Source organism: Cephus cinctus, unplaced genomic scaffold (genome assembly GCF_000341935.2).
Source record: "Cephus cinctus unplaced genomic scaffold, Ccin1 Ccin1_scaffold0143, whole genome shotgun sequence".
Classification (NCBI taxonomy): Eukaryota; Metazoa; Arthropoda; class Insecta; order Hymenoptera; family Cephidae; genus Cephus; species Cephus cinctus.
In genome coordinates, this window is record NW_014332873.1 from 171,138 (window position 1) to 239,784 (window position 68,647).

At 40.1% G+C, this 68,647-nt stretch overlaps 9 protein-coding genes across 22 annotated transcripts in view; 4 read left to right on the forward strand and 5 right to left on the reverse strand.

Annotated features, from left to right (window-relative positions):
• The window catches only part of LOC107263257 (rho guanine nucleotide exchange factor 17), a 32,044-nt gene extending 13,368 nt beyond the window's left edge, over positions 1-18,676 (reverse strand). For 2 of the 8 annotated variants that reach the window (XM_025080616.1, XM_025080615.1), the window contains exons 1-8: positions 17,467-18,676; positions 12,523-12,709; positions 11,342-11,881; positions 10,146-10,382; positions 9,529-10,063; positions 8,549-8,956; positions 7,851-8,151; positions 7,455-7,752 (exon numbers count right to left, since the gene is read on the reverse strand). In XM_025080616.1, coding sequence (XP_024936384.1) covers positions 7,455-7,752; positions 7,851-8,151; positions 8,549-8,956; positions 9,529-10,063; positions 10,146-10,382; positions 11,342-11,881; positions 12,523-12,690 — 2,487 coding nt within the window. In that variant the 5' untranslated portion in view covers positions 12,691-12,709; positions 17,467-18,676. Of the gene's footprint in view, positions 1-7,454; positions 7,753-7,850; positions 8,152-8,548; positions 8,957-9,528; positions 10,064-10,145; positions 10,383-11,341; positions 11,882-12,522; positions 12,710-13,394; positions 13,415-15,949; positions 16,358-17,466 lie in introns of those variants that run through there. The other 6 variants (XM_025080617.1, XM_015730248.2, XM_015730251.2 and 3 more) reach the window with 4 other exon arrangements.
• A 3,902-nt stretch (positions 18,677-22,578) lies between these two features.
• Positions 22,579-25,076, forward strand: LOC107263266. The gene is made up of 6 exons (XM_015730273.2): positions 22,579-23,034; positions 23,227-23,320; positions 23,420-23,519; positions 23,611-23,798; positions 23,887-23,937; positions 24,025-25,076. Exons 2-6 carry the CDS (start codon positions 23,234-23,236, stop codon positions 24,106-24,108), a joined length of 510 nt encoding a protein of 169 aa, XP_015585759.1. The 5' UTR covers positions 22,579-23,034; positions 23,227-23,233; the 3' UTR covers positions 24,109-25,076.
• Positions 23,713-42,885, forward strand: LOC107263264 (tol-Pal system protein TolA). Of its 2 annotated transcripts, XM_025080620.1 has the most exons (5): positions 23,713-23,798; positions 23,887-23,937; positions 26,604-26,732; positions 40,172-40,389; positions 41,799-42,885. In XM_025080620.1, exon 5 carries the CDS (start codon positions 41,815-41,817, stop codon positions 42,664-42,666), a length of 852 nt encoding a protein of 283 aa, XP_024936388.1. In that variant the 5' UTR covers positions 23,713-23,798; positions 23,887-23,937; positions 26,604-26,732; positions 40,172-40,389; positions 41,799-41,814; the 3' UTR covers positions 42,667-42,885. The 2 variants fall into 2 exon arrangements, with proteins under 2 accessions (XP_024936388.1, XP_015585756.1); XM_015730270.2 differs by lacking the exons at positions 23,713-23,798; positions 23,887-23,937 and adding an exon at positions 25,454-25,529.
• LOC107263263 lies at positions 25,487-33,664 on the reverse strand. 2 transcript variants are annotated; one of them, XM_015730267.2, is made up of 6 exons: positions 30,833-33,664; positions 27,804-27,965; positions 27,529-27,726; positions 27,035-27,424; positions 26,264-26,548; positions 25,487-25,633 (listed from the first exon to the last, which is right to left on the reverse strand). In XM_015730267.2, exons 2-6 carry the CDS (start codon positions 27,879-27,881, stop codon positions 25,517-25,519), a joined length of 1,068 nt encoding a protein of 355 aa, XP_015585753.1. In that variant the 5' UTR covers positions 27,882-27,965; positions 30,833-33,664; the 3' UTR covers positions 25,487-25,516. The 2 variants fall into 2 exon arrangements, with proteins under 2 accessions (XP_015585753.1, XP_015585754.1); XM_015730268.2 differs by having other exon boundaries at positions 30,815-33,664.
• On the forward strand, positions 33,773-35,057 carry LOC107263265 (farnesol dehydrogenase). Its single transcript, XM_015730272.2, has 5 exons — positions 33,773-33,990; positions 34,071-34,239; positions 34,345-34,471; positions 34,548-34,677; positions 34,840-35,057. Exons 1-5 carry the CDS (start codon positions 33,859-33,861, stop codon positions 35,008-35,010), a joined length of 729 nt encoding a protein of 242 aa, XP_015585758.1. The 5' UTR covers positions 33,773-33,858; the 3' UTR covers positions 35,011-35,057.
• On the reverse strand, positions 35,061-39,821 carry LOC107263206 (dynactin subunit 1). The gene is made up of 9 exons (XM_025080628.1): positions 37,820-39,821; positions 37,598-37,753; positions 37,301-37,504; positions 36,916-37,215; positions 36,496-36,586; positions 36,342-36,388; positions 36,140-36,268; positions 35,875-36,078; positions 35,061-35,811 (listed from the first exon to the last, which is right to left on the reverse strand). The coding sequence occupies exons 1-9, from the start codon at positions 37,928-37,930 to the stop codon at positions 35,539-35,541; spliced, it is 1,515 nt and encodes a 504-aa protein (XP_024936396.1). The 5' UTR covers positions 37,931-39,821; the 3' UTR covers positions 35,061-35,538.
• A 154-nt stretch (positions 42,886-43,039) lies between the features above and the next one.
• Positions 43,040-52,844, reverse strand: LOC107263273 (mediator of RNA polymerase II transcription subunit 15). 2 transcript variants are annotated; one of them, XM_015730287.2, is made up of 8 exons: positions 51,983-52,844; positions 48,963-49,097; positions 46,941-47,059; positions 45,230-45,610; positions 44,661-44,933; positions 44,252-44,577; positions 43,990-44,173; positions 43,040-43,900 (listed from the first exon to the last, which is right to left on the reverse strand). In XM_015730287.2, the coding sequence occupies exons 1-8, from the start codon at positions 52,020-52,022 to the stop codon at positions 43,643-43,645; spliced, it is 1,716 nt and encodes a 571-aa protein (XP_015585773.1). In that variant the 5' UTR covers positions 52,023-52,844; the 3' UTR covers positions 43,040-43,642. The 2 variants fall into 2 exon arrangements, with proteins under 2 accessions (XP_015585773.1, XP_015585774.1); XM_015730288.2 differs by lacking the exon at positions 48,963-49,097 and having other exon boundaries at positions 51,983-52,830.
• Positions 52,845-53,417: 573 nt separating this feature from the next.
• Positions 53,418-56,854, reverse strand: LOC107263270 (beta-taxilin). Of its 3 annotated transcripts, none has more exons than XM_015730283.2 (6): positions 56,707-56,854; positions 56,108-56,184; positions 55,166-55,828; positions 54,929-55,087; positions 54,206-54,863; positions 53,418-54,072 (listed from the first exon to the last, which is right to left on the reverse strand). In XM_015730283.2, the coding sequence occupies exons 2-5, from the start codon at positions 56,171-56,173 to the stop codon at positions 54,237-54,239; spliced, it is 1,515 nt and encodes a 504-aa protein (XP_015585769.1). In that variant the 5' UTR covers positions 56,174-56,184; positions 56,707-56,854; the 3' UTR covers positions 53,418-54,072; positions 54,206-54,236. The 3 variants fall into 3 exon arrangements, with proteins under 3 accessions (XP_015585769.1, XP_024936386.1, XP_024936387.1); XM_025080618.1 differs by having other exon boundaries at positions 56,108-56,414; positions 56,707-56,851; XM_025080619.1 differs by having other exon boundaries at positions 56,108-56,322; positions 56,707-56,807.
• Positions 56,855-59,506: 2,652 nt separating this feature from the next.
• LOC107263269 (prostaglandin E2 receptor EP3 subtype) overlaps positions 59,507-68,647 on the forward strand; it is a 16,275-nt gene continuing 7,134 nt past the window's right edge. Inside the window, exons 1-2 of one of the 2 annotated variants that reach the window (XM_015730282.2) lie at positions 59,507-60,670; positions 61,823-62,062. In XM_015730282.2, the coding sequence (XP_015585768.1) occupies positions 60,461-60,670; positions 61,823-62,062 (450 nt within the window). In that variant the 5' untranslated portion in view covers positions 59,507-60,460. The remainder of the gene's footprint in view (positions 60,671-61,822; positions 62,063-68,647) is intronic. The other variant, XM_015730281.2, reaches the window with a different exon arrangement.

The following is a 68,647-nucleotide window of genomic DNA, read 5'->3' on the forward strand; positions in this document are numbered from 1 at the left end:
TTTTTTTTCTTCCCCCCCCCCCCCCCCCCCACTCACTTTTCTCCCATGGAGATCCGAAAGATCTCGAAATCCCGAACGATCGTATTCTCTCGATCGTTACTGCTAAATCACTTTAACGAATTTCCAAGCGTCACGACGACCCGGTGCCTGGGATGTTTGCACGCTTGTCAGCGAGCACTTAGCGGATCGAGCTTTCAGCCTGAACAGCTTCGATGAAACATCTTAAGCCAGAAAAGCTTCGGCGCTTCGATCAGTCGGCATTCGAAGTTTCCTCGCCGCTCGAAGATTGATATGTTCTGACGTTCCCTCCTAATGCCTAACCGAACCTTCCACGTCTCATTTTTGGCCTTCTCCTCTACAGCGCCTTCAATGTTTCCTAGGCCACTGGCAGCCCGAACGCTCCTGTAACGTTATTTTCGGATGGCTGACTAAGAACACGGCGCAACCTGTGCTTGCAAGCCCTCACGGAGCTTTTCCTCATTCCTTAGAAATTCTCCTATGTGTACTCCGTACCTATAATACGACTACCCTACTGCCTTGCGGCTTTATCGATATTCGGGCCAAGGCGTCCTTTCCTCTGGAATTCTCAAAACAAATTTTTTATACGCCATCCCGGCTCGCACGCGGGAATTGTTGGAACGAGAAGCACCATCTTGAAGACAGCTTTCACCGTACGTTTTCATGCAAATATTTACAATAGTGTCTTTTACAGTCGATTATGGATCCCTCCTTGAGAGATTTTGTATTATTTTTCTCTCTTATTATACCTACGGTTATGTTCGTTTTCGTTAGTCCCTTCGAATTCACTTTTAATTCCCGACGGTCACTGCTGACCTGATTGGTCTTATCAGTTAATCGCATGGTACAGGTATATAGGATTTAATATGTAATTATTTCCCTGTTATGAGATTCTTATGACATAATTAATTCTCAACGGAAAAAAAATATATAATATCTACTCGCCCGTTAGACTATTCCTTGAAACGTGTAATATATTATTTTATATATGAAAAAATTTTATTAATTTTTTTTATCTATTCTTAAATACTTTTTGGGTAACTCCTTCAGTACTTTCAGACTTTGTGCACGCGTGTACACTTTCCTCGGTGTCGCGTCACTCTCCACTGTCAAGTGAATTTTCGCACTCGTTATTAAATTTGCAAAAATGAATTTTATCACAATTATTTTCCAATTTCGAAAAGGCCTCGTTCGTTCCGTATATGCATTGGCTTACCGAGAACGCTTAAATATATGTAAAATGAAGTTGGAATGAATTTCAAAAATATTTTTAACAAGCACGAGCACCAATTTGGCGACGTGAGTGAAGGCAGGATGGATTAGCGGGTGGAAGGGCGTGAATAAAAATGGCTAAAACATTGAAAATCACTATAACCAAGTCCGCGAGAGTTAAGGGCTGGTTGGTTTCGGAAGCAGCGGGCGTAGCAGCTGAACTAGCGTCCTGACGCACAAACCCGCCAAGGGTGATCGATGCTCAAGAGCAAGGGAGACGCGAGAGGCAGCGTCGGGACGCCGGCGCGCAGTTTAATACTATGATTACACACGGGGATGGCGAAATCCAAAATCTCGTCTAAGCGCGGCCGCTGCCGGCGATAAACTACAATCAAGGTGATAGGAGACACCATAATTCCAGGGAATTCATGGCTGAGTGCGTTGCTGCACAAGCTTGCGCATTTGCCGGCTGATTCTTATGGCCTAAGGGAAACGTATAGGCGATCAGAGAGGAAGACTGAAAATGGCGGGTGGGGGCTCGAGACTATTCGGATACATTTCATGGCCAAACTGTAGATTCAGAATTTTTTTTTTTTTCGTTGTGATAAAAATTGCAAAAAGTTAGGGAAAAAAATTAGGAAAAAAAATCCAGACTTTTTATAATGATTTTGCGGTTCGGTACATCATGCAGGTCCTAGAGACTCTACAGGGTGAGCACGAGGCAGAAGGGTCGCTCGACTCCACTCTCGTCGTCTGCTGGCTACAAATCGATACGGGGCTCGCTCGAGAGGGGCTGCTCCTTGCCAATTTTAGGGCCAGATCAGGGCAAATTCTTCCTTCGAGAAGTTCCCACGACGAATTCCATAGCTGGCCGGAGCAGCCTGTTCGTATTTGTCTGAGCTAGGAAAATTATGAAAACTAAAAAATATTCCTCGAATATCATCGAGATCGTGCTTGCCTTCAGATTTCCTCGAAACGAGCCAAGAAATTTGGTTAAAACAACTGATTATTAAATGAGAGTTCGATTCATTGAAATCGGACGGAAAGTAATTTTCGGAAATTCAGACACGGAGAGGATACGATTGTATAGTACATCGCCTGGTGACTGAGTAGAGGTTAAGATCCTTGAAGATTCGCCAATGGCAATTTACGCGTGGGAAGCGTGACACATCGCACCCAGAAAAGTGCTGTTTCCGACTGATGGACGTGATTGATGAATCCTAGAATAATTTCAAGTGTAACACCGATACGTTTTCGAAATAAGGATTCGCCAAAGTGATTCACCGTCATTTGCGAATTCCGTCTGGGAGTCTCTTTTTTTCCCAGACTGTTCTGGTTTTTTATTTCAGGATACGTTTCTAGACTGATTTAAATCCTGAAAATAGTTCAAAAAATACCGAAGACCAGGTAGATCGAGAAAACTGGTCATGGCGAGATTCTCTTTGTATTTCCAAATAATCATGGAATCCGTCTACACCCATGCACCAGAAACGCTCCCTCCGAATTCTTTGGAATATCCCAACGGGTCCAGGTCGTCCTAGAGCACCTCATGGTAGTAACTCGTAACTAGCTTCTATTTTTGTATATGATAAACACTAAGCGAACTTCTGAATGGAGCTGGCCCGTGACTAATCGAATAACATTTCTGCGAAGCAGCTACTCGCGCTTTCGGATTTAACGAGGAAATCGAAAAATTAGAAAATCATCGATTTTCGAATAAGACACAGGAACGCTGACACCGACGACGTCTTCGACGATTACGGCGACGCGACGGCTGTGACGTCGCACGACGAACCGGGACGAACGACGTAGAATTTAATTTATTAAAGTGGACTCCGGCCCTGTTTTTTCCTATTTGTCGCCACATTCACCGACAGGAGCTTTGACGTCATCCGCAGGAAGATTCACTGTTTGTCAACGAGCCATGATTTTTTTCTGCACTTTTATTACGTAAAATACAGACGGCGTCTATGACACCTTAGGATATTTTTGCCAAGTGCCAGCTGTCCCTTCTTTGCGCTTTGTCTTCTCGATATCAGCTGAGACCCCTTTGAAGATGCTCGAGAAGTAAATGAAAAACATTATACCAAAGAATGGAGATGCTTTCGTTGTAAATTCGAAATCCATGGGTATTGCATATAACGGCGTGAACGAGTGCCCCGGACATTGTTCGGTTCAGCTAATAATTCATCCTTATCGACGAAACCACGATCCACCCAACTTTACCATCTATTCGATAAGCAAACATTGGAGGTGTCTAATGAGCTCTTGATAAAAATATACCAGCCCTTAAAGTCGGACGAGAGAAAAAAATTTTATAAATTTTTTGCACGCAAAAATAACTTTTTACCGAACAAACATTTAATTCATTCCGATCACTACGGCACTAACATTTCTATGAAGTTGATCGGTACAATTAATTACTCTTGTACCAGTACTAGCATACAGGCAGAACAGCGTGTAGAGTGAAGTTATTTTTTCTCCCCTCGCGAGATCTCTATACAAAAGCCTGATTATTTCCTAGATACCATATATCAAGGAATCCACTTAAATCCAGTTGACCATCATTGATCGGCATTTTGCCACGATACGATAAGCCACGCTGGACGGAGAGCTCCATTATGAATTATGATACACGCTAAAGACATACAGCTATCAGTGCGATACACGCCACGATATTAAATTGATCGTCGACGTTACAGACTGTTTCCCGATTTCCCGGAGAAACGACTTGACGCCGGGACGAAGGAAGCTTAACGTATATCAAGTAACGTGAGAGGTTAAGCTAGATCGGAGAGTTCTCCGAAAAAAAGTCTTTTTCTGTTTATCCCAACTTCCGCAGCTCATGGATCAACCTATCTGCGTGTATAATCGAAGTGGTGCATATCCCATTAAACACTGTGGAATTTAATAAATAAGATACCGAATGCCAGCGCCAATAAGTCTTGGTGTCGACCTGTAGTCAATAGTCGGAAAAAGAAATCAAGATCAAAGATCCACGCGTCGTCTTTCAAAGTTAACAAAATAATTGAAGTTCCGACGAACGCGCATATCCCTTCGGGAGGAGCCATTTCTTTGATCGATCTCGCAAGAGACTTTAGTCTTCATAGAAATCGAAGGAACGTCTCTGTTCGCGATTAAGAGAATATACAAAAATCTTTGACGTCTACGAAGATCGCTGTTGCCCGTGAACGCGTGACTCTCGGCCATAATCCATTAGTAGTCCTGTGCTGCTTCACGATGCGAAATTCACTCGAAGACAGGTCCATGCATTTTAACAATGGACAATGACAGTTCGCAGGGTACAATCCGAAAGTTCATTCATCGAATGTATTTCCTCCCAGCAGCTCGAAGAAGCAGAATGCGCGTACGTGTAGCGGCTGATCTAAATTTAAGAAAAGTTGTGTAGGAGGAGGTCGTGACGTGGCCACCTGGTGGGCGACGCCGGAAGCTCACACCTGCGTCAATCTGGACTACGCGTGCTTGGTCCATTTCTGGACGGCTGATCGGCGATGAGTAGCGTTTCGTCAGTTTGTTGTCTTCCGAGAGATATGCCGAAGACAGACATACGAGAGTCGATTAACGAGTTTAGCAAAAATCGACCGGCCGACAAAAGGCATTCGCGATATCGTGTCGGGAGAAGTATTTACAAATCGGTATAATAAATTAAATCGGCCAACCAGAGTGTCCGGCTCCCGTGCAATAATACGCCAGGGAGAATCAAGCATAAACAGCTGAAAACATTCTTCGTTACGAATCCAGCCGTGTCTCGAATATGCCAAAACAACTTCGACCGGCGCTTAGCGTCCAGACGCCGAGCAATGCAGATGGCGGGTATAGGGCGTCGCACTGTTTCTTTTCGTACGCGTGGCACGCGTTCGGGGTCCTCCGCAACGTGTCCCGAACACCTCCTGCTAACGGAGACACACAGCCTCTCTGCTGTCTTTCCATCTTGAATTATTCTATGGAAACATATCTTGGCGATTCTGATATACCATTTATTTGAACACCCCTGAGAAACACCCGTATAGTCTGAGAAAACATTCGATCGGTTTACAATGTTAATATTATCCGATACTTGTATAGGTATTAGGTATACATATACCGTTCGGTTACCTTTTAAAGCAATTATATTCGTATTTCAATCGCTTGACTTTATTGTATCCACGAGCCCCTATGTTAAAAGGTACCTCCGATTTGGTAGTTTAAAAAATACTCAAGGCTGGGTATCCTTCTGTTTGGCAACTGTCAACTGTCTAAATGTAGGCCGAAAGCTGCAACGCGTTTAATTCACGATACCTCGCCACATGGCAGGACCCGTTTTCAAGTCGGCGATATACGCGCCGTTTGTTATTGTTCGCAAGTGGCGGTCGCCGACAGCTTTTACACGTTGCAATGAATTAATTCGAAAGAATATTACTGCAGCTACCTAGCACCAGGGCTTTCTGCCGCAGACAACGATCCTCTCGGGATGAGGTTCACCTCGATGGTTGAAGTGCACCCTCGGTGCTAGGCCACGATGCGCCGGATAATCTATGAATAACCCAAGTGCAGTAGCAGCAATAGCGGCGACGCCGGCAGAAGAACCGATGCAGCAGCGACCCAGTGTGCTCTACCGAGAGATATTTAAATATTTAATTTACCGGACGTATACAGTACTTGGGGCCGCCAATGCCGAAGGTAATGGAAAAAAATTTCGCAAGCGCCAAGGAATGCCCGCGAAATTGCAATCTCGGAAACGACAGCGCATGCGGGACTCTCGAAATACACGAGGATCGCCGTGTGTTTTCGTCCCGTGACTTTTTGGTAAATTCGTAAATCGGTAAAATACGTAAATTCAACGCGGTCGCATCCGGAAGTCGTAAAGTCGGCCAAGAGTCGTTCCAGTCGCGGCGCGAAATTCGCCGATGAAAATTCGCCTGCTTACGCCCGACTCCGAATGAAATTAATGTTCTCGGATATCCAAGCGTAGTATGAATGTATGTTTAGAATCGACGTCACGGGTGAACGAAAGACGACGACGAGAACGTATACGTAAAGCGTAGAACGCAGACGCGTTCATTCAGTGAACTTGATGGGCGAAACCAGGAAACCATCCAACGAGATGGGGCATCGTACGAAAATTCAAAAACGTATTTATACTCTGATTCAACTCGATGATAAATCTGCTCCGAGTTAACGAGAACGAAAATATATTAAAGCTTGAAAATTCAATTCTGCCGAAGACGTCCAGCTGAGAAAAATCGGGTCAACGAGGGACGTATCCCTTCGTGGAAAATTCAGACTTTCTCAATTAGGCGAATGATCGATAAGCGTTTCTACGGGACGCGAAATGTCCGATCGCACGTAAATCAATGAAAGATCAACTCGTTGGATCGATAGCAACAGGTTGCGCGTTTCATTGTAGTAAAACGATCGTGTTTGTTGTTCGTCGGGTAAGCGTGGCGTTTGCTGGTGGCGGAGCAGGGATAAGAGTTGGATATTACGCAAGATCGCAAAGTTGCGTCAAAAGAGCAAGGAGTGCTCCGGGTGTCTGTGTCGGAGGCTAGACCCCACGCTCCCAGGTACACCTAAGGCCAGGAATATCCACTTGGTCGCCCCCGCTTATCTTAGAACCAAGGGACACTGCCTACTAACCCCGGCACACTAGCCAAGCTTCGGAGTCATCTGAGAAATATGGCCGAATATTATTAGATTATCTTTGGACGGTCTCGTGCGCAGAATTACGCGCGAATCTTTAACGTACCGAATGATTTTATTGTCCAATCGAACTCTAAGGAATGTTCTGCCAGTCCGATGACGGAAATAAAGATTCAGGTCGCGCGCATCATTCGTACTCGTTGCAAGTATGTCAGGGTCAAGTTGGGGTTAATCCTTCAGGATTATAAATTTTATAATTCTATAATAGGATGCGAAATACGGTACGAGGATAAAAATGTGAACCGGACGTCGAGCATTGTCCCAGTAATCTCCAGGCAAGATCCTACGATGCGTCCGATCGTTTCGTGCAAATTTCTCAGCACCCGATATTCTTACGCGTGGACGTTTAATATTTACGTAATGCAAGGAAGACAGAGTGCCTCGTGAACTCTGTTCAGAGTGCTTTCAAGAGATTTCCTAGACTTTGCCAAAATACCTGCGTTGACTTTGAATGATAATTCCCCAGCCCCTCCATTCAAGGGAAGTATAAAAATTAAATGAAAAATTTTTTGAAATTGGCTCACATTTCGATGCGCAGGTGCCCGAGCTACGCGCTCGGAAGATCCTCTGAGAAGTTCAGCCAAAAGCTCTGGACTAGGTCCCAGTAATCCTTCCAACTTGCTGGGGCTCGAGGTCGTTCTGTGATGACAAGGCGTCGGAGGTTCCGAACTACTGTTCGTCCCAGCACTGTACGACAGGTTGGCAGAGACTTTCCGACGTGGGCGCAAACCTTCCTCGAGAGCAATATCGGCGGTGCGCGGTTTCGCCATTTCTGCTTCCAACATTTGTCCATAGGGACCTCGAAGTGGCCTCTTGCTGTACCTACGGATGATCGAAGGGAAATTCGAATGGAGATTAGACAACTCTTTCGGAACTTATTATCTTCCCCCGCGTCGATTCCAACTGAAGAAGATACGTGCCTCCTCGGCGTGTGTCCTTCGCAGTCCGACAAGTCGCTTGGTGTGGCTGGTGGGTCGTCTCTTTCCTCGCTGCTTTGAGCGGCCAGTCTGTTTCTGTCGCCGTCTGACGGTTCCGGCCACTGAGTGATGTAGACGCCTTTTCTCCTTTTGCTCGTGTCGCCACGATACCTTCGTGTTTTCCCTGGCGACGAGGCCTCCGAAGGTGTTTCACTAGGAGCCTCGCTGCCTTCGCTCGCTTGACTCAATCTCGGCTCTTCCGGTGGCGGCGTGATGATCACCTCGTGCGGTTCTATTCTACATTCTGAAATACAGAAATCGAAATTTCGTCTTAGCCAAGGAATAAACGGACGTTCCTTAGGATTGTCTTATTTTTTTAAGGGTCATACACACAAACTTCAACCCGGGATATATTATCGGGAACGCGTCTGATTCAACTGGATAAAGTCAATACCGTGATGTCATCAATGAAGATGGTTATGGCTCGATGACGCGATTGGACGCTCAAATCCTACTTTTAACCCCGACACCCACAGCGCCAAAAATAGTACCGCACGAAATAACTTACAACTTCATATACCTTTATACCCATCCCTTGTCGATGCACCGAAAATAGTCCTCCTCGTAGGTATGCACGCAGAGACGCACAATGGCGCACGCATTTCGAGAATCTCAGACCTCTCTAGGGAGCATGAACTCACCCCTTTGAACCGTTTCCTCGACCGCGGGTTCCGGTACATCTCCAGCATCCGGAAGTCTCTCCGAAATGGGTATGTCTGGTTGGGCCAGGTCTCTTGGCTCATGGCTCTCCGGTACCGGTGGTTCAGGACTGGTTAGGGCGCTTGAGGTCGCCAGGCTGTCGGAACCATCGCTTCTCGGACGCACTTCCTCGGGTCCCGTTTGCGGAAGAGCACCTAGACCTTCGGCAGAGCCTACGGCACTGTCTATACTGGGAGTGGAGGCTCTTGGACTCTGTCGATTTGGACTGTTATGCGGCGTCGAGACGCCTGGACTGACGTCGCCACGACGTCGCGGCAAGGTACTCGCACGAACATCCTTAGACTCGGTACGATTCGAGTTCGCATTCGGTTGGATCTTCTGCCTGTTACCTGAACGAGAAAACGTTAGCATGATACGAACAGGTATTATTCTTGGATTGACATAATGCTCTGTGATTGTCTCATTGTAAATAGCAGCGAGCGAAAGACGTAACTCTTTTTAATAATAACCCGGGGACATTTTTTTTCTTGGCCGCGGCTAGAAACGTCAGAGGAAGTCCTAATTACCTCGAGCGCCGAACGCAAGTTTGGCAGCGTTTTCGAGATCAGGACGTAGACTCGTCGGACCATTCCAATAATAACAAACAAACAGCGCCAGTCGAATACATTTTCTTGGCTGCAGAAACGTGACGATATGTGAAAAGGGCCGATGCCCGAATCTATCTCGAAACCTATAAATCCAAAATGTTGAGCACCACTCAGCGCTTTCGAGGAAAAAAAAAAAAGCTATCGAAACATCCCGATGAGAGCTTACTAGAAAAAATTAAATCAAGCCCATTCCCATTGCAGCTGCAGTTTGTTTGCACTGGCAACCTATAAAGTAGCACGTGCAAGCAAACAGTAGCACGTATCTCAGGGACTCCGGTCCAGAGTATTACGAGAAGAGCGAGACGGTCTCTCACCTTGATGAAAATCAACCTGGCTGAAGGAGGCGCTTCTAAAGGGAGCGCCGCTTCTGTGAAACGACAGAAGAGGTCCTCGAGGCTCTAATCTCGTGATTGCATCCCTTGCTTCGGCGTCGGTGCCGCCAGGTGAGCCGCGGGTCCCGAGACCGACAATATTCTCGGCGGGTTCGCATAAATCGTCGAGACTCTTGGCACTGTCCACCACCGAATCACTGTATTGTCTCAAGTGCTTAGCTTCACTGTTCGACTCACTGAGACTCTTGATGTCACTGATGTCACCACTGTTTCTCTCATTGGCCTTGGCCAGCTTCGCACTCTTCCTCGACGTAGAGTTCAAGCTACCGATTTTACTCTCGTTTTCGACTGTCGGCTCATTCAGACACTCTTCACTGACACTATCACTTCTGAAAAACGTCTTCGACTGGCATCCTGGAGTACTGTTACTGACACTCCCATCACTGTAGGTGTTGCTGCGGTAGGACGGTCGACCATCGCAGCGGCCGCAGCCTTGCACCGGGCCGGTCTGTGGTGTCTGAAAGAGAAACACGAGGGTGTTAATAATTTTTTTTATTATTCTTTTTTTTCTAATTCAGAAAAGAGAACATTTGACTGACCTGAGGATGATTGGCTGGTGCCGTCTGATGTGAACCCGGGGGTGGCGAAGACGCATGGATTCGGGATGGTCTTCTCGGGGGCGGAACTGGAGCCGGTCCTTTGAGCTTTTCCGTGAGTTCGCGCAGGCGCTCTGCCTTGTCACTCCGGGGGCCGGAAGAGGACTTTTTACCGCTTCCTCCTCCGCCCCCGCTCCAGCGAAACCTGTGCAATCGGTCCACTGCTGTCACTGCTGGTTCCTGTTCGTGTGGATGATTTGCATTTAGTGAATTTTTTATTGACAGAAGTACCAACGTAATCGGAATATCAAAAGTCAAAAATTTCGGATTCCTTAAAAAAATCGAGATATCATAGAATTACGTCAAAAGTAAACTTCTGAGATACGTGCATAAACATCTTGGATGGACGTGCGATAAATTCTCAGAGTTATCCCCAGCCCAGTAGATTAAACGAAAATCCGAGCAAAAACGTGCGTGACGTAGTTAAGAAAGCGGAACTGAGAAAGTCTCTGACGTGATCAAAGTTTGAATGCCTCCCCAGGTAAGTCTTAGGGAAAATGGTGTTTCATTAGAGTGTAAGTATCCGAGCACTGGGGTGTGCCAATCTTAACGCGAGGACACACCTGACGTGCCAGATCTTACGTCTAGTGCATTTCCTTTTTCTCATGCAATTAAAATCATCGCTATCCGAACCACCTGACATCAGAAATAGGAGTCTCCCGTGAGTCCATCGGTATAAAAATAATTAATCCTCCGTCTCAAGTCTCAAAGTATAAATCGGCCAGGCAAAAAAAAAAGTCTTCAGCCAATTCACGGGTAGTCCACACTGCGACGATACGTTAGAGATAATTGTACATATTACTTAAGAATCCCAACATAATTCCTAATCACAGTCACAGCACAATCAGCACGTTGACACGGGCACGCAAGACGACCGAACAATAAAGTTTCTTAAGATTCCATGGAGAGAATTTTGGTGCAGCCACAAGGTACAGACTCAAGAATCGAATAAGTCTGAGAAACGAATGCAAAAGGTCATGCGAGTCATAATGACGTTGCATCTACATCTGAAAAGAGTCTCCGGTAGGAGTAATGGTCTGCGGTAAGAAGAAAAGGTAAGAAGTAATAGGCAGTAAGTAGCAGAGGAGAAAACTGTCCGAGCGAGGATGAAGAAAATGTGACGAAACGAAGGTATGTACCTGAAGCTTAAGGGTCTGGTGTTTGGTCCACTGGGCGAGCTGTCGCGGCACGGAGACTGAGTGGGCCACTGAGGCCGACGATGATGCTGTAGATGATTGTGGCTGCGAGCCGTAGCTCCCCATTTGCAGCCCCCCACGGTTATTATTAGCGTTTGAGTTTGGCGGCAGTTGCGTTGGCTCCACGGCAGCCCTGCTGCTGCTGCTGCTGCTGTTGCCGGCGCCACTGCTGCTGTTGACGGTGGCACTAGCAGCGACGACGGGTGCGGAGGCATATACAGGAACAGGAGCAGGACCAGGAACGTGACCAGGCGGTAACGGAGGCTGTCCTCCGGTTCCACTAGACGACAGCGAAACTCGTGGCAGAGGAAGCCGCGACCTGGGACCGATGCAGCAACAATCGGCCACGCTCGCCGTCAGATCGATCGACGTCTTCTCCGCCGGTTTCTCCGTCAGGCGTTCCCGGGAGTCGCCCTCTCTCGAGTTCCTCTTCTTCTTCCTCTCCTGGGACTCCTCGCGCGAACTGGCTGGTGGCAAGTTCTCCTGTGGGATAATCGTTCATGTCGTACTCCTTCTTCACTGGCTGAGCTTGCTCGTGTATATTTTTTCTCTCTCTCTATTACATATGTAAACAATATAAGGGGAATCGGGTGGGTAGTCGAATACGACGAAGCGGACTCCTTCCCAGGAACTTCTTACAGATAAACTACCCTGAAATAGATCCTCCCGTAACACGTTACGTGTAGGTGCGATTCCAAGCACATGTCTATACGGCTACTGCGCACGTGTGGTACACGAACTCCACGCTCCTCGAGTGGCTTCCTCGTGGAAGCTGATTGCAGGGGTCCTACCGGATGAGTTCGGAGGACTCGAAGAGATAACGTCCTCCTGGAGTCGTTCGACCGAGTGGCGTCGCTACTGGAAATACGTGTCTCGTGACACGATAACTCGACTCTGACCGTATATCTTGATCTGTCTCTTAGTTACTTCGTGTCTCTGGGCGAAGACACGCTCCGGAGATCTTCCAGGAGCCTAGCGGTCGGAACGGTCCAAGGTGCATCCATTTTTCTTTTTTTTGAAAATCTTAAACTAGACTATCCATGTTTCTCAAGAAACTAACTGTGAATCAATTTCTTGATGTTAACAGATATATCGATAATTTAAAAAAACAAATGCTTAGTCACCTGAGATAGACGTAATCTGTATCTGGTTCCTCCTAGGACGACGTAGCCAGCAGCTCCTACGCCTGTCATGGCTCTCGCAGCGCCCCCAAGCCATCCTCCGAATCCTCCGGGTCCGCTTGTCTTCTCGTTGCCTCCCGCACCGCCCCCTTCCCCGGCGACGCGGGGCATTCTTCATCCTTCCCTCACCCTGGAACACGATTCCATACCCGTTTACGATAAATCGTCCCTTTTGGTCGCAGATTTTTATTCGACTGTATTTTATGGTTTTACCGAGAAGCTCGTCTCTGTTCTGCGAAATATATCAAGAGTCATAATGAAACAGGATTTTCCGCTTTGTAAAAAAAAAAAATTAATATGGAGGAACTGCTTCAAAATTGATTTTTGCGAATATGGAAATACTTGAACCGTTCATTTTCGAGAAGACCCAATAATTTCCTATCGGTGAGATTCTGGCTCCCGATTGATCGCAATCGATTCGCACGAAGATTTCATGAGAAGTACATTCATCCCTCTCTGCGAAACTTGTAAATAAATAAATAATCTGACAGTTATTAGGTATGCGCCTACGTCCGCAAGAGTTCGCGAGTCGCGCTTGACCTTGTTTAAGACACCGTGAAAATTTATTGTCATCGTAAACTCCCGGAATGCTTTGAGAGCGGCATTCCTTTATTCATCTGGATTTAACCATCTAACCGGAAATCACGTCTCATCGACGTTCAACTAGCTGCGACGCACGATAATTCTGCACGTTTGGAAGACGTACCGGGCCAAGTGTGACTTTTGCTATAAAAATTCTTTGTTCCAGACAATTCGGACTGGCGCGACTTCCGGTTGGATGCCAAGTCAAAGTAGTTAAAGTACTGACAACTTACCGGAAGTCCCTGTCAAGGTTACGATTGTTCACTGCAACTTGCAACATCCGGATTAACTGTTTCTCTCGGATTGCCATCGCTTCCGGCAAGCGCGCGAGCACTTTGATATTTTAATGTTTCACAACCATTTTATGCGAACGATAATTCAATTTTTATTATTTAACATCAGACCATAAAATCTTCTTACTACCGCGATGAGTAAGACATGCAAATTAATATTGATCGTCGAGAGGATCTTTTAGGAATGACTCTGACGTACCGTTACGCGTTACAATTGAAATGACAGACGATCGTATATCTAATTCCAGTATCGTAGTCGCACGTCACTCCCTAGTAGCGACAGCTATCGAAGGCGGACTCACAATCGGCGACACAACGTGCTCACACGCGGTTCACCTAGATGCCAGTTAAGTAGCCGCACTCTCTAATGCACCCAGTCACGAATGCATCTGAGGATCTGCATTACAATCACGTGACTACACTCTCCACTCTTATATACAATTACGCACGCACACGAATATCCCACGCGATATCTAATGGCCGACTGGACCTATGTGAACGCACCTCACCTTACCGATTAATTGATGAACGTCATTTATAATATTTTTTATGTGTCCAAATAAGTAAAAATGTAGAAAAAATTTTTGATTATTTTTGTTTATGAAAGTATCGCTATACCGTAGATCGAGAGTGAAGAACTCGATCGACTCTCCATGTCCTCATAAAGCAACGTCGACACTTCGCCTGCGTCATTAGAGATTTTTCGGAGAAAATTAAAAAAATCTCTTTGTTTCTCTCACTCGAATCTCTAGAATCGTTAAAAGGCACAAGCTGTTTGGAACCATTAAGATACGTCGTTCAGCGTAAATTGTCTAAAAATTTCGAAAAAAGTTCCGAGTCTGTTAAATTAAAATTTGTGATATCTTTATCTGTCTGTCTGTTTATCCAGAGACGTTTTTTTTAGCAGTACCATAAAAATGCAACTGTGCGCTCGTCGGGTCGTACGTGCGCATGCGCGGTCGAAGATGAATGGAAAATGCAAATTTTGTCGAAACCCACCGTCGGTTTGGTTCGCTATAAATAAAATCTTTCGTCTTGTGTAGCGTCGATGCGATTGGGCCAAGGCAGAGGCATTTCGTCCGAGTCGAAGTACCATTGGCCGACAGCACCGAGTACCCTGAACCCGTGCCAGGTTCGAGCGTTACTCAGTCGTGAACTATTTGCACGCTACACGCGAGAAGCATCTTTGCGATTTCGAATTCTCCAAGCTTAGTCGGCTTTCTGAGAAGCATTTTTTTCTCGCGAGAAAATGCACTTTGCCGTTAAATGAATTATGGTCGGAAGATCAGCGCGCGAGGACCACGTTACAGTTTTTTTTTACTTAACTTAATTATTACTCTCGATTATCTATTTTCCTCAATTGGTCCATTAATCGTACGATAAATTCCTCCGTGCTTTTCTCTGGCTAGCAGCTAGATCGCCTTGAATTCCTCACAATTGCCGGTACCGTCGGATGATTCAAATTGCTAAATATTTAGACAATCGATACGCAACGCGCTGTCTGTTTTCGCGGCGATACGGCACACGCTAGACACTCTGGTTAGGCGGCTAAGCCAGCTGTTTACCAGGAAAGTCAATCTTAAACTTGGCAGTTTTGTACTTTTGCCTATTTATTGGCAAGGTTGGTAGTAATGGCAGTGGCAGTGGCAGTGACAACGGGAAGACTCGTGCTTGCTAGCCTCTTGCCTTATGTCATCGCAAAAGGCCGCACTCGTAAATTGCGACAGCGATTTCAGACGATAAAGGAGCCCAACATTCCTTTCTGCCGTGTTATTTATCCGCCGAGTAAAATGGCTTTTGCGAATATTTTATAAATATTTGGTTTCTTTGTCACCGTCGACGATGGAATGCTGCGGGTTTATTTAAAAAGTGATAATGGGGCACGCTTACACACTCCTTTATGAAGTTCTGTTATTCGTTTCTCTCATTACGTAGAGATGTACCTCAAGGCGGAGGTCAAGACGATGCCAAAATCCTTAACGAATATATTGATATTCCTTTAACGCCAATATAAGTATTCAAAATTTTCAATAGATGCTTCTCACGAAAATTCACCCATCTTTCTCTGGCTACGTCGTAGATTCCTCAGAGTACCCATCGCAAACTTCAAGACAATCCTTCGTGCCGTACATTCGCACCAATCATTTTTAATAGCCAAAGACATGTGCAGTTGCGATACTAGATTAAACCAGACACGACGTTCGTAAACAAATTATGTCGTCAAGCGAGTCCCGGGCTGCATAGAACAGCGTGCGCGATTTAGATTTTAGATGGAAAACTTTCCAGACGTGCCCCGAGGTCGCCGCTGAATTCTACAAGAACTTTCAAAGACGCCGATCGATCCCACGTCGATCGGACTGAACGATCCTCGTAGCAGACAGTCAAGTGAGAACAGAAGGCAGTTGGTTAATTCGAATATGTCCAAGAATATAACGAAAAGCGGAAAGATTGCCAAATTTTGAAAATAGTTATAAAAAGTTCTATTATAAATTTACCTCCGTGTCGCGTAGTACACATAGTAAACCGAAGTTACTTTAATGTCCCTCGTGATCCAGAATGGCGGCTCGGACGAACCCGCACAATAAATCCAGGATAAATATCAAAAGCACAAGTATCACCCGAGTACACAACGGCGGAGGATTTTTAGCGCAGACGACGCGTTATCGCGGTCCGACTAAGCGAGAGCGGGAGATCGAGGGGAATCAGGAGAAAAAGAAAAGCATGGAGAAAGGGAATTGAGAAAATGGACGAGAAGGCAAATAAAAATGGAGAAAGAAGTAAAAATGAAATCGAGTACACGACTCGTTGACTGTGGATGAAGGAGGAGCACGGCGAAGTAGGGCCCGGCCGGCCACCTTGGTGAAAGCCAAGAAGAAGCTCCCTTGCCACGAAGAGCCTCCCGCTAAGCGAAAGATTTTCTAAATAGCGCAGACTCGGGGCCACACAGTTACGGGAGCCAAGGGAAGACGCCGAGCCTCGTGTTGGTGCACGCCGATGGAGAGGATGGCTCACATGATATTTATACGTCGACGTTCGGAAGCCAGTTGCCGTGCAGTCCGAAAGGCCAACATAGAGAACGACGCCGACGCCGACGCCGAGGCTTTGCTCACGGATCAAACGAAACTTCATCTTGAAAACGCGGGACGCCATTGTCCAGCTGTCAAAATTAGAGTTTCTTTAAGATCTCTAAGTGGAGTTTGGTATCGGGATCCAATTTTGTTCTGGGTCATCAGCTTCCGGTGCTCTGCTCGTTCCCGGACTTTTCTATGCGTATTAGAATAAACTTACGTGATGTTTGAGAGCATTTTTCGAAAGTGCGGACAACGTGAAGTGATTAGCGTGGGATATTTTTGAAGATAAGGTGACTGAACTTGGCACGTGCCAGGTCACGCTTCTCTTCGAAAGAGAAGAGCAACGATTTTGAATTTAACATGACTGTTCTCTCTATCGTAATATCGATTATGCGATTATCGCGTTAACCTTGTAGTCAATAAATATTTTCATTGCCAAAGATAAAACGAGTAAGCTCACACGCTCCGCGCGTGCTCTTGCTCTTACACTTATCAATTTCTCAACGTCCGATTTTCGATACGTGGCTACAGCGTTGGGATCTGCTTCCGGTTTCGTTCTAGATTTGACGATTCGCGAGTGTGTCGCTGATGGAAAAAATAGCGGTTCGTTCCGGTTCGCCGTTTCTGTTCGGTTCAACGCCCTACTTAAGGGGGGGCTCTTAATACACATGTACCGTACGATACTAATTTCTTCCTGACAGGAGTTACTATGGGTATAGGTGGCTCTTGAGATTAGATGAATTTCGACTTTCACCAGCATGAAACAAACGCTGCGAAAATTTGCTCTATATCCCGTGTTATTGCGTCCTTAACGTTAACACGCAGACGCCGGACCAAACAATTGCGTTACTCTACATTGAGCGATACGTGAAACGGTAATTGGTTCGGTTCGCGTGGTACCAATCGTGATACGTTTTAATCACAACGACCGCGATACTTACATCCAACATTGATCGATAAACCCATGAGCATCGTTATCCCCTTTTTCGAGGAATCAGGACATTAGAAACGAATCCAGCAGTACTTTCCAATGGCCTGCGGAGTATCTCTATTTTCAAAGATCCTCCAAGAATGAAACCTAGTAAAGATCACTGGCACACAGTCGAGGTGAACGTCGTTGAGCTTCCTCTGAACGGTAACACTAGACGCACTATCGCATTTTATTTTAACCACCCACGCACTTTCGTGTACACGAGCCTCTTCGAAATTCGAAACACTAGCCGATCAAACACCGGCTGATCCAGAGCACCGACTGACATACGGCACGGCAGACACTTCGGCGTCGAATCCAAATACATAACCCTCAAAAACACTCAAACTAACATTGCAGTCTGCCATTAATAAAAAATACCAATAAAAATATACGAATTCTCATTTGCAGATACGAAGGTAAATTCTCACGTAACATTCAGATTCAGATAGGCCAACCTCTAGTAAACAGTTTCACCGGTGGATGCGCCAATGTCAATTTTCCTTCTGGACTGTTCACAGAGCAATTCCGAAAACTCCGTGAGACAGTGACACTTCGTTAAGCACTGGGGTCTAACCCAAAAGTTATTCCACTGACAACATACACTGCACTGGAATGAAATCGCGACGAACATACAAGAGAGTCTCTCGAGAGTAGCACAAAGAGGTTAATAATTCGATGCGTCGGGCGCACACACGAGCAAGCCTGCCCGTCGGCGTTGTTGTCTCTTCGCCGGCGTCGTCGTCGTCAACTTAAGGCTGTCTACGGCCAACTGTTTTAACTGACATATAGCGTGGTGTAATCGACGCGATATGCTCGCAGTTTCGGGGGAAGGGGTTCCTGGAGGAGCTGGAGAAGGAGAAGCAGAAGGAGAATCAAGCTGAAAGGGAGGAACGCGTGTAGCGGGAGTGTAAGAGGGAGATAGAGCGAGTAAGAGCCAACGATATAGAAAGAGTAAGAGTGACTACCCGACGCACACTGCTTGCAGCCGAGGAACGAATGACACGATTAGTTGAAATGACAGTTTTCCTCGTAGAGCAGTGATGGCAGTGGAGGAGTGACTGTGTGAGCGCGCGAGTGAACTTGTGTTAAGAACGTTTTGAGAGAAACGTTTAAATGGAGAGTTTAACGACGCGATGGTCAAACGATGCCCGTGACGTAGCGAAGTGAAGCGGTTAACGTGGTAAAGACGGTGCGAGACGTTATAAGTCCGTAAGGCAGCCCGAGGCCTCGACAACTCGAACCTCGAACCGGCGCGAAGGTACCTCGATGCGAGTGTACGAGACGAGGGGCCCAATCTGACCCACCGGAGGGGTCCTCTAAGGTGCCTTCTAGCTAACACGCCTCCTTCTTCGTCTACCCCCTACCTCCTCTCCTTTCCACTCTCTTTCTTCTCCGACTCTTGTCTCTGCCTATCTCTTCTACCTATACCTACGCGTATACCTGTACCTGTGCCTGTTTCTATATGCACCTACGTATACATTCCCACATATGCTCGTGCGTCTCGAAGTAACACATGTGCGGGGCTTCTCGCCATACTGGGAATAAGAGGAATCCTTCCTTTGACTCTAGGAGAATCACTCCTGTGCTCCTTTTCCTGCTTTGCCAATCCAATCGATATTTATCGGAACGTCACGTACTATTCGTATGATAGATTTTTATCACCGAGTCATCAGCTGATACAATTGGCTGATTTATTTTTTTAACGATACTCGATTAGTCGATACAAGTTTATTTAAGATAATCGCGTATTTACACACATCGAATCGAGATTCACGCATTATCAGCTTATCATACGTAATAGTATGATTCTCTCGATTGGCTACGTAGTCAAGTCGAGATACGACACGCGTTAGGTCATTGATTGTGTACTGGTCGAGGAACTTCGAGTTACACGTTGACGAATGCTATCGGAAAGGATCGGCACGACTCCGGCTGCCAGCAGCTACGACGAAGAGAGTATAGACTGTTCCCCGCGCTCTGCCGTCCCGGCAAATAGTCTATAGTTGAGTTCGGGCAGCAGTATTCTACAGTATCCCAGACTCCAATGTCGCCGGCAGACGATCGACACTGACAGATCCTCGATTAACAATGGCTGACGCACTGGCTGCGTCTCGTGCCAGAAGCAAGAAAAACAGAAGCGACAAAAGGGAAATTCTTAAAATTCACGTGAATCCATTATCACCGTGAGACACTTAAGGTATTGTTAGCTCGGTTTGAAGTTATCGTAAAAGTTAAACCGCGGCAACGTTGCATCGAGCCGACCTCCTAAATTGAGAGGCAACCTACGGTTGCCCCCATGCTAACAATCAACCGAAACGAATATGGTGGAAGACAATCTTAGAAAATAGCAGCCATCCAAGTGGACTCGTATATTTATAGCTTGCCGACTTAGCCAACACGAGACTAAGAAAGGTCTCTTACGCTCTCTGTGATCTTATTCCAATCTTGTATGGTCCACGTTGTTATCTGAACTCACCAGGTCCCAGCATCCTCACCGTCATTTTCCTTGGTCCAAAAATTTTGTCCTCCACAGGTCACATCGCTCAGAATTTCATCACGCGAACTAATCCCCATATCAATTTAGCATCAGTTTCCCAATGCCTAATTTCGAATTTTATTATTACCGGAAATGCACTATCGAGTGCTAATGGATTATCGACTTTTTATTGGAGCAAAAAAAACTATTACCGAGCGTCAAACACGAAAGAGTTGATGACCCAGGGTGAATGAAGTCCACGTGCGGACTATAGTAGGTATAGCTCAATACGTACAAATACTCTACGATAAGGTCTTTTCCTTTCACTCCCTCTTGAAAGGACTTGAAGGAAGGAGTAAGTAAGAGATAGCGATATGTATATGTATACAGGACTATGCAGTTAAAACGCACCAGTCAAAATTCACTGCTGTCACAAGGTGTCTGGGGTTCACCATTTATCATCGCGGGCGACAACCAGCAGTTGAGAGCAAGCGAAATCTTTTGGTATCCATTGACAAATTTTTACCAATGCACAAGAGCACGCGGACTTTTATGAATAGCTCGTAAATAATGTTAATTGTACAATCTTGTCAAATAGTGCTCACTCAAAGGAATCATCCTATGACTGCTGTCAAATCTTACTGTTACGTTTCGACTGGATGGCCCTGTATACTATACGCTCGTAGATGCACAGTATAGAAATAGGGATAGGCACCGAGTCCTTCCAAAGGGGAGAACAGGAATTCTCAAAGAGCGACACAGGTGCCACGAGAGCACAATCATTTCCAAGTGAAAATCCAGTCTGCTTGTTCTATTCTATCATACCGATCAGATTAACCTTACCCGGCGGTATGCAGTGCAGCGCGAATTTGCAAATGCTACTGGGATGCAGGTGTGATCCATTGGTGCACTTGGAAAATAATATAAAATAAAGAGAGTGGCTGGCAATTGTCGTCGACGTACGTTTAGAAGCGTCATCAATCGTAGCTCCATGGTCACGTGTGCCTTGACGTGCGTGTATCTCTTTGTTTTTCACAACTCGATGTCTTGACGTGCATTATCAGTGGTCGAACTTATCTGGTTTCCAAAGATTTATTTTCTATCTGCGGTACCAAAATGGCCGTCCGCTACGGAAACCGCAATCGGGAAAGACGAAACCATTGAACTACATTTTCCAAGGGTTAATCACCGGCGCGAACCACCAACCACGGGCTAATATATTATCCGGAGATTATTATTGCAATATAATAAAGGGTCTAGATAACCGCAGGTGATAGGTTTATAGCAAGTTTATCTCGCGGTATATCAAGCTATGCGCGATTCTCAAAAATGTCCCAGGTTTTCATGCGATATTGACTTGCCTGACGAGAATGAAGCGTGAACATGGCCGATGTTCGAACCTCGCGAGACTTACGACTTTATAATTTAACTTAATCAGATAAGAGTGTACCGCATATTATACGACAATAAAATACTTAAAAATAAATTTTTCGTCGACACTTTTACGATATCTTTTATTATTAGATTTTGGCAAAAACAACGTTTCCCTTACCTCCTCCCCTGTTGTGTCAGCAGCAATAAACGATTACGACATATTGAAGCTGCGCGCTCTCTTTGCGCCACAAATTTCATATTTAGATGCTTTGTTACTGTTTTGAATCCACCTAGGATCAGTGAGACTGCTTTATTTCTCTTGATGGCAAAAGTTATCTTTTGGCTCCCTTCTTTCTCATTTCTCTTACGAATTTATTGCTGAACATCACAACGCAATTTCCTCGCTTTCATTATGCAGTTGAAATTATTGAGACTACCAGCAAGAGTCACGTAATCCTCGCAAAGTATATTATTGGAATCGGTTGAAGACACGTATGCAATCGTTTCTATTTACGTCCAATAAACCAGGTTGACCTTGCTCGCAGATTATTAATAGTCACCATTGGCATATATTGTTCGCTAATATGGTATAGTTATATGAAACAAGTATCATACCCGTAATTTTCAAAAGGCTTACTCGGCCAAGTAGAAATTTACGAGTTTTCTTAGTGCTTTATTACTTAGTATTAAAATTGCGTAATAAATTTTCTGTCGTACAATCACATTTACATACCATTGGTTTCATATTTTGTTCTCTCTGCTTCAAATAACCATTTTTTCCCTGTGCAATCGTTTTTCGAAAAACATTGATTTTCACTGTTCAACTCTGAAGTCGTTTCGATGCATCAGATACAATCTGTATGTAATTTAACTATAAATTTCGACGCCTATGGCAAACTAGTAACTTTTTAAGAGTCAGACACCACGTTGGCTAACCTGTAATCTGGCGCGTTACTTAAGGATTCCTCGCGCGATACTTACGCACTGCTCCTTGGTATGTAAAGAAACGACCAACAAATTTATTACAACCACTTAACCTCTCTAAAGATTACGGCTATCCCAATCCATTTACTAAATTATACCAAGTGCAATATTGAAAAATTCATAAAGGAGAATATCTACTCGTTTGTGATATTATCCTTACATTACGAAGCCTAACTACTGTATGTTTTATAGATTTAAGCACCGTGTCTGATTAACTTACGCAAAGACGGTAATAAGAAACTTTATCTCTCATTAAAATAATCGTACTCAAATACAGATGCAATCCTTAAAGGCATTGCTATGCGGCTGCAATTCCAATTAAAGGGAAATCACATTATCGTCTGTAGCTCTCGATGTGTTATTAGGAGCATTTTGAATAGAGACTAACAGTAACAGTAGTGAGTGGAAGTGAGTATATTGGAGTAGACAGTAGTAAAGATACGTCACAAGTAACTATTCCGAATGAAAGGACGTGTAGCGTGATAGTCAGTAGTATTGTACATACATACAGCAATACATATGGTGTCCAATGGCGACTTAGAGTAGTCGATGGTGGGGTAGATGGGCGCGTACACTCCAGTGACGTGAACTTGTGGCCCTAAATTAACTGTAATTTCACGCTGGTTGTATATTTGAGTGAAGCTGCGAAGAAAAATAGGGCGTGACCAGTAGGTGCTTCACTTGGAAGTTTCGTGAAAATAGGTAAGAATGATTTTCGGTATGTTTGGCGTTCCCGTGTGCAGCAGTGGTTTGTGCATGCTTAAATCGTGTCGTCTTGACGCCAGTCGACGCCCAGTGCTCATAACAATTGCTAGTTGTGAGGTTATTGTGACCTAGTGTTTTATTGATTCATTTGATTAAACAAAATTATCATCGTTTTTCAATATCTCACAGCACGAAGATGACCGTACTGCAATCCTGCTGGTCGCCATGTATTTGGACAAACAGTGTGAAAACAGGATGCAAGGCTATCGCTTTTTATACCACGGTGAGACACTGTTTTGTGTTATGACGTTATTGGGACTACTATTTTGATTATAATTTGGATACGATATTAATTTTATCGGATCTTGTTTTATTGTTTCAGGCGATGTGCATTGTGCTAATTACACTGATATCGTATCAACTTAATGGTGGAGATTCTACGCAACTATACAATCCTCTATTTGAGACAGATGTCAGAGGATGTAAGAATTCTTTAACTATTATATATTGAGAATTTTGTTTCATACACATTTTATACAGGTGATAACGTTACTGATTTTTCATTATTTTCAGCTATGCAAGTAGTTGGTGGTTTCTTTATTTTTTACTTTTTGCTACTTATTTATGCCTCTGTATTGATGATGATTGGCCTTCATCGAGGTGTACGAGGCTGGTTGTTGCCTTGGCTAATAGGATGGTTCATTGTATGCTTGTTCCAATTAGTTTTTGGGCTATGGCTGTTGGGAGGTTATTATATATATGTGAGTATTTATTTGATAATTGAATAATAGCATCATGTATGTATTTTTTACTTGGATAAATTTAACAACTTTAAACAATTTTTTCTAGCTTCAATCTGTGTTTGCAACACTATGTAACTGGCTCTGGATGTCTTATAACGTAAGTACAATGTATTATTTATGTAATTACAGAAAAAGATACTTTGGTTACTTTTTATAGTACATATTTTATTTCACCTACATTCAGATATACTGCTGGTTGTGCGTCTATTCGATGTACAAAATACTTGAAACTCTGCAGTCACCGAATATCGAACTATTATGGCCTTAAATTGTTATGTCTGTTCGCACACTGCATTTGATGATATAACTAATGTTTTTAAGCTATACAATTAAGTTATACGTTATATTCATTGGCACCAAAGTAAGGGAGGACATTTTAATAAGCAATATTCTGTTTTACTGACTTGTACAAAGTGGTCATTACTAAGTAGAAATGAGATTCATATTTAACGCACAAATCAATAGAGATGACTCTTTAACTTTAAGTAAACTGTCTTACTTGCGTGTCATTCCATTAATCGTGGAAAAAAGATTAATATTTTAGATTTTACAGAATGACCGAAGACTGAAATTAGTCCGAGAATAGACTTCCGTCCAAATTCGGTTCATGAACTTAGAATTTATAGGTAATTTAACATTCGTCGCATATAATGCTATAAAATATATTCCAACGATACATTTATTCCATAATTCAATTCATGCAGTAATTCTTAAATATAGAATGTTACTCTCATTCATCACTGCATAATTTAGATAAATTTGGTTCTTTTCGTTCTTGAGAATTACTAATATGTAATTAATACCTTCATTATTTGATCTTAATATATTTTAATAGAGATATATAAAGAGTATATTTTTATTGTACTTTACCGTCCGGAGTTCATTATTTTGAAACAACTGTTAAACTTAGGAACAGTAATAAAATATGAAATAGGTAGATCACGCAAATATTTGATATAGCGATATTGATCGCGAAATAGAAAATTCGTAATACACAGGAAAATGTTCATTACTGTAAGACATAATAGAACTTACAATTAGAATTTATTTGTAAGCCTTAAATTCAGTGTGTAACACAGTAAAGTGCCTCAGTATTTCGGAAGTCTTGTATTAAATTAAAAATATCCTTATTTTTATCAATTTATAGATCGTATTTCAGGTTTTACCTGAAATAAACTACTTAGTAATTGACATGAAATAGTTGTCAAACACAATTAAATCGATGTGTCACGTTAATTTTGAAAAACTCATGAGTTGTACGTGAACACCGTAATAATAAGTGAAAGATTCGACTTTTTTCATGTACCTTTATACTTTAGGTAATATACATACATTTTATAAAGCTTTTTTCAATAAAACAATTTGATATATGAATTATTCTACAAGCAAATGTTTTTTATCTGGATTCGAAAGAAACCTTCGCTGTCATTCATTAGTATTTTATTACAAAAGATAACGTGTACAAAAAGTATTTACTACTATCGAATATCATAATGAACGGTATATGGCTGCATGTAACGTATAAAAATTCTATATTATACTTTCAACAAGCTAATAGAAAATTAATTAGGTGGATGACTGGAGTAATTTTTTTTTTCCTTTTTCATTTGCAGACGTATCTCACGTATATCGTATTAATCGTCCTCTATTTATTGAACCGTTGACTCTCCATTTTTTCACAGTTGGCAGGTAACATTGTTCCACCATTCGCAACGTTTTTTACTTTCGCTATAAGCTGTTCCTACGGGACACAGGGATGAACTTTTCGAAAATCCAGTACACTCATGAAATACCTATAAAAATTATGCAAATATATTTTCTGTAGATACACCGATAAATGTCAGAGCACACAAAATAAAACGTGTACCGGAATAACATGAACTTGCAATGGTGACCTTTATGCACTCACACGTTAAGCGAATTACGTAAGACAGCCGTTCAGAGATAGTTCGATTTTCTCTAAACAACATACTACTATATATGTAACATCTGTATACGTCTTTTAATAATGGTCTAGCGAATAGCTGTCATGTTCGTATTATGAGATGAATCTACTGGACATAAAAATCGTCGAAAAGCAGTTTGTGTAATTTTTGTGCACATTGCTTATAGTGTCGGTATTCGGATACTCTACTGTACCGACTGCCGTGGATATTTAACGGACTTCCGTAGAATGCAGTATACTTTCCATTAAGCATGATAATCCAATTTTTTGGGATCATGCGATCACAAGTAATATTTACTGCTATGAAAATTTATCGAAAAGAAAGTAAAAGCTATAAAGAATGATTTAAGTGTCATATATTTCAATCCTTTAGTTCCGACGGAACAATGAATTTCTGATGGTTCATCAATGACTCACGTATGCAAAAATAAGAGAGAATGTGAATTCCGGGATTTACAATTAGTAAAAAAATACTTACTTGACATTTAGTTTGAACATCAGCAAACGTCCCCGTTCTTCCGCGACAGACGAAACTGGTTTCTGGTATTTTCGTCAAATCTGTATAACCAGACACTTTTGACACATTTTTCGACCGAAAATTTTTCGACAAAATTGGAGGCTCCAACGTAGTTACTGGTGGCTTGACATTGACCTCAAGATTATTAGTCGATGGGTGTGAACTCTTATCATCATGTTCCGTTCTAATGTGTCTCAATTGACGTGCGTGAAATTGATTAAAAAATTCGTCATAATCTGTAATTATCTAAAATATTTAAAAAAAATCAAAATTAATACTGACAATAATCTACATTTCATAGCGGAGAAGCAGAGAAGCGTGAAGCTGGGAAACTCGATGAGTACACTTTCATCTGCATTCGAACGTTCTGCCTGAACGTAACAGCTATTCTCGACGTAAGAACACAAGATCAGTTCCTGGTAGCAAAATAGTAAGTGCACTTATATACGTAATGAAAGTGCGCGAGATCCCAGGTACCTTATACTCATAAGTATAATTGATTGTTCCAAGAGATTATATCACGTGCTAAAAATTATCACGCAATCTCGACATATTTTTTTCTCGTAACAAATATTCTGACGTGTCCAACGACTAGTACCAATTGTTTGTATTGTTGAACACTAATAATAATTATAATACGATCCGGAACAGGCAAAGGCAAGGCTCTTATACCTCTCAGACATTAGAACCCATTAGAAACTAAATTTAACCTCCTGCACCAGTAATACTCACTTGGTGGGAATTGAATAGAGCAAGATTGTTAATAAAAAATTCATCGAACGAGTCGTATACAGCATCGTTCCAGCCGAAATCTGTATTCCAGATTGGATAAAATGGCTGAACCAATAATTCTCGGGTCGGAATGATAAACGGGGCGATTATTGGCTTATAAATTCCTGGCTTCCGCAGAGCTGATGATCCCGGATATTGCTGCTGTCTCGTGTAAGAGTAAGACTTGCTGAAACCACGTGGCTTATAGCTGCTCTGATCATTCCCTGATTTATGACTCCCTCCACGACCAATTGGGCTTCGGATAACGTAGGTCGTATCTACGGCTTTGGGATGGCTGTAATGGTACCGACCCTCTGGCGGGACGTATCGACCATCCGGAGTCAGATAAACCTTTATTAAAAAATCTCCATTTATCAAGCCTTTAATACTCTACGGATTATCACTAAATTTATTATCAATGTAAATTTGATTATTTGAATTTTCAATAAAAATACCTTCAACAATTCAGGCATTGATCTTTCCTTTTGGGGATGTTTTTGCACTTCTCGCCCGATCAAGACGACTCCATCGGGAGTCGTGATACCTTCTTTGTTCAATCGATTAAGAGCCAATCGATCTGACCTGAAGGCTTCGTCAGGAATTTTCCCACCGAGTGCAGGTAACACTTGCTCCCTGTAAATTTGTCTCTTTTGCTGTCAACATCAAGTAAGATATAATTCTCAATGAACGAAGTCAATTTTTTTAAATATCAATTTTCAGCTATTTTAACCTTTTGAGCATCGATCTCTACCAGGACTAGAATCAGCAGCACCAGCGACAACCAATCCCTCCTTCCAATCCTCTTCATTCTCGTTATCGCGCAAGACCACCCCCTAGTCTAGGCCGACATATCCGAAAGAATCGTCCGTCCCGGAGTTCGCCAAGCTTTTTCCTGTGATTTTACGAAAAATAATATTATAATAAAAAAGACACTTTCTCTGTGTAAAATGGACCGAGCACAGCATCCAATTCAGTCCAGTGTTATAGAATCAATTTATTTATGAGGACCATTCTCAACTCTCACATCCAAACCCAGTCGCCACGTGCGACGCTGATTGACTTGTCGCACTCATAGAAACCCCAGACATATTTCATCACGGTTCCACCATCATCGGCAGTTTCTTTCATGCCAGTTAATATTAGTACAACAGACTTTCTGCCACTTTTCATTAACCACGAGCAATTACATCAACCCAGGTAGCAGTAGGCCCGTCGAATGCTTTCCTTTTATTTTGCACTTGTCCCAAAGATAAATAAAAAGTCCGTAAGTGCTTTCAAAAAGCGGAATATTCGAGTGGTCTTTTTCGAATAGATCTGTTTGTATAAGAAGTATGCCCATTAATTTGACCTACATCAGCACCAACCGTAACCGTATTACGCAACCATCTCTACACGTATTCATATGATCGCATTAAACATGTGCGAATACGAAAAAGCGAGAGTCGCGGAAGAGCCTTGCCTAACGTACATCTTTCAACGTCATCTCTCATGACGTCCGTCCCTTCGCCCACTTCACTTGCCTATTTAACTGGAACCTATACCAATGTCCCATCTACTTCCACGACGAAGATCGGCGCGCCTACGATTTATCTCCGATCCACGATTTCACTGTCCATATAAATCCGTTCCTTTTTTCGATCCTTTTAATCGTGAAAGAAATCATCTTGCTTATATAAATGATTTTTTAATACGCGGATCGTCATCGTAGCCTAGGTGGCTTTTTAACCGTATCAATAGCAAGATCCTGCCAGGTGGAAGACCTCGTTCTAATTCGTTTCTAATATTGCGCAAAAATTAAATAATAATAATAACACTCATTTTGACTTAGGGCATCGCCGCTACCATTCGGTCGGGAATGACAATTCCCAAAGTTTCTTTCTCAACGGCGAATAAGCAGATCACGCAAATGTCATCTTCTCCCCTGAGCTAAATATTACACAGTCGAATGGCCGCGGAACGTTAATCCGGATCAGTGAAAAGACTCAGCCTTGACTTTAGTCTCGTTGCCAAATTCGATCTGTCTTCTTTTGGTGGAACTTTCAATGAACCGTGGGCTGCATTCTTCGAGTCATCAAGAGATTCTATAAGCCATTCAGACTGCTTTGTATTCAGGTTACCTATATGTATAGAGCCTCGTGACAATCGTTACGGAATCGTTGAGATTCACAGATATAGTTCACCGAGGGAGTCACGTTATACATAGTTAGAGCGATAGCAACGGGTAAAACGTACTCGGGTTTCATCCTGAAAGTTTCACACGCTTAGATATTACGTCTGCATATCGTAATCACATAATAATCATGCCAATGGAACAATTCTGCGTCAGTAAAGATAATCGCTTTCTTGGGCCTCCCGGTACTTCAATTATTTTACTAGCGTGCAGTATGGAAAGATCAATTATTTAGAATATATTTTATATATAAATTTTTCTTAAATATTTATCGTCAAAGACAACCGTCATATTTTAAGTGGTCAAGATAGGCGAGACACCCTGTATATTATTTATGTACATATTCACGGATTAGTCACCTACTATCACCTTTCATTTTTATTACAGGCAATAAATAAATAGCTGGCTATCAGCCTATTCAGGCAGATGGCTATTACTGTGTTCACTTTGGCAAAATTATTTAACTGATGAAATTAAAGATGCTTTGTTCGGATTTGAAAAATCAGATGACCTGTAATAACACGATACAGCTAATTGATATTAGTAAAACTTTTATGTGATTTCTTGATATCGAGAAGAGTGAAGGATTTTTTTTTGTAAGCATTTCAGCGTTACTGGTATCCTATGATCGATATTGTATATTGTTGTTATTTAATCTGATTCTAACGTGTTTCGTATCTGGTTGCTTTTACCAGGAAGACAATGTTTTACGATCGGCCATTGGATGCTTTCACGAATGAAAATACTGTTCGTCGACTGAATTGGTACTTCCCGGATCTCTGTGGCCGAATAATACAAATATATATACAGCTTATAGTTAGGTATATACTTTTGTGTGTTTTCATTGTCTTTTTTTTTTGTAGTTACTGCTACCGTAATGGGTAATAAATTATACGGTCATTTTTATTTGGAGAAAGATGCTGGATGGAATTTCAATGAGTTCGCCCGAGGGGAATGCTCCGTGGATCTTGGTAGGGTCAAATTCGCGAATTACTGATTTATTCGCCGTCCCCGTAACTTTATCACTGGATCGTGTTAACGAAATAACGATTGCCAATCTACAGAGGTAGATACAAGATCATTCAACAGATTCAGTTGAATTCGAGTAAGCGAATTTTTATGAGGGAAACATCGAAGCTAATGGCATTTTGGTAATTTGCATGGTTAAGCACTGGAACGTTGTGCGAATTTCTTATACGCGGAACTAAAGCAATTTTTCAGTCATTACGTATTTTACAGCTACGCGCACTTGAGCTCTGTACATAAAAAAAAATTGCATTTCTTTCGTTAATTTTTCTAAAATTCTTTAACGAATTTGTTTTACGGGGTATCCCTAATTGCGTGAAAGGAAGGATTCTCATTGTTTCACCAATTTCAAACTTTCCCCAACTGGTCGAGACTTAGTAATTGCAAGTCCCTACTCTAGGGTATACTCGCTCTGACCCGGAACGAAACCAGGGTATTATTTTCATTTTTAACGGAGAAAGCAGCACAGGTGTCGCCGATCCAAAACCATTATTTATTAATTTTCCGTAAATTTTGAAATCCCACTCAGTAAATGTATTCCTTACCGCCAAAGTTGTACTCACTATTTTTCAACTATTTTTTTGACAATTCAAACGTCTTGGCACAATTTCCATGGGACGCTAATATTCGTCCAACGACCCAGGTACAAGTTCACTGGTCACAGTGCGCGGGTTCAGAGTTCACACGTGACGGTCGTGAGGGTCAACAAGAAGAATAATCCGAGTGGCGGAAGGTGAAGGAAAAGGTGAAGAATTCCAAAGGATGGTTAAGATGATACTAAGCGTGGCGACTACAGTTCCTCTCGAGATATACTCGGGAAGGTTGAAGCACGTGAGTCGACCCGGGGCACTTTCACTATAGACGACGAAAGGCAACGTACCTCTTCAGAAAATACCTCCTAAGATTAGGAACGAGAATGGGAATCGGAACCTCCTCTGCAAAACCATAGTACATGGAGTGGTGCTAGGAACTGTTCCATAGGAACGTATAGAAATATGATACATGTAAACATATTTTTTACGAACGATGGGAACTATACTGTAATCTGCAGATTCATTCTCATGGACCATCTGCGAGATTTATTACTATCCTATAGTTTTACTTTTCAAAATTTAAGCCAGTACCTTGCAAATTATTTTTCTTGACTCTGCAATATTTTTTTGCAATTCATAACTATGACGATGATGAGTAATTTTTTTATCTTAGACAATCATTAATTATTATCAGATACGTGTGTGGTAAAAATTAGACCTACCGATGAATTTAGAGTGGATCTCTTTGTTTTGGAAGACAGGTATGTAGTTTTGAAAATTTTTAAATAATTAGTAAGGTTAATTAAGCATGTTCACATTATGAGTCTTTCTTAGACTTTCGTGTAAATTCTCTTGCGAAATATTGTCTTTCCTCTTCTCTTCTGCACAGAGGCTTCTTCGGTAACGAGCTATGAAGTAACAAATGAGCCATACCTTTGGACTATGACTGTTACGCTATTTAATCAACCGTTCTTTTTTCTCAAGTTTAGATTAGAATCAAAGCCATCGTATCAACATATCGAACTATTGTTCTAACAGCCGATTCATACACAATTTCTTTGGTAATACTCTACTCCATTGATACACAAGTTAATTGCACTGGCATTGCGGATATTGCAAAATCTTTTACCTCGTACTAGAATTCTAAACGGTTCGATGACTTAATTTGAAGGAAAGGTAAGGTGGGAAAAGGTAATTTTCTAGTATCAAAATATAAGTACTCTTGTACGAATTATTATATCAGAAAGTTGAGAGAGAGTTGAGAGAACAAGAAATTATTTCTTATTGCAAATCGTAAAGTTTCCAGAAATGGAGATATCCGAGTCAATCTTATTTTGTAAATAGGTTGGAAATTTTATGTCATAACATGTTTCCTTTTTTTTTCTTACCGAACGTATCAACATGTATTGCATGCATTTCGGATATCGTAAAGCTGAGTCACGGTTGATAATTTGAACAATTACCAGCGCGTGCCAAGTAATAAAGGCCAAGCATAGGACTTTATATTCCGTAGCAGTATTAGAGAATACATGTTCTTTTTTATGGAAAGAAAAAATAAAAACTAGACCCCATTACTAAGAGGTATAATTTGAGTCTCCTTTTTTTTGAAATATCTCCCATCAAGATTACTGTTCAGTGTGCCTTATACGTTCTCTACCGTTGGGCGAAGGGCGCACTAGAAGGAAAAGTAACTCAGCTTTGATGTGCCTCTCACGATCCATTCGCTCTTAGGAGTCAGTGACGTCACCCGAGAGAACGCTTAATAGTCTCTGCCGCAACTTCGAATTCTCATCAAATGCTGAGAGAATTTTTTTTCTATTATATTATCTTGTGTTCATGGATTTCGCTTATCAGATAACCCACAGCAAGAGCAGCATTGGGATATTGTTATAGAAATTAATTGACCTGATTTTTTTCATTCGATTCTTTATACATCATTTTATTTCACGAATAAGAGATATGACCTTTGACCTAGCGATGATTGAATGGAGTCTTCCAAACTCTCTAGTGAAAGGATCCCCATCCGGTAGAGGCTGGACCCGCGACTAGGTTTGACCAATTTGTAGGAACTCTGTCAGGTATTAGGACACACTTGGGTAATTTTGCGTAATTTTGACAATTAGGTAAAATCGTATTCGTATTGGGAATCGATATGCCAGTACGAATGTACTCTGTGAGTGATACGCTTATGGAAAAATGTAAAATGTAATTGCAAAATTGCGAGTATCTGCGAACAGTGAAAAAAATTTTGTTATTTATTGTACTTTTTTTAGGTCTTCTTATGGAGTCGTATCTTTAAAAAAGAAAATATTTTCTCTTGTAAATAGTCCGCTACGAGAGTTTCCTTTTTGAGACGATTTCTTTAAATGTATATATGCACTTCACGTTTCATGAGAGCAGTGATTCCTTTTTGAATGACAATGACATTCGCGACACTTTGATATATATGATATATATATTTAATATATAATAAATTATTCCTGTTCTACCTGACAGTGACAGATGGTTACTGTTTTACAGTTGTCTTATTCACTATGCACTATTATGCACTAACGCCCTGCATTACATCTTTTTACATATTAATCAACCCTCTTCCCAGTAGAGAGCACGACCCTATTTCAGCACCAGGAAATTTGCATATTTAATACGTAATTTTACATGCAATGCTGGGACTAGAAATTGTCCAAAAAAGAATTTTTTTTAAAATTATATCCCCACAGAATTTCTATTGCATTCCCCTGCTCTTTATATATCCTTATAAAAAATGCATAAGCAATGCAAATTTTAAGATTTTAATCTATGTACATGCATAACGTAGAGAATCACTTCAATCATGAAACGTGCATATAGTATAGGGAAATTTACATTACTTATAAATATACCTTTCAAGATAATCTGTAGTGATTAAAAAAAAAAAATCATAAATTTTGTTTATCCACCCCACTACAAGACCAGGGACAGTTATATAAGACTGCCGAGAATGTACAGCTGTTAATATATTATTAACTTGAACCCGTATAGTTGTAACTGAGCATTGAGCTAAAGTTTTTTTAAAAATGAGTCGTTGGGTTGGAAAAATTGCTGTAGTTACCGGAGCATCTTCAGGAATAGGATTAACAATCGCACAAACTTTGGCCAACCAAGGGATGATCGTCATTGGGTTAGCTAGAAGGAAAGATGAGATGGAGGTTTGAAAATATTCATAATTTTGATGATATTTGAATCTGTGAATATTTCTGAAGGAGAAACACTTTTTGTACGTCTACAGGAAAAAATGAAGCAATTGAAAAATCCAAAGGGAAAATTTCATGGGTTCATGTGTGACATTTCGAAGGAACAAAATGTTATAGATGCTTTTAAATGGATTAAGGATAATTTTGGAACCGTATCTGTTCTAGTTAATAATGCTGGAAAAGTAGTTGTGTCTGAAATTGCTGGTAAGAATACAAATTTAATAATATTTCTATAATAAAGCAGGTTACGTAATTCAACTTTATCTCACTGATCTGAGTGAAGTTATTGATACGTAACTTAATTGACAGACGCATCCAGTGATATTATTCGCTCGACCTTTGAACTTAACGTTTTTGGATTATTGTATTGTTCACGGGAAGCATTGAAGCATATGAAAAGTGCGAACGTCGAGGGACACATAGTCAATATTAACAGGTGAGCATATAAATATTAAGTATTAAATATTAATTATTGTAATTTATATGTTTTTAAGATGCATTTTTTTTGTCAGCGTCGTGGGACGCAAAATACTGAATTTTCCAGATTTGCCTCTAGGCATATACATGTCTTCGAAATTTGCAGTGACAGCAATCAGTGAAATACTTTACAATGAAGTACTGGGAGGAAAAATCAGAGTTACCGTAAGTGAAACTCATATTTTATCAATATAATTGAAAGAACTGTAATCAAGTTGCAGTGAATTTCTATGGAAAGCCCATGATATTACGTGATACAATATTCCTTTGACGAGTTTGTAAAATAGATGAAAAAGTTTGCATGTCTGTAATAATACATTTTTACAGGACATAAAACCTGGATTCGTAGAAACTGGGAATATTCCCGACTTTGATATGAACAGCGTCGTTCACTTGAACACTACAGACATTGCGGATGCTGTAGCATATGTGATCGACCTGCCACAACACGTGCAGATAACGGAACTGATAATTAAGCCACTCGGAGAAAAGTTTTAATTAAGTTTCTAGTCTCAATTAAAATTTGTCCATGGGCATGAAATGTATACGGTTGTAGATTTATCATAAAATCTTGTATTGGACTGTAAACTTGGTATAATTTTAGGTTAGTGTGTAATCACAAAGGTGTTAGTCTAGTTCTAGTAAAATTAGTTCTGTCGGCGCAAGGTTGAGGATGTATACGAATGTGAATTTAACGATATAAATTTTTTGAATGTCAAAAAAATTTCATTAAAATTATTATCCCTGTATTCGATGCATCGACCAGTTAAATGGTAAAGTAGAGTCAGACTGTCCCGATTGACGTTACGGACTGCCAGCAAGAAAAGAAAGCCAGCTCCGTTCCAGAGGAAGCTTCATGACTTTGATACTCGATCGATACGCTAGGTGCACGTACTTTGGAATTTTCCATGGTCATTAGTCAAATCACTAAATTCAATCGGCGGTCGCCTGTCGATATCACAATAATTAATAGCATGCCAGTGATCGAGTAGCGCAAAGCAAAGTGCGATATTGAAGGGCCGTTCCTCATAGGAGAACATTAATTTGACCACGTTTGTTGCGATTAGCATTGACCTTAGCCTCGTGAGCCGCGGCGCTAGCTTTGCTCGCAGCCTGTTTGGTATTTCCCAAATCTGATGTTGCACAGTGCATCTGCTTAATCAATTCCTCGACTCTGTGATTTGCTGCATCCACTAGTTGCTGCTTTTCAATCATTTCGCGTTGGGCTTCCCGAGCAACCGCTTCTGCATTTCCCAAATTGGCATTGGCTGTCTGTACAGCTTGGGTCAAGGTCTTCACCTGAAATGAAATTTGAATTATATATATTTTTTTTGTCAAACTTTGTTAAATCCTCATGAGCACCTGTTGCTGAGCTTGCTGCGCTGCTTGCACGGCTGCATTCACGTTAGCCTGCGATTGCTGAAGAGAGGAGCTCTCTTCCTGTACTACAGCTTCTGCCTCCTTCACTTCCTCTTGGAGTTGATCAACTATCGCTTCCTTACCGGCCAGAGCAGCTTCCGCTGCTTTTGCTGCTTCTACGGCCTTTTCGGCTAGTTGAGCCTTGACCTATTTTTTGAGCTTATAGTCAGGTATTCATTTTAACTTATATATCGTCTGACGGTAGTACCTGATGCGATGCCTGAGCACCAGCAACATTCTGCGCATCCGATGCAGCCTTCGCCTCTTGTGCAGCTTTCTGAGCAATGCTCGTTGCTTTGTTTGATTTCTTCTGGTTTGGAGTACCATTACACGAAATCTGTATAATCGTAAACGAAAGATTAAATTCTTTGTCTATTTAAATTATTTATACGATTTTACAAACCACTCACGTCTCTCAATCTCCTGTACCTTTTCGCATCTGAATGTACAGAAATAACTAAAAATTGTAAATCAAACGTTAAAATCCACGCGAACGTTTTCAAAAATCGAAAGATTTTTTTTGGTTAGAAAAATATCGATTCTAATCAATAAGCTAACACTCACGCATACAGATCATAATGAACAGTACTATCCTCATATTACGAAATCCAAATTTACTAATGACGAGTTCTGCTTCCTCATAATTCCTTTGCTCCTATGAAAATCAAATACATGGAAAAAAAAGGTCTCAGAAAACTGACAGAAAATCATACGTGTCAGTAACGGCGTGATTGTTTAACACCTGAAAGTTCGAATAAAAAATCGGCAGATGTCTCGCGACGAAATCTTCCAACGAAACTACAATCGATCGTAACGCAACATTCAATCTATATGTTTAATATAAAAAATTCTTTAGAATTCAAAAATTTACGCTACAGTCTCCCACGAAAAAAAAGAAAAAAGAAAAAAAAAACATTGTATCTTATCCACACAGCAATCACATTGCAGATTTTCCATAAAACTTTGAGTCCTTCATATCGTCACAGATCCTTTGTCTTGTTCAGAATATCCCGACCTTCGCCATTGAGCTCGTCTTCTCTTATTTCTATTGGCATTCAGTTTTGCTTCGCGTGCTGCGGCGCTGGCCTTTAACGTTGCCTGATTCGTATTAGACAAGTCAGCTTTGGCAGTCTGCAACTGTTTAGCCAATTCCTCAACGCGTCTCTTGGCAGCTTCGAGCAGTTCGTGTTTTTCATTGAGCGACTGCTGCGCACCCTGTGCGGCCGCCTGCGCATTACCTATGTTCGACTTAGCCGTCTGCAGCGCTCGCGTAAGTGTCTTCAGCTGTAACGTTGAAATATTCAAAGGAAGATTTTCACATTAAGACCGAGTATCAAGCTACGGCTCTACGATACTCTGGTCAATTTACTTGTTGCTGAGACTGATGAGCTGCTTCCATCGCTGCGTTAACGTTTTGCTGCGACTCCTGTAGCGACGCGGATTCTTCTTGCACTACAGACTCGGCCTCCTTCACTTCTTCTTGCAGCTGCTCGACTATCGCCTCCTTCCCGGATAACGCTGCTTCTGCTGCCTTCGCAGCCTGCACAGCCTTCTCGGCCAATTGTGTCTTCACCTGATCAACGCGAGTCGTACCAATTGTCAAATAATCTTTTCGTCCCTCGGCCGTCATTGGCGACAACCGCAATGACGATGACGGAATTCGTACCTGCCGGGACGCTTGCTGACCAGCAATATTCTGAGCGTCCGAGGCTGCTTTAGCTTCTTGAGCTGCTTTTTGTGCTATGTTCGAAGCCTTTTCTCCAGTTTTCTTGTGAGCCGAACCATAGTCACCTTCCACAGAGTCGAGTATATCTCTTGTATTCTACGAAATACAATATAAAAATTATACAAATTTTCCAACTCGTATTATAACGTTCATCGGATATACCAGATGATCCTGAACTCCTTGTGATCGTCGACAGTCGATATAGAAAACTGTTATCACCACTGTGAACGACATAATAATTTTTTCAAGTTTGGTCAGCATATCGACATTCATTACTTACCTACGTACAGAATAAATAAAATATCCCTCATCTTAATTGAAATTGTCGAATTTAGGTAAACCTCATATCACACCATGGCGAGAGTCGTCATATCGAGAAACGTCATGAGTACAATCAAACCAATGATCCTTTAAGTACCCAGTGATAGATCTGTCAATAAGACAGATAACAAATGATCGACTGTTTGAACGTACAAATCGATATCGATAAACTCCAATATCAGTTTCTATTTTCATAATATACCGATCAACGATCCTTTCATATTTTTCACTAGACTCACAAGCGTTCCTCCTCCCGTTACTAAACCACCGTTCTTACAAAATTATTACCACGGGAACTAACCGACCAGAAAATAATACCAAACTTATTGTGGCTCAAGCGGACGTATAGATTTTGAAAGAAAATTTTTATTAGACCCTTTTATACGTCAATTATTAATATTGGTTTACCCGCCAATCCGAATTCAATTATTAACGTTCAAATCATTATCCCAGCATCCATTACTGTTATTCAATATAAATCATTATGTAAACGCAACTTGACCAGTGAATGTCAAGTGGAAAGAACGCGCGTGCATTAATGTGCATTGGTCACGTTGAGTCAGCGTTGAGCGAAAGATCGAGTGCAGCAACGAAAATGTGCATTCGCCTTCGTAAATCGTTACTCCAGATCTAGCGGTTTGCACGAGCGCCACAGATCCTTGTTAAGATCAGTAGTGCTCATTGGAGTGTTTGAATGAATAATTGATCGAGGATAATTCAATTTGTTGTATGTATATAAAAAGAAATGAAAAATAATGACGTCTACGTGTTACCGTGTATAAATATAGAATTTGAGCCCATTATAACGACGGAACCAACCGCGAATCACGTAATTGCAGAGGCAATGTTCTCTTATGTAGCAAATTTTTTATGGACGTGTAACTGTTAACAAGAGTGAAGAGCTTTTCCTGAAATTTCTTTGGTTACGTAACATCGGAATCGAAAGTGTTCCCATGATGTTACTCGAATTGGACGAGCGTTTAATACATTGTGGTAACTTAATGACATTTTTGGCGTTACTTTTTCCACAGGTAAAATCAATTACCGAGGTATCAATTATTTTTCTGTTAATTTTTTTTTCAACACTACCTCAACAATCAATTATCACCAATTAGACGAGTAAATTTGATTTGGTTACCATTACCGATTTTATAACATGACTCGCCGCCCTGCACCGTTAAACCTATCGACGAAGTCGCGAAGCATTCGGTATCGTTCGTAGGAAACTTGACCCGTGACGAGCGAATTTCACAATAGAAATTTCATTGAGTCTCGAGCTATCCGGGTAAGAGTTAAAAATTCTTTGAATTAGCCTGCAAAAAGTCTGGGCCTTGTCTTATGTTAAAGTTATCAGTGCAATAAATGCACGGCGAAGTGGACGGAAATTACTGGGAGTTGGGTCATTTTTTAATTAGGCTCCAGGCGGGTCATGACCCTTCGAGGCACGATGCGTGGGGCAGGATTCGTCGCGGCGCATTTCTTAATGGTAATAGTCGATGGTGAACGGTTCAAGGAGCACACCGGATATCATGAGCGGAGCTGCACGAAAAATCATTGATCCGAGTTAGAAAATGCGGAACCTAATCAAACTGATCTTTGGTTGTCTTGGCTTTGATCCTCGTTAAGGAGTTTCGGCGGACTCCTGGGCAGGTGCGAAGGAAAAGAAAGAAATAAAGAAAGAGCGCAGGAAAAAATATCGGCAGGATCTCGTTCATCGATATTTGGTCGAGAGATTAAAGGTCCAGCAAAAAATGCAGTTTCCTCCTTTGGGAATAAACGACATTGATCTGTTCGATATTTTGGCAGTTCTTGTAGGAATCGAAAAAGACATCGTAACTAATCGGTATCGCTTCCTCCTCGCTGAAGTCGCTATGCTCAAATTCTGTTTCGCGAATTGTAACAAGCTCGTAAAATTTGTTAATACTTTCCTTTTATATATCTGCAGTCATTAATGATCTGTAATGCAAAACTTGACCCTGTTTCAAATTCAATATTTTATTAATTAATATTATTGGAGAGCAACCTTGTTATTTTTTTTAAATTAATTTTTTAATTATATTAATCGCCTTTTTTATTAATTTTTATGTTTCTCACCGATATGACATGTATGAAAAATTTATTTAACAATGTATTGTGATATTATCGTAATTTTGTGTGCTTTGTGATAGACCAATTACGCAATGTTCATTTTAGTTGACCTTATATCCGCGAGCTGTGTTCAGGAAATTTGACGTAAAGTTTGGTGGTCCGCCTTTTTGACCGTTGGCAACCCCTACCTAAGGACTCGAGCAGCCGTGTGGTCAGCAGGGGTATAAGAGGTGCGACGATCGGACAGAAGGTATCAGTTCCTTAGCTCCTTTCCAGAGCAAAGACAGCTCTAATTCTCAAGTCAACAACCAGTGTGGTAATCCGTAAGTATTAGAATTCGTCTCAGTGAAATTTCGAAACTTTCCACCATTGAAAATTGCACACGCTCTAGATAAAATTGGTGAAAATCTATTGCACAAAGACATTGCCATATCGAGTTTGTAACTTGGAATCTGATTAACGGTCCAATTAGAAATGTACAGCTAAATTGTTCGGTTAATAATATTCAAATTAAACTTCAAATAGGTTTTGAGGCCACAGAAAATTCTCGATGCAATCAGCAAATAGCAATTAAAACTTCCTGTCGTATGTGAATTTTTTAAGGATTTAATTGGGAAAATTTGAATTTCCCCCTAATTTTATCGAATCTTTGCATCACGTATTTTACGAACTTTGCCGAGATATTTGAGAACCACTTTGTCAACACAGCCACTGGAACCATAATAGATTAATCTATCGTAACTGAACGGTCCTTTCCATATACATATATATACGAATCGAAGCAAAGGATCACAGGGCCGTTTGTTCGTTGCATTAGAAAGGGTCGTTTTATAAAAATTTTACGTGAACGTTACATTCCTACACACGTTACGCGTTCGGACAACACGTGACTGATTATACCACACAGATAGTCGTCTCGTTAAGTAATATTGTAATAGATCGTTTATAGAAAATTTTTGGAGCGTAACGAAATAAGAATGTTAAATTTAAGCAATCGCTGCAATTTAGTTCATTGTTTGTTTTCGAGATAGAAATGAATACAAAATTGTTTGGATATATGATACTAAATTGGTATAGACGTTTGTCAGGTATATTGGAGACAATGTCAAATGTCTCTATGTAATAACTTGTGATTTGTACATAATATTGGAGAAAAAAAAGAATTGCTCGAGAGACTTGCGACAAAAATGTCAAGAACTGAAGAAAAGCATCGCTTTCCTTTGCTGTCAACAGATACGCAACGTTGTGTAAATAATGATAGTAAATTCGCTGTGGATTATGTAAACAGTAGAATTTTCAGAAAAAAGTTTGACAGTCGCTGCGTGGTCATCATCTCGACTTTCGATAAGCGTCCAAGCAAGCGGCCGGCCCTTTTTTTCCTTGAGAAATCGATTCGCGGTAGGTTCTCAGCAGAGCCAAGTGGCCAACCATGCAAAGCGGTGGACTTCGTGAAATTGGCGAGAGACTGCGTGGATAAAAAATTGAGATAAAAAGTTATTGCGTAATTAGGCAGGATAAGTGATAGCTGATACGCGCCACTACCCTCCCCACCTCTGTGAATCTCTTTCGCAGGCCATTTCGTTTCAATAGTCTACGTGAAGCTGTTATGAAATATAGTTTCGAGTAAGCTTCTATAAATTACACTTTTTGATTATGCAAAAAGAGACATAGAATCCGAAGTATCTAACGATTTGTTATTGGCCATTCTTGGTAATGAAATTTCCCATTTCAGCCCACGTACATCGACAATGAAGTTCATCGTGGTCTTCGCCTGCGTGAGCCTTGCACTTGCAGCTCCAAGCAAGAAGCACATTCAGGAGCAAGAGGAAGCTGCTTACGAGTACGAATACGGCAACGAACCGGCGGAATCTCATTACGTCGACTCGTCTTCTGCTGCGAGCCACAAACACCATGGCGGCCATGGCCAGGTTGGCTACAGTGCCGGTGGAGGGTTGGTCAGCATTGCTCAGGGTGCTGCCGATCAGGCACACACAGCGATCGCCAATCAGCACAGCGCAGCTGCACAAGCCGCCTACATGGCTAAGAACACTCTTGGCCAATCAGCTGCCCAATCGGCAGCCACTGCAGCTGCGGCTCTCGCTGGAAAGCAGATCATCGTTCTTGGATTGGAACAGCAATCTCGTGACGCTCACGTTGCTGTTGACGGAGAGAAGATGCAACTGCAGCAAGCTCAGCGTGCCGCAACTGCAGCCCAGAACACAGCCCAACAAGCTATGCATCAGGTGCAGGTCATCACTGCAGCTCTGAACGCCGCTCAGGCCACTGCCGATCACGCCGCTCAGGCCGCAGCCGAAGCTGCAGCTGAATTGGCCGCTCAAACCACTATGGTCGGTCAGGCTAAAGCTCGTGCCGAAACCATCGACGAACAGTTGGCTGCTGCCAGAATCGACTTCGAGGCGACGCAGATTGCTGCCAACAAGGCTGCCGCTGCTGCTCAGACCGCTCAGAACAACGCTGCTGCTGCTGCGGCACATGCGGCCAGCGCAGCTGCGGCTGCTGCCGCAGGCCACCATCCTGCCAGTCTTCATCAGGCTCCATTATCGGGGGACAGTTTCGATTACCAGGGGTACCACTACTAGGATATTTTCCCGGTGCTCCGAAGGATCATTCTCATCGCAGTACTAACCATCGTGCACACCACTCCTCTTCATACATAACTGTTAAAGTGTATCTAGTTTGTTACGCCGTTTTTATATTAACATAAGAGCGAACGTCCTAGGACGCATCTCTGATTGTCATTGTCTTGGGTCATATCGCGTCGAGCGACTTGGCCTTCAATAAAATGTTGTTGCCATTTACTCTCTTCTCTTTTCTCTTTACAGCTTTTGTTTTCATCGCACCACTGTTAGATCATACTTTGTTGAGAAATGAAAATCAATCGATTTCGATCGAGTATCGGTTAGGTGTGTGTATGTGTGTTTGGAGAAATTCAGCAATTACTCAACAAATCCATCCGTTTTTGCTTTTTAATGACAGCCATGTCAGCTATTTACAAAGTTCTTTTTGGAGCAAGGTATACAAAGTTACTTAATAGTTAAATAAATTATTTATATATATACACTCTTATAAATAAAGGCAAGGGCCTGAGCGTGTCTTAAAGAGTAACAATTACTTTTGAAATGCCATGTTAATACAAGGAAATCTACGTATCGTCCGTTTCTCTTGAAACGACGGCTTAGGAAGTTATTTTGATTAAGTCGAACGCCAAGTTGACTCTACTATTACGTACACACACCGAAAATCATCCACCAAATACTACATACATGTAGTCGTTATTCCCACTGGAACGTAGTTCAAGATCTATTAAGCATTACGTTTTAAACCCAGACGAACAGATAGAAAATGTTGACCTGTTATGCTGAAAAGACGATAAAAGAAGGCGTCGAATTTCATAGAAAATCAACGTTTCTATGCTCGGCGTTAAAAAGAAAAAAAAATAGAGATAAAAACAGCCAATTCCCACGTAACACTTTCCTTCATCAGAGTTTAAATACAGCTCAACACTTTCGTCCTAAAATGCCATTACGCTACTTCCTTAAGATAAGCTTAGGACATTCAGGATCCTTCATTGTCGACTGCAGATTCCGTACTGTTATCATGACTCTTATAGCCTGAGAAAAAAGCCAGGGCTTTCATCAGCTGATAACTTTTACTGATAGGAATGTTGCTGTCGTACAGATTTTTCGAAGCTTTGCAGTCTACGTAGAACCACCAATTGCACTTAAGAATAGTTTGATCAAAGAGAGTTGACTCAGGACACAAAAAGCTCTTCATTATCAGTCCATCATCTGTCAAAGCGCAAACGTGGAATACCTAATGCAAACAAAGGACAAATTTAATTATCCATACACGTTACTATTGTTTTGGGTTATAAATAGCAATCCAGTTATTCGACAATTTACCATACAACCAAGATCTTCGTCGGCGTAAAGTCCTGGGAAATGTTTTTGGTCGCCACAATAGAAGCTCGTGTCTGGTAAATCCACACGGCTGGCAAAATTGTCATCAAAATTCTTGTCATACCCCATGGGATAATATTCTCGTGGAGCATTCATGACTTTCGTGGGTGCAGCATAGTTGTACCTACTGTAGGTACAATAAATATGGTAAGAGAAGAGAATATCTCAAGATGGGGTGGAAGTAATTAAAAAATTAATTAAGTACTTTTTTACAGGAGATTGCGTCGTCGTGGATGTAGTAGTAGACGTGGTTGTTCGTTCCTGATGCTTTTGCATTAATTGTTGCTGTCTCAATAAAATTGCTGTTTCCAATGCTTCCAGAGTAATATTGCTGGCTTCGGCAAGAGCCTTTAGCGACGGTTCCATACTTTGTATCGATGCAAGGGATAACGACGCTTGGTTTGAACTTTGTTGCTTTTCGTTTTGTTGTTGCTGAACTGATTGCAGTGCCTGTGCAGCTGCGGCCGGCTGTATCGAGCGAAGAGTCAGTTGATTTACTGCTGAGATTGCTTCGTCATCAGGAATCGGCAACTAGATGCATTATGCAATATATATGCATTAAGAGACTGGATTGACCAGCGATAATCAAAAGATATTGAAAAGTTCGATGTTACCTGACTAAATTCATTCTTTTCAACTTCATTGACGGATTCTTCCAGCAACACTGGACTGTTGCTAATTCTATCGGTAAGCTGAGCCGATGACTTTGGCATTGCAATGAATGGAGGTAAACCACTTCCTGGTGCAATAACACCAACCATAGGCTTTGGTAATGATTGAGCAATATCTGGGTTGAGGACACTTCCTGCAGGTGGAATTGCTGTTACGATATGTGGCATTCTTAGAGGGGTCCCTGCAGCACCTGCAGTCGCCATACTCTGTGCCAACTGCGAAAGGAATAATTTGCAAAATTTTACTTATTCACATGAAAAATAGTGCATTTTCTATGAGCACTGCGGCATCTTTCCTCTTGGTACTAGAATATGTATATCAATCAACGTGAAGTATCACAGAGGAAATTAGAGCTATCATTGGAAATGCCGGACACGTGTCTCAGTAGTTTTGCCACTATAAAAATGGAGGTCAACAGTGCATCAATTTGTACAGTAGCCAGCGTGAATAAAAGAGACGACAATTGGCAGATGATGCAAAGTATTGTTTCTCCGAGTCAACCTCATCGCACCTGAATCCGCCTAGTTTGCATAGCAACGAGTTGATCCTGAACATTCTGTTGCTGAGTCAATTTTTGCATCTGTTGCTGCCTCATTGCTTCCTGCTGCTGTGCCTGTTGCTGCTTAAGAACCTGCAGCGCCAGTGCTTCCTGCTGCATTCTTTGCTGTTGCCTGTTCTTTTCCTCCTGCTGCATCCGCTGTTGCTGACGCATCGCCTCTTCCTGCATCACTGCGAAAGATGGCGCCGGTACCATTCTCAACGCAGTGGAATTCTGCTGTACCACTAGTCTCTGGCGTTCAGGCTGTTGAGCCATTGGACGTGCTGCTCCAGGTGGCAGTGGCTTGAACGGAGGAACCGTTCGCGTATTTTGGGAAACCTGACGACGATTGGCCTGCAAAAGTTCAATGAAAAACATTAACAGGGGTGAACGAATTTTCGTCAACGACATAAGCTACAAGACGATTTCACATTTTATTTCAAACTTACAAACAGGCAAGAAATTAGGATCATTTTAGCTACTAAAATTATTTAAAACTTTCTACACAACAGAAGCGGGTCGTTGACCCCAACAGTGACAGTGGTCCACCGTAAAATTATATAATATTATAGTGAATAGCAGATGATATCGATGCCTTAAACGAGACTGAAACGAATTTACTGCAGTAACACGTAAAATCGTACCTTGATGAAGTTCCCTATACATACCGCAGTATATGCAGGATTATGAAATGAAAGTAGTTCAGCCTTGTGATATTCGATTAAGAATAGCTAGAATCGACTCCTTTTAATGCTGTGTTCACACGCTGCACTAATTTCAAATAATACTCAAGAAAATTATACGTCAGATTGTTATCGTTGGAAATTATATTTTACATGTTTGTTAAAAAAAAAAAAAAAAAATGATCTCCATACACAATTCCTAAAGCATCGATCTCAGATTTTAAATTCCAAGTAAACTATTTCTTAATTTCGTTTCTTTCTGAACGCGGCTTAGTACGAACGATACTTACATTCACGCACCAATTACGACAAGGCCGTTAATACATACTTGATGAGAACTTTTAGAACTAACCTATAGCATTTCATAATCCAAGCAGAGAACAACTAACTGCATAAAAGTCCCGTTCTTGGCTAAGAACAGTTACCGTATTAACTCTAAACTGTATCATTACCCGTAGCATTATGCTGTATAAAAATACACAGCATAAAACCCACAACAAGTGGACGATGATATCGGCAGTTGTGGCTGACGATTTAAAAAAGATCCTCAGAAAATTGGCTATTTAATATACAACGCAAACAATATTATCGTGTTATGAGCAGAAAATTTTATGAACGCACTCAACCTCGTACACGTTGCTCGACTAAAATTAGTTGCGAGTACAGTTTTTGCGAACGCACAGCGCAGTGAACATTTTTCAAACACTACAGTATCGACGGATGCAGTAAAATTTTCGAAGAGTCAACGAATCTTCCACTTTGATCGTGACAGCGAAAACAAGATGAGGGAGAGTAAAGAGATGGTCCTAAGAGAAAAAGTCACTTTTGCTTCGATACTACGGAATTTCACAATCACCCAATGAAAAAGTGAACTAGATAAATAGGTCAGTAAAAAATTTGAGGAAAGCCAAGGTAGCCTGTAGAGGCTGTTCCTCGTTTATACGTTGTAAGATTGAAATATTATTTGACAGGGACCACCATGAGGAATATTAACTAATTACCACATTTCCAGAACCAACTGGTATTGCATTTCCTCTGCCTGCTTGAACGCTTCTTCTCTTGCTGCTTTCGAGATTGGACAGCGATTCCGTGAATCCAAGTTCGTCACCGACGGAGAATCCTGGAACATGGGAATTGCGAATGACTTGAGGGAACCGAGTCGAAAGGTTAGAATTCACGATTTACGAAAATTGACAAAGTGAAATTATGAGAAAAACAGAAAAGGGACAATCGAGATTATTGAAAATGCTATAATCATGTACCATCCACAAAATTATCTTTTTTTTTTGTTTCCAAAGTATGATAAAATTATCTAGAAAGTAGTAAGTAATTAATGACTGTATTGAGATCGTATAACGACGAGTAAGGATATTCATCCTTGGCTGAGAATTTTTTTCTGAATTTATTACAGCAAGTAGAAAAGTAGGTTGGAGTGCAACGACTGTCGCAAGCCTAAGGTCTAACTTTACATACAGCCTTAAGGCTAGATATAATATTGAGGATTCGCCATACGAGTAAGAAATCATAAAGAACATTAATTGCCGATGAACTCTGTTGCTCGGAATAATTCAAGGAGAAAATAGCAGGTTGGAAATTCATGCTAGTTCGAGTAAACGTGAGAAAATGATATCGCAATGCGTTAACAATACTCGATCGTATAATTAAATAGAGATTAAATATCGGATAAGATTCTGTGCCGAGTGAAATCCTTTTTTTTTACAAAAAATATTTCGGATAGTTTAAAACCGATTTTTTAACGTGGACGTACGCAGGAATTATGTAAGATAGAGTTTTATTTTTTATAAGCATGCTAAATCCGATTTACGTAACAGAGATAGTTTTCTAGTTATTTCCATATTTTTCCATTATTTTTCTCTCTCCTGTGTTCCTTCCTCCACTGTCAACTTTCCATGGCAATATCTCTTTTAACCCATGACGAGATAAATCGTTCGTCATTTGACGCACGTAACTCACCGTGCGTGATACTTGAGCAACAGGTGCATCCATTGCCATTGCAAAGCTATTAGTTGTATAAGGTAATTAGTCAGGGATCGTTAGTCGTCGTTCTACGTTCTCTAGGATCTCGCGAATTGGATATCGAACTACAAGGATATATGTTAAAGATCGTTTCTTTAAAGAGGCACCATGAGTTTCACAATTCCCGTTACACGAATGTCCAAAGAATTTGCATCGCGGTCATGAATGCTGCCAGAAGATGAGCTGTGATATTTTGAAATAGCGTGGACGAAAAATCGTAAGGTTCCGATAGTGGTGAATAATTAAAAAAAATTATGATAATTTTGGCATCGACGTCTGAGGTTGAGTAATACTTGTTGTCCCAGCTTGAATTTGGGATCGGACATTTCGAAAACGTAATCGATTGCAACACACCGAAAATTCATAATGGTTAGTGTATTTCTTTTTTGGATTCTCATTCGTTCGTAATAATTAGGTTAATTAGGTTTACTTGGAAAGCTCAGAGCGGTGCATCAGAAAGCAAGTAGAATTAGTGGCGAGGTCACTTGTTATTAAACAGCTGAGAACAGTTTGGTTTAGTACTAGGAGTTTTGTACTTTCAATTTGTATTTGACGTACGGATGCCTCGGGGCATTGTTTATCATTGGGCGACCTTAAGGCAGTGCACAATGTTCGTTATACGTGAATCTATTGTAATTACGCTGAAAAATAGGAAATTTCGTAACCACGCGAACATCTCGACAAAATTGTTTCACCAAACGTAAAACTTGGTCGTTTAGGCACAACTTTCATTTTCCCGTCACCTTCTCCTTACTCTCACGTACTCAAGGACATTATTTCTACGCAATGCCAAATTAGTGCTGATTACTCTTATCACATTAATTGTCACCTAAACGGCTTCGGACGAGAGTAATTTATCTTCGGCGTTCCAATGCGCATTTTATCGATTACGATTTTCTTATCGATCGACAGGAAGGCACACCTTCTTTTGACTTTTTTGGAAAATTTGGAGGAAAAAAACCGATTTCAATCGGTCGAAGACTCACCGAGACCAACATAACCTTTGACACCTCCGAGGTTTCGAACCCGGAAGAGGCCGGATTTTTTGAAGGCGCAGTTAAGCTTGAAACCAAAGTCCGATTCCAGCACACAAGTGCCTACAGTCTCCCGCCACGTGCAGCCTAGAACCAAATCGGAAAAAAAACACCATCTTTTTAGAGCGATGTCTTTCTGGAATTTCCAAATTTTATACTCTGTGCTATGGATTTTCACGTCTGTTCAAGTACCGTCTCACGTTTCTAGTCATTCGCAATTTTTCAAAATTTTCATGAAATTTCTATTAAACATTTTTCATTGCTTCAAATCGACATTGAGTCGTTCACATAATATTCCACAAGATGCATGATCTCATTTTTTTTTTAAACATATTTTCCTAGATGCGTCACTGTAGGTCAGTATGAATTTCAAATGAATGTGATTCCTGACCTATTTAACATTATAATTCACATTTTATGTATATTCCGCGAAACAAGAATTTCCACTATTATCCGTTCTGTCATCTGAATCCGCTCGACGCACTTGAAGATTAATGCCCGTAGAAGGCAAAAGTCCCTCTCCATTGACTATTCGTGCTCTAACTGATCCACTTCGTTTATACTAGTCAATTATCGATTCACTATGAGTTTACGATTTCCGATCAATGGGTCATCGATCGTATCGTAAATAAAAAAATATTCAGCTGCCAGTTATGTATATCAATGAATATATACGCTAGCCACTCCAATTCTCCATGTCAAATAATCGATCCTCATTTTTAAAACCTAGACTAAAAGTAACGAAACCAACGGACTTCCGGAAGTCTTTGGAAAAAGACTTAGCCGGATTGGTCGGATCGGTGGCATGCCATCGGGCCATAGCCTAGTGACCTACTTCAAACCTGACTAAACGTTCTACAACGACAGCGACCCACGACACAGCCAGGTACAAGTATTGCTCATCATTCCGAAACAACTTTCATATTAAAAAAAAAATGATTTTACCCAAACAATCTAGAAATTATGTTAAAATTATATTCCTCGATATTCATTTAGATTATAATAAATTTTAGATGAATTTTCTTGACACCCGATAGAAAGTATTTTTGATACGCAAATTTGTAATTGTCCCGTACTTTGATACTGGAGACTTTCACTGATGCCAGTACTCACGTAACCCAATGATAAGTGTTACTACAGATATTTATCATTATGATGACGGAAACGCAACTTGTTGTCACATTTCATTCAACCGATTGACAAGTATTCAATTCCGTGACTGTAGTACCTATTGCAATTAAACTCCAGAGTTAGGTTAGGTCAGGCTGGAACACATCTGTTTGTTTTGTTCACATTGAGATCCTGCTTAGAACAGAGCTAACTAGAATTTACTGTAAGAACAATAGAGGGAATTAGATCAGACATCTAACGTAACAGTTTCTCAGGCTCGGCCTTCACCTTGACTGAAAAGTACTTGAAAATTACTACGACGTGTTCGAATACGATTTAAATTTATTTACAGAAATCCACTTACGAATACACACGAATTTTGACGACCTACTGACCCACAACGAACGCAGAGAGAATGCCCGGACGATACTCGGCGCGGTCGATGAACGAAATTAGGTAACGCAACGTGGATTCAGGAATTGAAAAATCTCGCAGGAAATACTCGAAGAAAATTATTGGAGACAAAAATCGACTGAAAGCTCTCATAGAAGTTTCTCAATGGACTTTGCACGACGAAGTCGTGAGCTACTCACGTTTGACGCTTTAGAGAAATTATAGGGAATTACTTGGCAAAGACTTAAGAAAACTTGTTTCCTCAAGTTATTAGCCATTCATTCGCGACTCTATTGAAAAACTCTGCTTCTCGAGGTCGCATAGAAAGTGTCTGGTCCTTGGTTGAAATATTAAAATATTAACACAGACAGTCTAACCCAATTCCCTGAATGTCTATTTTCAGATAAACAGCAAAAACAATGCTTAGCAGAGCAACACGTGTCTCTTTAGATTTTTCAATTTCACTCGTAGTTTATACTTTCACGTGAAAGATATTTAATGATTGGCTAGTAATTTTCTATGATTAATCTGAATAATTATTAAAATTCAAAGAATGACTGTTAGCCAATGCAACGATGTCTCCTTTGTCGGTTCATGAACTCAGATAATCATTGACTGTCAATATAATTGTACGTTTCCTCAATTTCTCTTTTTCCAACTGATTACAGTCCAATAATCAGGTATGAACGTATTTTCGCACTTTCCATTTAGATCTCGGATATTTCAATATTTCTAATGACCGATCGTTCCCCTGAGAAAACTTTCCTTGTCGTAATTGGCGCATGTCGCTCGATGTTAAATTTTCCTCCGGTAAATATATATATATATATGAGAATTCACGTCATGGAAGATCGACGCGCGTGTCTCGATCGTAAAAATCGACAAAGGTAGTCGAAATTGATTGACCTACTCCTGCATCCTAACCAATGAATAGGATTCCAAATGGAGAATCGAGTGTGCGAGTGTGGTGAAGAAGGCAGGTCGACGTACAGTCGAGTGAGTAATATTCCAGGTAGAATTTACATAGTGTCTATATATATATTTATTTAATATTTACAGCATTTCAAAAGAGATCAGCATCTACCGAAGTTCGTTAGTACAGTAAAGAGAGATGTCAGTGAATTAATTGAAAGTCAGAGAATAGTCAGTCCAGTGGTTCTGAAGTCAATAGCACAGAATAAAAAAATTATGTATAGTACAAGGCATAATATTAAATGGATCAGAGAGCTACAGTATACAGAGAAATTGCATTGGTAAATACGTGAGTCTCAATCAAGGTAACTATAGAATCAGAATTGTTAAAGGGTCTTTCCGATTGAAAAAGACTGTACCGATTCCCAGTATAGAGACTCGACGATAGAAAAAGTGTATTACAGAAATTGTCGTAATTTAGCCTGATAATTGCCCTTTAAATTAGTGCAGACGGCAATTACGTGCTTGAATAATAAAGACAGTGGATCCTTACGTACCGACGACTACGAAGAGAAATAAGGTTGTAGCAATCTTCATGACTTAATCCAGGTTAGTTTATTCGATCACAAAATACCCTCGAAAACGGATCCAGCCCAAGGATTGAGCGACGCGTTATCAAAGATCAAGTTCGTTGTGTATCGGTCGGCCGATCGGACAGCGACTGCAGAGATAGAACTGGAGGATGTATCCTGCAGTGAGTGTAGAATACGTGCGATAGCTTAGTCGTGCTCGCGGGAACTAATATTGCGTGATGTCCAACGGAGAAAAGCACACGAGGCACTTTCAGAGTCCCAGAAGAGACGAGGAGGGCCCATGCGCTAGACCCCTCCAACTTTAATACACGAGACCTGCCCAGTGGCCATAAGTCGAACCAAACTGATACGAACCAATGCTCGGTAATGTGCGGCAAGGTGCTGCTGACCCACTGGGACGAAACGATAACGGGATCGCAGCATATTCATCGAGAGAAACGCCGAACGCAATAGGGCAAACGGATGCTGCTTTGAGGATCAAAGTTTCATTGCCATTGGACCGATCCTGATCTGCTCGGTGACATAATTAGTCATGGAACAAGAATTTTTGTGGATATTTTGGTTAGAGTGATTTCTCAATGACTTTTCAATATCTTAGCAGGAACAGAGTATAGAGAGATTTGTCGGGCGATAGTTTAGCATTTTCGTGTTACAATTTCCTGCTGTTTGTTTTATATAGCTTCCAGGAGAAAGCACTCTGTCGTCCGCTCAATTTTATTGTTGTTCACCGGTAGTTAGAGAGGAGACTGCCAAGTGATCCTGTTGTTAGTGGACACTCCAAAAAATTGGACTGTGCTTGGGATCTGTGGAGAAGTGATTTTGTGCAGAATTAAGATAACGATAATATAGCCACGCATGGACAGTCGAATTTTTGTTAAGTAAAATTGAAATTTTAAACTATTATATAGAGAACGCTGAACGTGACTTTCAAAAGTGTAGCAGTATTTTTTTGCTTTCACAAAAGAATCAAATTGATTTTCCGAAAGTTGACGATGTCATTGTAGTAAGTGTACTTTCATTCAAGCGATCTACCTATAATTCAATATCATCATATCGTTCTATCTATAATTCAATCTAATTTGTAAGAGGTACCATTATACACTTGACTATTCTAGATGGTCATTGTCGTTCAGGGTTCATGGTTGAACTGGAACCTTTCTACCAGGATAAAGACAGTTTGCAATCTCGTCAATGGTCGAGGATTAATTCTCTTCATTCCCTTAACAGCATGGAGTTGATTAAGAAGATTTCTGATGCGGCCATGGCATTATGAAGAGAGGATAGGAGTGACGCGATATTCAAATAATTAGAATTTATAAATTCTAATAGGTCATAGAATATATTAGAGATAAAACTGAAAATTATATTACGCAAATGAAATTTTTAAACGTTTATGTGCTAACTGCGATACAAGGTAAAAGTAAAATAATTGATATTCTGCGATAATAACGCTACACTGACTTTCAATGCTTGATCGAAAACGAAAAATATCGTTATAACGATTGGCATTGGATGTTTAACGCAGGCTTAAATTAGGAAATTCGCAACAGAATTCAATGTAGCTCCACATATATTTGCATTGAAATGGAAATGACAACAAAAAAATTTCTTACAATTTTTAGGAAGATATGAATTGCACTGATATTATAAAATAATAGTTTTATCAAAACACGTTGTACAGACTGCTATTGCCTAACAGTCTAACTAAAATATGAGATAATTGGTTAATTTATTTCGTTAATCAATAAATCGCATTAGAAAATTCGCGTGAAAAACTACACAAAATCATCAACATTCTTACATGATTAGCTAACACTAGCAGGTTCGTCCAGATTTATAATTGGTGGTTTTATCACTACACGGTGACAATAATAATACTACCATCGTGTCAAATATTCTCGAAATTATTAGCTTTCCTTATACATACGAATAAATAAGGGATCATTTCAATTTTGATTTGTATTTGGCTTTGTAGTACATGAGTAGATGTACTTTGCAGTTCGGTGTAGGATTTTGGTCTCAAGAAAATACTCGCATTTTGTCTCCTTCTCTTCCTGAAGCGAAACAGGATAACACGGGAACATTAAATTATTATCGATGTACGAATATATTTTCAACAATAACATTTGACAATATAGTACCGTTTTCTATTTACGATCAAAATAATATGTATTACACAGTGCGTACCTTTTTTGTTTTGTCCACGTTAAATCAAGTTTCATCCTTTAGGGCTGCTATGTTTGGCTTCCTCCTCACATTCATGTTGCGTTGCGACTTCCGTTTCCGCGGGAAGGGTTGGTTCATTATTCTCAGATGATATTTGTGATTTTTCTTGATGTTCAATCGGTAACGAATCCTCGACAGTTTCCGTTGGTGTGTCAATTTCTGCTTGTCTAGTGTTGCTGTGCTGCTCTTCATCATCAGTTTTATTTTGGCTATCTGTAATTTCCTCTTCTTGTTGGTCTTTCTCTTGTTCTTCCTGTTTCGCCGGTTCAGCCAAGGGGTCATTTTCAGTTAATTTATCCTGTGGCTGTTCCTCATCCTTAGACTCAACATCCTGTTGCTTAATCGGCGACTCCGTGCTTTCCCGCGTTTCAGTCTGTTCGTTACATTTCTGGTTGGTCGTCGTATTTGTTTCTCTTAATTGTGCTAATAGAGATGTTCTTTCGTTTTGCAGCGTTCTACATAATTGTTTGAGTTGTGTCAATTTTTTACAGGTTGTTGCAAATTCGGCGTCCCTCTGTTGTTTGTCCGCTGCCATTTCTAAAAGAGCCGTTTGACTGTTCTCCCAACGTTGTTTCCACGTTCGCGTTTCCATTTCAAGTTTCAATATTTGACTTGACATCTGTCGTAGCAAAGCAATAGGTCAAAAATCAATACTGCTAAATATTTAATGCCTGTAGAACTTACCTTCTCCATTTCTTCTTTAAATCCACCAAACACACTATTGCTTTTCGTAAGAGCATTTTGGAATTCATCGTACTTATCAGTGTATATACTAAGCTCACTTCGTAGACTAGTTTCCATTGCCTGCAATTCTCCTATCTGCATCTGTTGCTCGGTTAAATTCTGTAACATAGTTTATAATATTTTTTCATGAACATACTGAAGTTTGATTAGATATACAAAATAATATTGTAACATCACCAATAAAAGTTGCTGTTTTTCTTTTAACAACGCCTCCTTTTCAGCTGTCATTTCCATTTTGGCCTTCGCTAATTTTGCTTCATGTAATTGTGATTCTAGTATCATTTGTTCGTTTAACTGTTTTATTATGCGCAAGCTGTGATCATATTGTTTACACATAATGTCAAAATTCTTTGAAGTTTTGACACTGGTTGCATGACATTTTTCCATAGCACTATTGTTTTCTTTGCATTGATTCATAAGTGCGGTTACTTCAGTGAAAGCATTTTGAAGCTGTGAAGAGAATTCCTTACGTTTTTCTTCCTCTTCTCGAATTCTCAATAAACTTTCATCTTTCACTGCTTTATTTTGTCTTTGAAGTTCTCGACATAGGCTCTCCAGTCGACTTCGAGCTAAAACAGCTTTACTACGTTCAGCTTGAACTTGTTCCTTCTCACGTTGTATCATAATTACTTTTTTCTCTGATTGTTTTAAGGCCAATTGTAACTTTCGATTTTCATCGATAACCTCAGAATATTTTTTACACATAGCTACTAATTTCTCTTCAGAACTCTCAAGATTACTAAGACTCTTCAACACTCGTTCTGCACTCCTGTCATCTTTCTTTTTGGATCCATCCTTTTTGAAATTTTTTTTATCTTTAACATAATCATTTGGCTTTGTCTGAAACAGTAACATCATATGATTTGAATTGAACAAAATAAAATGTTTTAAATCATAACAATACCAAGGTATCAAGGTAAATATAACGCATGGCTAATAGAATTTCAATACAAAATGTTGATTATACAACTGAAAAGCACTTTAATTGAACTTTAGAACAAATTTAATAACTGGTTACAAATATGTATAAATATTTTATACCCAGGAATCTGAGCAAACACAGTAGGCAAAACGGATGTTAAGGTTAACAGCTACATGTTACAGGTTTAGCACACTTACCTCGTTCTCTTCCTTAACCGTTTCGGCAGTTAAAGTTTCAACGATTTCAGAAACCTCGCTATCCATTATCCAAATATCTGTAAATCGCGATGACAGTATAAGTTTAATCTTATATAGATGGAGCTTAACGATCAAACAGCAGCAAAATTAATCCATGCCGCCATTGGAAACAAACGGTCTCAGCACTTGGTAGCGCATCGAAGGAGAACGAATGTCTATAAAAGTTGTTTAGAAGATTATGCGAAATCTAAGTATCCCTTCTTTCATTCCATTTTTTGTTCTTTCTACCGTGCGTCCATGTCATTATCTATTATGCATTTTAAAATGTAACATATTTTTATGGATCATTTACCAGTAGTATTATAACGAATGAAGAATTCAAAAATCTCTATAATGTAAAATGACTCAAGAACAAAGGTCTCTCTTCAGAAGTGCGTAAAACAGTGTGGACTGGTACCGTTTTGGATTCCGAAATTCTGGTATCCTCAAAAACGGTTTACTAAGCAGAACTCAGGGAGAACGAAGAGTATAGAGATGTCGTACGTTTTATGATAAAGCTTTTCAAACATCGAGTGTCCTATCGCTATGAATATATTTACCAGATGAAAGTCAGGTGTATCCGAAAGGCTTGTGAAATTCAAAAAAGGCAGGTCACAACTAAAGTGAAGCACGGTATGAAGGAAGAGAACCGAAGACAGTGGTTATTTCGGGAATAAATCTAAAGTTAGATTTGTAGTAGCTGAAGATGCGACGTCGTGGTGAAGCGTCGCAACGGTTTCAGAAGTTGGCAGAGTAGGTGGAGCCTGCAAACAAAAGTGCGTTACCTTCTCTCAATTGTCACGGTGTAACAAAGTATCTCATAATTAGATGATTTTTATGTTACAGTTGCACAATATGCTTGTCACGTGTAAAATCCATACGAATAATTAACGATGGGATCGTTATGCAAGAATTTTTCTCATCGATATTAACATTATAAATTCAAATTGATTTCCATATACATATGCATCCCTTTCAGTGTGCTCCATTGTATGTTCATACTAAGCCATTCCGAGTTAATTTCAGGACTTTTTTACATAAATGGAATCCCCCAGATAAGACACCATCAAAAAGTCGTCTTAAAGACATGTAATGAAACAGAGGCTAACTTTTGGACATTTTAAAATTGATTTTAGTCTGGGTTTCTTTTTCTTCGACTCCATATGCATATTTTATTGTGTGGTGACTTTATATTTTATTTCCTCAATTAATTCTCATGCGCAATGGCTTATTGGACGACGTTCCGAATTATGCAATATCAATTGAATTAACGATATATTTCGACATCGTTCAATGCATTTGAACGATCATTGACATTTCTTTAAAAACAATTAACGTTCGTGTCTCGAATTAAAATGTTTGCATTAAACTCCATAAAAATGTCAAGTGTACGAAAACTCATAGCTACCGTTTATGAACATTGCCAATAGCATGACTGCCGTGATAATTAGAATGACAGAAACGTGGCAGCTTAACGGCGCCTGCCAGATAGCAATAATTCTACTCGGACGTAGCTCTTGGTGTATTCACGCCAGGAGGCTCGATAAAATAGAAGCCGTGCTTTTCAGTTTGTTTTAATATATCAGCGCCATCCCTTATGACCATCAGTGACGATTCGTATTCGAAGCTCGCAACGGATAAAACCTTCGATAAGCCAGTGGACAGTTTCCATTGTAAGAATTATGTTATTAGCATTACCGGACGCCGCGTTACATTTTCATAAGAGAGGCCCACTGTACTAAAGGTAGATGCTTGCACGTATTGAGCGTGTATAGTTTCTGCGAAATGCTTGTGCGCCGCGAAACATTTTGCATGGTAAAGAGCGAAGATCTACTCGAAATTCTGAAAGATAATTTTTCTGAATTGGAAATCGCTGAAGCTTCACTACGGTTTAGCGATTTATTAAGTCTTCAGACTGAAACCTTCGAAACTTTTGATTGCATATATTCCACTTGTTTAGCATTGACACTCGATGGTGCTTTCAGGCACGAAAATATGTAGGCCAATAGAGCTCCGGATTAGGATCCTTTATCGTTATTCGAATTCTTAGGTTCTGCTTGCCGATAACTCAGCCGCAAGGAATGCGTGAATTAAAGATCATGTACATACGTATATACCGACCTCGAATGGACGCGAGTATTTTTAAAGATAGATCTCTATTTTTAATTCATTCTGATTATCATCCCATAATACATTCATATGGTTATTTCGAATCGATATGCAATTTTTGAAAATCATGCCAAAATATGTATCAAACTTTTAAAATCCCTGGCAGAATATTGTAACACACTAAGTAAAACCTAACCTTAAAATGAACGCGTTGAGGCGAATTCCAGTCGCTTGAAATTTCCATTTTACTGTTTGGTTCTCCTGGCAATTTATACAAAGCTGGCATTTTTGCACGTACAGTTTCTCCAGTATTGGACCTTTTCCAAATCTTGACAAATGCTCGAAGTTCATCAAAATTCCTTGAGGCATCTTCTGGGGGCCGTTATAAAAATTGTGAGTGCCTTCTTGCGTTCCGAATCCCCGAGAATACTTCGCACATTGCGCGATATCATTGGCGATTACATCGCACGCGTGTTTATTTCATCTATCGATAAAAATCAAATAAGTGTCATCCCTATGCTCCTTTCATTAAACGCTAATGCTTTATATCTTTATGATGGGTTCGGAACATCCTTGAAACTTCACGAGGGAACTATGAGGCAATAACAGAAGAGCGATAAAAGTTCTTCAATAAATCCCATGCATCGTTTTTATACGAAAATCATCAGGAAACTGACTATTGTTAAAGTTAGTTGAAGGTCGGGTCTAAAACTATACATATATACTTTGAACGAAAAAAAGAACGAATTCAACTCATGGTTCATATCGTTTGAGAATCTTTCAAAGGGACTATTTACACGTAATATTTATTTGAAATGTATGAAGTAGGAATTCTATAAAACCTATAATGGCCTCTGTGCTGTTCGCATCCGTTAAACATTTTCCTCGGAACTTGTTACCGCAGATAACATTTAGCCATGTTATAAGTGCTTCGATAACGGAGCGGTTCTTCCTTCATATTTAGTTCCAGGGCGATGCGAATATAACGGAGTTTGAACCGGGAAAGTCTTCGAATAACAACGCCTGCTTTTTGAACGTCGGTAAATTTAGTAAAATTAAACAGGACTCTGTGTTTTAGGTTGAAATACGAAGTGAGCTTGGCGGTAATTTTGAAAATAAAATAGTCCAATGGCGATACCAGTCATAAAAAAAGGAATTGGTTAACGTCCATTGAATAAAATGCGCGGGGCTAATGCGCACTGATCGGCTGGCAAGTCGGAGCATCGTAAACAAAACTCGGAGGCAACGCGTGGATTCGATCAGTGAGGCGGCAGCTGTGCTACAAAGATCATCCGATTTTTGTCAGTTTCATGTCGCAGTCACCATACGATTCGTTGACGATAGTTGCTGCTCAGTTAAGGAATCGATGGTTTATTCTTTTCTTATACTGAGAGAACGATATTCTGCCAAACTTGCATGAGCGAGAAAAGATCGATCGTGCAATGAGAATATAGAAACATCGTGATAATTGAAGTTTACGATAATTCGATGTGCAAGAGAAGAACGTATTGTCTAGTAAAACGTAATATTTTACGTAAAACGCAAGTAAGTCCGACACTGCCCTTGACTTCTACTGAGACTTTCCTCAGCTCGGGATAAATCTTCCGTTTTCTCTTCAACGTGGGACAAAAGTGAACGACTGGTATTCCGTGGACAATTTTTTAGTTCATACGTCAAAGATTAGGCTCAGCATTAGCAGGTAGAGCTGGACGAAGGGCCCTGTGCGGCGTTGCCAGATTCTCTAGGAAGATCAAAACCCAACGTGAACAACACTGAACGGCAATAAGAAGACTGTATACGAAGATCGGCGTGAGAGATTTGTCAAATGATTCCTTAAAACAAAAATTAAAGATACCAAAAACAAGTCATCCTATGCCAAACAGAGATTTTTTCGGAAAAATTTCAACGGAATCAAGATCCAAACATTGTTATCAAAATAAAAGAAATTTACGTATTCACAAAATTTACATGCCTTATCGTGAGAGGAAGTAGGGATTACTCAATCGTTAACAGTATAAATCAAACAGAATTTTTGTGTTCACAAGAAATGTACAAACTAGTCTTGATAAAACAGAAATAATAATCTGTAATAGAAATCAGTGTGAATTTGCCTTTCGAAAAGTGCCCAGTGTTCATTTTTAGATCTAGAAGATCCTTAAGAAGGATTGATCGAATCTCTACCAGACACTTCAATCTAATACAAAAATGAATGAATTGGTGAACAAAGCGTGGAACGATACTATGGATTCAATGTCCCATCTGGAAGTAACCTCGACCGTGATTATACCTAATATAATGGTACCAGTATCAAAAAGACACATAACGTTTGCCTCTCAAATTATTTTAACTCTGGTCTACTTCACCGGTGTCATCGGCAACATATCAGCCCTAGTCATCCTATTTCATCGTGACAAGGTCAGTACTTGAGAAGAAAAATTATACCCTATTTACGACATACAGAATTAGTTCAGCAGTGCTACGAGCGAAATATCATGCAGCATTTAAAAGAATTACGAATTATCTACGCAGAAGGTTATCATGGCCGAAAAATTTTGTGCATTATATTAAGTTTCAATAAATCCCATGTTTTAATTTTGATAAACTGATTAGTCGCATGTCCATTACTTCGTCATAACGTTATGTATTCCCAATGTTAAATATCGTTATCGCATTACTCAAGCGGAACAGTCTTTGATTATACGAATTAGTTCCATTGCCCCTAATACTTGAGAGAATTATGTTCGTGGGTTCTCGCCCGATGATCATGATGCAATGCCGATCTAAGTCTTCCGATCAAACTGGCTCATATACATATAACGTATGAGAGCTTGAAGGTTCTACTACAAATTTTAAGATATGGGATTTTTGACCCATAGCATTACTTCCTGTATTTACGTAGAGCATCTTTATTATAGCATCCTCGAGAAACGAATGCAATTTATGATAATAGTTTAGAAATTCTTAAGAAAAGTCAATATAGGTTTGCTAATAATATTCAATATCGAATATACGTCCGTGAGATATTTTTTTGATTGAGAATCAGAATTGACAATTTATTAAAGATATTTAACCCCTGGCATTGTAATGACATTTGGGGTCAATTGTATCGTGAAATCTCATTGATTCTGGTAATTCATTTTGTTTTTGGCAATGGTTATCATTACTGATACTTTAAGGACCTAATGTCAAATTCATCTACGTAGTATCGTATTTGCTATATCCAATCAATAAAATCTGCCGTGCACTATCGATGATCAGGAGTAATAATGCATATGTATTATAACGGGGTATCCGGCTCGGCTCGTCCCCGCTATAATTAATTTTTATCCATTGAGCCGCCAGGGAGCGCTAGAGGGCTAGAAATTTCCGAAAAATTATGAGTTCTGATCGGGATTCGAACCCGATACCTTCGGACTGCCAAGTCGAGCACTTACCACTGTGCTACTGAACCCACTGTCCGACCTGATAAGTCCTATTTATTTATTTTTCGGTCATTCCTAGGTGGCATCCCCTCCAGCTCTGTACCGCCACGTTACAATATATGGACTCTTGGTTGATTTGTTGCAGAGGAGAAATCGGAAGCACTTGCTGATGCTGCGATGTTTGGTATTGAACGATTTGGTCGCGCTGCTTGGAATGCTGGTGCAAATGTATTTAACCATCTACGTGGGAAATGTCTTCCCCCCGAAGACGTCTTGCTCTTTTCGTGTTGTTTGGCGACTCTTTGGATTGTTCAGTGGTTGCGTAGCGATTGTTATGGCTGCTGAAAGATGGTTGGCTCTTACGCGACCGTTCCTTTACCAGAAGGTAGGTTTAGGATAATAATAAATTCAATGGGAATTTTATTGATGGAATTTCAATAGCGAAGGACCCGATGGACCTTTAAAAAGAAACCGAGACTTCAAATAATATTTGTTCAATGAATAAAGATTTGTGGGTAATTCAAATGAGAATCGTAACGTGATCTTACATCGATTCACTGGAGTCCTGATATTCAAATTTATGAAAACTGCTTGATATTTAATTTTCTGGAAATTTTTCACAATGAAAATTTATCGTTTCTTGAATATTAAAAAAACCTCATACAGGTTGAATATAGTAAAAAATATATCTCGTTTATATGCAGAATACATTTCGCATAAGATATACTCTATATATATCTGGGATATACTATGTAATACAATTAAAAAGTGATATATTCAAGATATACAGTATTATATAATAAAAAATATATTTATTAATATATTCCATATACATGACATTTTCCCGAGGACCAGTTTTCCGTTTGAAACACGCATGCTATACTCCATGCGTAGTAACGCGGAGGATGCTCACTGGCGCAATTTCGTGATGTTGTTCAATCGATGATAGATGAACTGACCTATAAACAGGATTTTAGGGCAATGGTCGCTTCGAAAATGAATTAAAACAAATGTTGCTTGTTTGAAAGAATTCTGAAGTTTATGAATGACCAAGGGAAACGAGAATTAGTATATTACATTAGAGATGCGTCACTTTCACGGTTATCGCGGTGGCGCAAGAACGAATCTCTTCTGATTTATAATCTTGAAACAGAGCCAGAAAAATATTAATTTACTTGTAGGAGAGGACATTAAAATTCGAGCACTCTTGAGTCAAAAGTCCCGAAGCACAGAAATATCTAACTATAAAAATTAGAAACCGAACGAGTAACCTAACCTAATCTAAAAAATCGCATTGGTAGAGAATCGTAAATCGTAACTGAAGAGTTTATCTGACACGAAATTATCTGTTTAAAAAATTTTGGAAAAAACTATCGATTATTGATTAAAAGTTTCAACTCAACTAACAACAAACGTATCCGGGGTGTCCCTCGCGGATTTTGACGAAACTTGATAAGCAAGTAGAGCATCTCGAGATATAAATATACGTAGAATTTGCTAATATTAGGTTCCGTTCGTAGGATGATAATAATAAAAATAATGCACTCGGCAAGTATCTCGATTTTCGCACGATAAGGGAATACGAAGCCCCGTGGCAAGTTGTAGATATATTAGACAAGAAAAATTGGATGCTTTCACTTTCAAAATTCATTGGACCGATACAGTGCTGTTGTGTTAAACGATCACAGGAATTTTACTGACTACGTGATTACCTTGATGAGTTTCAAATTTACGCATTTTGGCTTTGCAGCAGGACGTTATTGGCAGCGCGTGAATCATTCGATTAGGGTCGACAAATTCAAAATTGTGAAATTTCAATTTGTAATTTTTGGCTTGAATAAATATCATCTATGTATTGCTTAAAAATATAAATCTTGCTGAATTTCTTATGGCACATTATATTTATTATTCAAGTTTGCACCATTTTTTTTACAATATTAGAAGCACGCTTCGTTTATTCACAGTTAATATTCATTTATTTCAAATATAAAATGAGAAATCTAAGGAAAACGAATGCAGAAACTTTTGTAGGATATTTCTAGAAAGTATCATTTATTAGGTTGAGTAAATTGAACGTATACGAGTAATTGGTTCTAATCAGAGAATTCGCGTTCTTCGATGTGATTAGAGGCCATCTTTGATGAGCTATACTTATCCAGGATCTGTAGCGAATAAAATTCATCCTATATTTTATACCTGACTCAAAGCGAGGACGAATAAAAATATATTTATGGAATCTAAAAAAATCTCGTTGAAATTTCAGTACGATTTCCATACCATGTTCTTTTACCCTGTACTTTATTATGTCGACAAGTGTTAAATTTTCGCTGTGGAAGAATAAAATTGAATTCTTTCAATCACATCGAATCGCTGTTTGCAAAACCTAATAAAGATTTGTATTGCAACATTTCCTTCAGTTTTGCATAAAATTTCGATGCACGAGTATCAAAAAATTCATAAAACTTTTTAATCACCTACAAATGCTAGGATGTTCACTAATTACCTGTCTATGAGAAATTTGCTGAAATTTAGCAGGTCACCCGAACTATGCCCGGGATCTTAATTAAAGGTCCTTACAATCCCATGGGACATTAACTGACTTTAGGACATTCCAGACAAACGATCGTGGTCTGCCGTTCTGATTACGTAAATTTCAAGGTCGATTTATTTTTATGGAGCAAATTGGATGTGAATCAGTCATAAAAAACTGGATCGACCGAAAGGCATAATAAACAATCACACGTAAAGTGATCGTCGATATAATTTTCAGTAAAGCAAAACTTAAGACACAATGAAATATTGCACGAAAAACTAGGAGTCTCTAGCATTCATCCAAAAATTGGAGATTTTGCTTCAAAGTTGAGTGTAGAATTTTGCTTCGATGTTTCTTCACCCCATTCGTAGATTAATTCATTGGAGTTTGATCTAATAATAAATGAACTCGTTTAAATTACGAAAATTTTGAAAATATCATTTTTTCTATTTTTTTTTTTTTTTTCTTCAATAACACTCCTATTTAATTGGCTTGAAGTTTAAAATAGTGAAATACATTTTTAGCACCGATTTTATTATGGGTTATGAAGAATCATGTATTATCGTTACTAATTTTTTCTTTTTCTTAAAGCGTATCGATTTCTCAGGATTTTGTAAACGAATGAGTGTACCCACGTTAATTTATTTAATGGCCGACAGTGTTTTAAGTTTTGGGTAAAATAAGAGCGGCACTCCGATTCGTACGCCTGGCGTTCTATACGCCGCCTAAGATTCGTGAGCAAGCATTGCCAAAATAAACGCTCGTTACGAATGCGGGGATGTGTAGCCAGGCGAGGAAGTAAATATGCTGGGTTGAAATTTGTATCGGGAATCGCAAGTTAGAAAAATCAATGAATTTACAAGCTAGCTGGCACATGTATATATATTTTGAGGTAAATTGAGTGCAAGACATTTTAAACGACATTTACATTTTCTTCTGAATTCACCATAGAGGCGAGCGCTACGTGACGTTTTCAACGGGATGCGAAAACGGCAACAAGCTGCTCATAAACGTTTCGTCAGGTTATTTGCGAAATTGTCATGCCGAACAACTAGACTATATTTTGCATCCATTTTTTCCTCGTCATCTTCAATGAATTTGATTCGGGGCCAAGTTCGTATTGTTGATTGAGAATATTCTTGCTTGTCCTTTTCTTTTGTTCAGAGGAATAATTTTGTCCCCCTTTTTTACTTAACTATCTCGTTGGGGTTATTTTTATATTCATATTCCCCAGTACATTAAAAGTCTTCCAGCCTCAATAAACATCTTGCAAAATATTTTTGCTACTTAATTTACCCAAGTAGTGGTATTCAATGTGATGCGTTTAAAAATAATTATTACAGTGCTATGTACTACAGTATTATAGATAGACCAGATAAACCGGAAATAGAGACCACAGAGATCGCAAAAACTCGAAAAAATTGGCGAGCGCGAGGGATGCGAAAATATCAATGAAATTGAAAGTGTCGTACAAAATAAATTGCAATGAAAATAATTTTATAGAATTGTTTTCTTTTTCCCGAGTTCTAAAGCATTCTCGGATACATCGTTACTTTTCATATTATTGTGCACGTAATAAAAACTCATCGAACAAAAGTCACAGGGTGTATTAATCCCGCGATCGCAATTACTTCAATTCCAATTGTTACCCTCCGGGACAGTGCAGTATATATGGAACCTGCGATTGTCACTAATTCGATAGAATTAACGATTCGATTCGGGTATACATATAGCTTTCCTCTTTTCTTTTTTTTACTAGCTTCCCAAGAAACACGATATCGCCCCATTGTGCTTCCGGGGATTGCTCCTCCTACGGTATAGATTCGTTGAACCTTATTGCTGATAAAAACAATTATATTTCGTCACGGTGCACACATCCCATTGATGCTCTTAATTCAATAGGAAAAAACACGGCAACTAGTTCATCGTTCCTTATCGACGTCTTCACTTTATCGAAAGGTGCAATTGTAATCGTACATCATAACTCTATCGAATATTGCAATTTCACCTTAAATTGCATTATCGCAGTGCACGTGGCGTTTGAAATGCATCGACGCACTGAACTAACAGGATGCATACACGTGTGGTATCAACAGTGGGGTCGCTATGGGTAGTATTGGAACTATTAAAACGCATCTGACCGGCGGAGTGTCAAAAGTGTAGAAAGCATCTCGACGTTGAAAGGTATTGCGTAAATACACAGGCGTCTTCGAGCCGTCCCGACGCCTCCAAAAAGCACTTTGGTCATAACCGGATCTTTTCTCGTCCTGGTTGATACGAGTTTTCCATCGGTATTTCAACCCGGTGCTAATCGCAAAAACACTTCTAACTGAATTTATCGATATATTTACGTTAAGATGCTTCTTGACCTGGAAAGCTTTCGAATATTTTTATCAAGCAATTTTGAAATTCCCGCTCCTTTCGCACCTCCCTCATGCATCGAATGAATTGGAATTTATTGCACGCATCCATACGATAAGAGATATTTTCATTTGCATTATAAAAATTAGGTTGTACCGTCCACGTGACTTGTTCTTATTGTGCGTCAGAGCCGCGTGTGATTCTTCCTGTGACAGGTTGGCCCATTTACACGACAGCTCAGACACGCCTTTTCTCTCCGTTTTTTTCATGTAAAAGTTCCTCGATTTTACTTAGATGAAATCCAAGCATACACGAAGCACACAAAGCATACTTCTCCATGAGACAGATGGGCGTCTTTTCTCTCTCTTAATAAAACAGCTTTTTTTTAGTACTTTCCAGCGACGGTCACACGAGAATTAAGTGGAAGATGACCCTGTCGATGACAGTTTTTTTTGTTGGTCCCGCATGATATTTTTCACGTATCTCCTCGGAGCTACGAGGAGATAAGAAAAAGCGAGTGAGAATTCTGATAACGGTTGATTGTCCATAGTTATTTTTTTACTGTATGACAAACAATCTCGATCGATCTTTGTATTAGGTTCTTTCAGAATTTATTTAGTTTTTTATTATTAATATATATATGTACATCCATTCTTCCCATCGGAACAAACAGTCGGCTCTTATCAATATTGTGTGCGCGATAGAAAGGTTCCATATCAGTCACACGAGAGCGTGCATCGAAATATCAGCCAAAGTCCTCGGCCACAGAATGCCTTTTGTTATACGGCAATGGTCAGTTGGCATAAACTCTGTAAAATTTGAATAAATGATTTATGATGGTATTCAAGTACGAATATATACAGTGGCTCCAATGTGGCAGCCGTTGCTTGTTTTAAAAGCAACCGGAAGTGACATATTCTCCTGGCCAATTTGCGTCGTGATTGATTTCCCGCGACATCCACACTGGCAAATCTTTAATGTCGGGTAGGTAGTGTGCCAAAACCGTGCGTGTCGCGTGTACATAAATTCGCTGTACTATAATTCAAAATAAATGACGCAACGTGCGCCGTCTCGGCATCCTGTTTACTATTTTGTTTCAATTAGCCGATACAATTTTGAGACAGATTAGAGGATACTCAAAGAGGAGGAATAATTGAAATTTTCGTTAATCCACGCGTAAAGGTATCTCGACATTAAATATAGATCTCAGAACGTTACGATAGAGAAGATTAAGTGGTTGAGAACAAAATTATCGGGCCTGACAAAAATAATGACCCGAGCTTGAGTACCCCGAAAGTTTCATTGACGTTATACTTTATTTTTGCATCGATCTGTTATAAGGGGATGCGAAATAAAAAATGATTAGGGTGAAATATGAGACGCTTGCCTGTCGCTAAAGTACTCCGTTTTTTTTGCGCATCGTCGAATTTTTAGTACGGCAACATTACGATGACTTTATATGACTCGTCAATCACCTGATGCGAGGCGTTACTCGATACGCCCCTAATGAGATTAATGACTTCAATTTTCTCGCGAGCGAGTGAGCAATTAGTTTTTAAATTAGAATCCTATAGCTAAGAATCAATAGAGTAGTCAGGTATTTGCTTTATTATTAAACAATCGTAAAATAAAATAAAGAGTTGTCAACAAATTGATAGTTAAAATATGATTCGAGTATGCAGACCCTAGTAACATTTAAGTAACACTGAAAAATGAGAAAAACACTGTTACGGTAATTAAAGTTATATCGTTCGAAGAAGGTGAGATGGCTTAGGGTCAGGAGTATCCCCCAAAAAACACTTACATGTAAAAAACTACGGCAAGTACAGGATTGCTGTGAATTCCTCTAACAAAAAGTATTGATATCATATTATTGAGGCCAAGTACATAAGTCACTACATGTTTTCCTATTATATGATCTAGCACTGGCCCATCATTTTAATTATATTTTCAATATTTCCTATAACGTTTTCGCTACTTTTTTATGTTACTACTGCTTCCCGTATTTAATTATGACTTAATGGTGATTTAATAATTAATAAAACTTTAGATGATTCCTTATCGAGTACTACTTGG

Excerpts from the sequence above, each read along its gene's own strand:
- LOC107263266 (XM_015730273.2), top strand. The coding sequence starts at position 23,234 with ATGACCGTACTGCAATCCTGCTGGTCGCCATGTATTTGGACAAACAGT. Across the intron at positions 23,321-23,419 it reads CTATCGCTTTTTATACCACG|GCGATGTGCATTGTGCTAAT; the intron begins GTGAGACACTGT and ends TTATTGTTTCAG. Across the intron at positions 23,520-23,610 it reads TGAGACAGATGTCAGAGGAT|CTATGCAAGTAGTTGGTGGT; the intron begins GTAAGAATTCTT and ends CATTATTTTCAG.
- LOC107263263 (XM_015730267.2), bottom strand. The coding sequence starts at position 27,881 with ATGAAGAGGATTGGAAGGAGGGATTGGTTGTCGCTGGTGCTGCTGATT. Across the intron at positions 27,425-27,528 it reads CAATGCCTGAATTGTTGAAG|GTTTATCTGACTCCGGATGG; the intron begins GTATTTTTATTG and ends TTTTTAATAAAG. Across the intron at positions 26,549-27,034 it reads CTCTATTCAATTCCCACCAA|ATAATTACAGATTATGACGA; the intron begins GTGAGTATTACT and ends TAAATATTTTAG.
- LOC107263265 (XM_015730272.2), top strand. The coding sequence starts at position 33,859 with ATGAGTCGTTGGGTTGGAAAAATTGCTGTAGTTACCGGAGCATCTTCA. Across the intron at positions 34,240-34,344 it reads AGTTGTGTCTGAAATTGCTG|ACGCATCCAGTGATATTATT; the intron begins GTAAGAATACAA and ends CTTAATTGACAG. Across the intron at positions 34,472-34,547 it reads CACATAGTCAATATTAACAG|CGTCGTGGGACGCAAAATAC; the intron begins GTGAGCATATAA and ends TTTTTTTGTCAG.
- LOC107263206 (XM_025080628.1), bottom strand. The coding sequence starts at position 37,930 with ATGAATGTCGATATGCTGACCAAACTTGAAAAAATTATTATGTCGTTC. Across the intron at positions 37,505-37,597 it reads GTCAGCAAGCGTCCCGGCAG|GTGAAGACACAATTGGCCGA; the intron begins GTACGAATTCCG and ends CGCGTTGATCAG. Across the intron at positions 36,269-36,341 it reads GGTACAGGAGATTGAGAGAC|ATTTCGTGTAATGGTACTCC; the intron begins GTGAGTGGTTTG and ends ACGATTATACAG.
- LOC107263264 (XM_025080620.1), top strand. The coding sequence starts at position 41,815 with ATGAAGTTCATCGTGGTCTTCGCCTGCGTGAGCCTTGCACTTGCAGCT.
- LOC107263273 (XM_015730287.2), bottom strand. The coding sequence starts at position 52,022 with ATGAAGATTGCTACAACCTTATTTCTCTTCGTAGTCGTCG. Across the intron at positions 49,098-51,982 it reads ATTTCTCTTCGTAGTCGTCG|GCTGCACGTGGCGGGAGACT; the intron begins GTACGTAAGGAT and ends ATTTGGTTCTAG. Across the intron at positions 44,174-44,251 it reads ACGCAATCTCCTGTAAAAAA|TAGGTACAACTATGCTGCAC; the intron begins GTACTTAATTAA and ends TTGTACCTACAG.
- LOC107263270 (XM_015730283.2), bottom strand. The coding sequence starts at position 56,173 with ATGGATAGCGAGGTTTCTGAAATCGTTGAAACTTTAACTGCCGAAACG. Across the intron at positions 55,829-56,107 it reads CGGTTAAGGAAGAGAACGAG|ACAAAGCCAAATGATTATGT; the intron begins GTAAGTGTGCTA and ends TTACTGTTTCAG. Across the intron at positions 54,864-54,928 it reads TTAAAGAAGAAATGGAGAAG|ATGTCAAGTCAAATATTGAA; the intron begins GTAAGTTCTACA and ends TTGCTACGACAG.